General features: G+C 34.2%; 2 protein-coding genes across 6 annotated transcripts; both read left to right on the forward strand.

Annotated features, from left to right (window-relative positions):
* The first annotated feature begins 31,950 nt into the window (after positions 1–31,950).
* Positions 31,951–47,607, forward strand: Ntmt (N-terminal methyltransferase). 5 transcript variants are annotated; one of them, XM_076495959.1, is made up of 4 exons: positions 31,951–32,267; positions 35,218–35,389; positions 41,466–41,655; positions 45,899–47,607. In XM_076495959.1, exons 2-4 carry the CDS (start codon positions 35,237–35,239, stop codon positions 46,219–46,221), a joined length of 666 nt encoding a protein of 221 aa, XP_076352074.1. In that variant the 5' UTR covers positions 31,951–32,267; positions 35,218–35,236; the 3' UTR covers positions 46,222–47,607. The 5 variants fall into 5 exon arrangements, with proteins under 5 accessions (XP_076352074.1, XP_076352072.1, XP_076352073.1 ...); XM_076495957.1 differs by having other exon boundaries at positions 35,234–35,389; XM_076495958.1 differs by lacking the exon at positions 31,951–32,267 and adding an exon at positions 32,367–32,509 and having other exon boundaries at positions 35,234–35,389.
* A 5,694-nt stretch (positions 47,608–53,301) lies between these two features.
* LOC143247622 (actin-related protein 2/3 complex subunit 5-B-like) lies at positions 53,302–59,368 on the forward strand. The gene is made up of 4 exons (XM_076495963.1): positions 53,302–53,773; positions 55,420–55,492; positions 57,059–57,235; positions 58,245–59,368. The coding sequence occupies exons 1-4, from the start codon at positions 53,628–53,630 to the stop codon at positions 58,305–58,307; spliced, it is 459 nt and encodes a 152-aa protein (XP_076352078.1). The 5' UTR covers positions 53,302–53,627; the 3' UTR covers positions 58,308–59,368.
* The last annotated feature ends 1,282 nt before the right edge of the window (positions 59,369–60,650 follow it).

The raw sequence follows: 60,650 nt of genomic DNA on the forward strand, positions 1-60,650 counted from the left end.
GAAAATCGACAAATCTGTTTTAACAACAAGTAAATTTAAAACAGCTGTCTTCATTATCATGAGTGCAGGGGAGAGGGGGAAGTGCGATCACATCCCCTAAATTGTACCCACATGAGTGTGTATATGTGTGTGTGCGTGTATGATAAACGCAACAACTGTGAAAGGTGTAAATTCGCAACGTTCATCGAGGGGACATGCTTCCCTTTCCCCCAGTATGTCTTCGCCATTCACTTCCGTTCTCCCCCAAAGTGTGTGTGTGTGTATGATAAACACAACAAATGTGAAATGTGTAACTTCGCAACGTTCATCATGGGGACATGCTCCTCTATCCCCCAGTATGTCTTCGCCATTCAGTTCCATTCTCCTCCAAAGTAGCATCTATTTTCTAAGATTTCTGCTCACGTCATACACACATACACATAAAGAAGGCTTAACTGTCACATTCCATTTCAGGGGGTTGTGAGTTATCCCTGGCCAAGCTCACGATATCTTATCAGAATGATACTTCTTTCAAAAACATTCCACATTTGAAACATGGCTGAGTGATGAACTTTTAATAACAGGATTAGGTGATGAAAACAAGAGACTGGATTGTGGGGTTCTAAAAACAAGATTCGATTATGGATGGATAATAAAGTTACTAAAACAAGGATGGATAATAAGGTTACTAAAACAAGGATGGATAATAAGGTTATTAAAACAAGGATGGATAAGGTTATTAAAACAAGTATGGATAATAAGGTTACCAAAACAAGGATGGATGAGGTTATTAAAACAAGGATGGATAATAAGGTTACTAAAACATGGATGGATAATAAGGTTCTAAAACAAGGATGGATAATAAGGTTACCAAAACAAGGATGGATAATACGGTTATTAAAACTAGGATGGATAATAAGGTTACTAAAACAAGGATGGATAATAAGGTTACTAAAACATGGATGGATGATAAGGTTCTAAAACAAGGATGGATAATAAGGTTACTAAAACAAGGATGGATAATAAGGTTATTAAAAGAAGGATGGATAATAAGGTTACTAAAACAAGGATGGAAAATAAGGTTACTAAAACAAGGATGGATAATACGGTTATTAAAACAAGGATGGATAATAAGGTTACTAAAACAAGGATGGATAATTAGGTTATGAAAACAACGATGGATAATAAGGTTATTAAAACAAGGATGGATAATAAGGTTATTAAAAGAAGGATGGATAATAAGGTTACTAAAACAAGGATGGAAAATAAGGTTACTAAAACAAGGATGGATAATACGGTTATTAAAACAAGGATGGATAATAAGGTTATTAAAACAAGGATGGATAATAAGGTTACTAAAACAAGGATGGATAATAAGGTTACTAAAAAAGGATGGATAATCAGGTTACTAAAACAAGAATGGTTAATAAGGTTATTAAAACAAGGATGGATAATAAGGTTACTAAAACAAGGATGGAAAATAAGGTTACTAAAACAAGGATGGATAATACGGTTATTAAAACAAGGATGGATAATAAGGTTACTAAAACAAGAACGGATAATAAGGTTACTAAAACAAGGATGGATAACAAGGTTATTAAAACAAGAATGGATAATAAGGTTATTAAAACAAGGATGGATAATGAGGTTATGAAAACAAGAATGTATAATAAGGTTACTAAAACATGGATGGATAATAAGGTTACTAAAACAAGGATGGAAAATAAGGTTATGAAAACAAGGATGGATAATAAGGTTATTAAAACAAGGATGGATAATAAGGTTACTAAAACAAAACGGATGATAAGGTTACTAAAACAAGGATGGATAATAAGGTTACTAAAACAAGGATGGATAATTAGGTTATGAAAACAAGGATGGATAATAAGGTTACTAAAACAAGGATGGAAAATAAGGTTACTAAAACAAGGATGGATAATACGGTTATTAAAACAAGGATGGATAATAAGGTTACTAAAACAAGGATGGATAATTAGGTTATGAAAACAACGATGGATAATAAGGTTATTAAAACAAGGATGGATAATAAGGTTATTAAAAGAAGGATGGATAATAAGGTTACTAAAACAAGGATGGATAATTAGGTTATGAAAACAACGATGGATAATAAGGTTATTAAAACAAGGATGGATAATAAGGTTACTAAAACAAGGATGGATAATAAGGTTACTAAAAAAGGATGGATAATCAGGTTACTAAAACAAGAAGGGTTAATAAGGTTATTAAAACAAGGATGGATAATAAGGTTATTAAAACAAGGATGGATAATAAGGTTATTAAAACAAGGATGGATAATAAGGTTATTAAAACAAGGGTGGATAATGAGGTTATGAAAACAAGAATGTATAATAAGGTTACTAAAACATGGATGGATAATAAGGTTACTAAAACAAGGATGGAAAATAAGGTTATGAAAACAAGGATGGATAATAAGGTTATTAAAACAAGGATGGATAATAAGGTTACTAAAACAAAACGGATGATAAGGTTACTAAAACAAGGATGGATAATAAGGTTACTAAAACAAGGATGGATAATTAGGTTATGAAAACAAGGATGGATAATAAGGTTACTAAAACAAGGATGGATAATAAGGTTATTAAAACAAGGATGGATAATAAGGTTACTAGAACAAGGATGGATAATGAGGTTATGAAAACAAGGATGGATAATAAGGTTATTAAAACAAGGATGGATAATAAGGTTACTAAAACAAGGATGGATAATGAGGTTATGAAAACAAGGATGGATAATAAGGTTACTAAAACAAGGATGGATAATAAGGTTACTAAAACAAGGATGGATAATAAGGTTATTAAAACAAGGATGGATAATAAGGTTACTAAAACAAGGATGGATAATAAGGTTACTAAAACAAGGATGGATAATCAGGTTACTAAAACAAGAATGGATAATAAGGTTATTAAAACAAGGATGGATAATAAGGGTACTAAATCAAGGATGGATAATAAGGTTATTAAAACAAGGATGGATAATGAAGTTATGAAAACAAGGATGGATAATCAGGTTACTAAAACAAGAATGGATAATAAGGTTATTAAAACAAGGATGGATAATAAGGTTACTAAATCAAGGATGGATAATAAGGTTACTAAAACAAGGATGGATAAGGTTATTAAAACAAGGATGGATAATAAGGTTACCAAAACAAGGATGGATGAGGTTATTAAAACAAGGATGGATAATAAGGTTACTAAAACATGGATGGATAATAAGGTTCTAAAACAAGGATGGATAATAAGGTTACCAAAACAAGGATGGGTAATACGGTTATTAAAACTAGGATGGATAATAAGGTTACTAAAACAAGGATGGATAATAAGGTTACTAAAACATGGATGGATGATAAGGTTCTAAAACAAGGATGGATAATAAGGTTACTAAAACAAGGATGGATAATAAGGTTATTAAAAGAAGGATGGATAATAAGGTTACTAAAACAAGGATGGAAAATAAGGTTACTAAAACAAGGATGGATAATACGGTTATTAAAACAAGGATGGATAATAAGGTTACTAAAACAAGGATGGATAATTAGGTTATGAAAACAACGATGGATAATAAGGTTATTAAAACAAGGATGGATAATAAGTTTATTAAAAGAAGGATGGATAATAAGGTTACTAAAACAAGGATGGAAAATAAGGTTACTAAAACAAGGATGGATAATAAGGTTATTAAAACAAGGATGGATAATAAGGTTACTAAAACAAGGATGGATAATTAGGTTATGAAAACAACGATGGATAATAAGGTTATTAAAACAAGGATGAATAATAAGGTTACTAAAACAAGGATGGATAATAAGGTTACTAAAACAAGGATGGATAATAAGGTTACTAAAAAGGATGGATAATCAGGTTACTAAAACAAGAATGGTTAATAAGGTTATTAAAACAAGGATGGATAATAAGGTTATTAAAACAAGGATGGATAATAAGGTTATTAAAACAAGGATGGATAATAAGGTTATTAAAACAAGGATGGATAATGAGGTTATGAAAACAAGGATGGATAATAAGGTTACTAAAACAAGGATGGATAATAAGGTTACTAAAACAAGAACGGATAATGAGGTTACTAAAACAAGGATGGATAATAAGGTTATTAAAACAAGAATGGATAATAAGGTTATTAAAACAAGGATGGATAATGAGGTTATGAAAACAAGAATGTATAATAAGGTTACTAAAACATGGATGGATAATAAGGTTACTAAAACAAGGATGGAAAATAAGGTTATGAAAACAAGGATGGATAATAAGGTTATTAAAACAAGGATGGATAATAAGGTTACTAAAACAAGGATGGATAATAAGGTTATTAAAACAAGGATGGATAATAAGGTTACTAAAACAAGGATGGATAATACGGTTATTAAAACAAGGATGGATAATAAGGTTACTAAAACAAGGATGGATAATAAGGTTATTAAAACAAGGATGGATAATAAGGTTACTAAAACAAGGATGGATAATGAGGTTATGAAAACAAGGATGGATAATAAGGTTATTAAAACAAGGATGGATAATAAGGTTACTAAAACAAGGATGGATAATGAGGTTATGAAAACAAGGATGGATAATAAGGTTACTAAAACAAGGATGGATAATAAGGTTACTAAAACAAGGATGGATAATAAGGTTATTAAAACAAGGATGGATAATAAGGTTACTAAAACAAGGATGGATAATAAGGTTACTAAAACAAGGATGGATAATCAGGTTACTAAAACAAGAATGGATAATAAGGTTATTAAAACAAGGATGGATAATAAGGGTACTAAATCAAGGATGGATAATAAGGTTATTAAAACAAGGATGGATAATGAAGTTATGAAAACAAGGATGGATAATAAGGTTATTAAAACAAGGATGGATAATAAGGTTACTAAAACAAGGATGGATAATAAGGTTATTAAAACAAGGATGGATAATGAGGTTATGAAAACAAGGATGGATAATAATGTTATTAAAACAAGGATGGATAATAAGGTTATTAAAACAAGGATGGATAATGAGGTTATGAAAACAAGGATGGATAGTCAGGTTACTAAAACAAGAATGGATAATAAGGTTATTAAAACAAGGATGGATAATAGGGTTACTAAATCAAGGATGGATAATAAGATTATTAAAACAAGGATGGATAATAAGGTTACTAAAACATGGATGGATAATAAGGTTACTAAAACAAGGATGGATAATAAGGTTATTAAAACAAGGATGGATAATAAGGTTATTAAAACAAGGATGGATAATAAGGTTACTAAAACAAAACGGATGATAAGGTTACTAAAACAAGGATGGATAATAAGGTTACTAAAACATGGATGGATAATAAGGTTACTAAAACATGGATGGATAATAAGGTTATTAATACAAGGATGGATAATGAGGTTATGAAAACAAAGATGGATAATAAGATTATTAAAACAAGGATGGATAATAAGGTTACTAAAACATGGATGGATAATAAGGTTACTAAAACAAGGATGGATAATAAGGTTATTAAAACAAGGATGGATAATAAGGTTACTAAAACAAGGATGGATAATAAGGTTACTAAAACATGGATGGATAATAAGGTTATTAATACAAGAGTAGATGATGTCGTTATTTAAAAAATATTAGGCAATAATAAGATAGTAAAAACAAAATTGTATGATAAGATAATTAATACAAGAATAGATGATAATAGAGTAAAACAAGACCGGATGATAAGATAGTAAAACAAGACGGGATGATAAGATAGTAAAACAAGACCTGATGATAAGATAGTAAAATAAGACCGGATGATAAGATACTGAAACAAGACTGTATTCAAAATTTATTCAAATTTTTATTTTAAACGATTTAGATGCTGTGTTATCTACATAAATCTGCTGAAAGAACATAACTTGTTGTATCTAATATTTTTCGTCTTCTGATCTAGTCGTAGGATCCCAACTATCAGTCGACATCAAAACTCTTATGATAAAAATAAAACTCGATTTTAATAGTTCTAAATCTAGTTTTCACTGGACATTAGTTTTAATAGAAAATACCTAAATTACTAAAAGCCTCAACTGTTTCAGCGAGCTTTTAAAATATATTTGAAATTACTTTATACCAGCAGTACAATGATATTTTAAGATAAACTAACAATATGCCGATGTCACTTTGGTTTAAGTACAAATAACTTTTTAAACACGTTGTTTGTTTAATTTCGGTTTAAAAAATATGCCTTTTTCTTCGTTTTCTGAGTTTATTATTTGGTGTCAGATATTCACGCATGACACACAAGGATTGTTTATACTGGCTGTCTCTAATTTTGAACTGATAGACTAGAAGAAAGGCAGATACTTAACAGCACTGACCGCTGAATGTTGGGCTACTCCAATCTATAACACAAAAAAGTGGGTTTCGACTCTCGTGGTAGGTATAGCACAGACTGCCTATTGGTTATATTTGTGCTGAACAACAAATAAACAATAATCATAGATCTGGTTGGTCTACTTCAGTAAAAAAACCTTATAAAAAGAACACACGACTCAGAAACGTATACTTGATATTGAAAGAGCTTTTGAAACGAAGTGATCAGTTGAAAGGTTTTTTAAGTAATATATTTTCTTTACGAGCTCTTTAGTTACTCTGTGCTTCCCAACGACTGAAATAATTCTTAAACGCATCATGAGATGGTTCTCTTTACAAGAGCTCTTCGTTAAATATTGGCCAGTGTGTAATTGCGTCACAGAAGAGAACTGATCGACACACGTCACGGTTAGATGAACGATACCACAAATGAATCCAGATAGGCCTAATGAAGATCCATTCACATCTTCTGATTGTTGCTTCAATAAGTCTAATTAAACCCCACCAGTACCATACCCATGAAGGGATGGACTTCGCTATAAAACGTCGAATATATTTTGAAGCTGGTAATGAGACTAAGTTTGAAATGAGTTAAAAAACGTTCTGTCAACAATGGGAGACATTGTTCCATTACGTGAGACAAGGTGAGGGACTCGTTGGATTGGAAAGTGAAATGTGCTCTTGTTTCTGATATTACGCATCTGTCGGTTCTACCATGAGCAACAACATTGTTCCAATAACCTGTAGTCCTAAACAGGATAGGAAATGCCCAACAAGAGGTCTCAGCAATGAGTTGCACAGTCGTCATTGCGAATAACTTCAAACATTCGCTTTGGCATGGTCGATATAAGCGTTTGAAGAAGGCTGGCTAGAATGTTATTCCAAGTGGTAAAGATGGCTTCGCGAAGATGATGCACTGTTTGACGTCCATTTCTAAAGACTTTCCTTGCCATCCACCCTCAAACATTTTCAATGGGATTCGACTTGGGCGAACACGCTGGAAGATCCAAAAGAATCACGTTAATCGCCATGAAAAAGTCCTTTTGCCTGCGGGCATTGTGGATTGCAGCGTTGTCCTGCTGAAAGATCCAGTCATTTCCACACAAGCGAGGGCCTTCAGTCAATAAGGATGCTCTCTTCAATATGCCAATGTAGCCAGCTGTTGTTTGACGCCCCTATATAACCTGAAACTCCATTGTTCCATGGAAGGAGAAAGCACTCCAGATCATGATGGAACCTCCTCCACTGTGTCGTGTACAAAATGTCTCCGGTGGGATATCCTTATCGTCTCATTAACGTTGGAAGCCATCTGGACCATCCAGGTTAACTTTTTCTCGTCAGACAACAAAACCTTCTTCCACTTTTCTACGTCCCATGTTTGGTGCTTCTCAGCAAAGTTTAACCAGGCTGTTTCGTGATGTGAAAAGAGATGTGGCTTTTGAAAACGTTTACGGTTTTCAAAGCCTTTCTCTCGTAGATGCCGTCTCACTGTTCTTGACCTGCATTCTGCGTCCGTAAGGGCCTTAATCTGGTTCGACGATCGGCTCTTGTTTTGCCGAACAACCCATCGAATCCTCCTGCTCAACGCCGGCGAAAGTTTCTTGGGCCGACCACTTGAAATTCTCGTTCCGTGTCTTTTAAGAAATTTGCAATAGCAGTTTTACTTCGCCCAATCTCACCAGTGATGGCACGTTGAGAGTGACTTTTCTTTTGCAGCTCAAAAATTCTGCCACGTTCAAACTCTGTCAACCTTTTAACCTTTGCCATATTTTTACCCAATGTAACACAGGAGATATCAGTGGGAGATGTTGACAATGCTAGTGCTTGAACACAAATGACTAAATTTCGTTACGTGTTTACCGATTAACACTTCGTTTCAGTATGGTTTTAAACTTTTGACCAGCTAGTATTTAGGCTAATTTCATAGTGTTCACATTTTCCTTATTAAATTCTATAAAAAGTTTTTTATTTTTATTTTCCCTTTTCTTATTTTCATTTTTCGAAGCTCTACTCAAATAAGTGGTTGAGTCTAACAAAGCAAAATGCATATTTTTTCTTTATGTTCATTGGCCTTAAGAGTTTGGCCAGCAGTGTATATTATGTATATATTTTTTGTAAAGTTTGTACTAATTATTTCATTGTTAATCAACATAAATCACAATTTTCATAAATATACAGATCAGACGGCAGCCTTTTCCATATTGGGGAAGGGTGAAGGACTATGGTAAGCCAGACAGAATAATGGAGAGAAACTTTGTTCTCAAGATATGTATATAACCAATGCTTTGGTTACGCTGGCTGGAGCGGCAGTAGCCACTCAAATCCCGTTTAGCGCCGCCGTTGTTTATAAACTGAACAATAAACAATCATTTCTTTACTAGCGCCAACCTTTTAGTGGCTACAACGACAAGCGTGTCTCAGGTTAGAGCCAGAGGGACAAAATCCACAAGTGCATTTGTCTCGCTTTGTCAACGGAGAAGCGAATACGTTTCTTGTTCGATCGTAAAAGATCAAATTAGTTGAAAGGTTTCTTGTCCGCAGGCGAAATGCGTATGTGTCTGTGTTTGTTTTTTTCTTATAGTAAAGCCACAACTGGCTAATCGGTTGAGCCCAGCGAAATGTGTACAGAGGATGATAGGGAATATATTTTGTTTTTATGCTGTGGTTTCGAAAGCCGTTATCCAGTATTAAGTTGATTGAGTGATTACTTGGAATTAAGCACAAAGTTACATGAAGGTTACCTGCTCTAGCCGTCCCTAATTTAGCAGTGTAAGACTAGAGGGAAGGCAGCTAGTCATCACCACCCATCGCCAACTTTTTGGCTACTCTTTTACCAATGCGTAGTGGGATTGACAGCCACATTATAACGCCGCCACGGTTGAAATGACAAGCAAGTTTGGTGTGACGAGGATTCGAACCCTCGACCATAGGATTACGAGTCGAACGCCACAACCACCTGGCCATGCTGGAGATCGCGATGGTTAAACTGCACTGTATTGAAAACCTTTAAGAGGACATCGATGAAATTCTGGAATCATAGAGACGAATAATTAGAATATTCTTCAGTTCTATAAACGTACAATTCTGATCTTTTTCTCATAATACAGGTCAGTTTTGTCTTGTTTTTCATAATACAGGTTAGTTTTGTCTTGTTGTTTCATAATACAGGTTAGTTTTGTCTTGTTGTTTCATAATACAGGGTTAGTTTTGTCTTGTTGTTTCATAATACAGGTTAGTTTTGTCTTTTTGTTTCATAATACAGGTTAGTTTTGTCTTGTTGTTTCATAATACAGGTGAGTTTTGTTTTGTTGTTTCATAATACAGTTTAGTTTTGTCTTGTGTTTTCATAATACAGGTTAGTTTTGTCTTGTGTTTTCATAATACAGGTTAGTTTTGTCTTGTGTTTTCATAATACAGGTTAGTTTTGTCTTGTTGTTTCATAATACAGGTTAGTTTTGTCTTGTTGTTTCATAATACAGGGTTAGTTTTGTCTTGTTTTTTCATAATATAGGTTAGTTTTGTCTTGTTGTTTCATAATACAGGTTAGTTTTGTCTTGTGTTTTCATAATACAGGTTAGTTTTGTCTTGTGTTTTCATAATACAGGTTAGTTTTGTCTTGTGTTTTCATAATACAGGTTAGTTTTCTCTTGTTGTTTCATAATACAGGTTAGTTTTGTCTTGTTTCGTAATACAGGGTTAGTTTTATCTTGTGTTTTCATAATACAGGGTTAGTTTTGTTTTGTTGTTTCATAATACAGGTTAGTTTTGTCTTGTTGTTTCATAATACAGGTTAGTTTTGTCTTGTTTTTTCATAATATAGGTTAGTTTTGTCTTGTTTTTTCATAATACAGGTTAGTTTTGTCTTGTGTTTTCATAATACAGGTTAGTTTTGTCTTGTTTTTTTTTCTTCTAGTTCTTCATAAAGTAAAAAAAAAGTCATCTTTTCAGATGTTCTACCAATAATATCATTTTGTTTTCAAAATTCCTGTGTCAGTTTTCAACATAAATGTATATATAACATATAACATTCTTCACGATTATTTATACTAAATATTGCAAGTTTGGGTGAGATGCATCAGTTACAAGACAGGATTAATAAAGATTGTTTTTAATAACCTGTCTTTCCTATCAGTCTTGGAAGCCGGATTTTAAATAGATGGCAATGCATATAACTTACAAACGCTTGTAGTTGGTTGTTAAATACTAAGTTTTAGGAGTTGATTGTGAAAATGATAAGATCTCGAGTGGTTTTGAAACTTTGTAATCAGAGTAACATAAAAAATGTCAAAATACGTTAGCAAAAAGAAAATATCCAAAGTTGACCAAGAAAGGTTAATAGAAATAAACATCTAAAAGAAACCCAACAAAGATTACCTGAAATAAACAGGTGAGGAAAATTAATGAACAACTGACAAATAAATAATTAAACAGAAGAAAATAATTATTGTTTGTTCAGCACAAAACCATACAATGGGCTATCTGTGCTGTGCCTAAGACGGGTAGCGAAGCCCATTTTTATATTCACCATTGAGCCACTGAGGGATTGAAAATACTTAGGAAGAGAAGTGATCAATAAAATTAGCTTAGAAACAGGATACATGTGGAACAGGATACATGTGAATCAAATCATTAAAAATAAAGACAGGAGATTCACTGTTTTAAACCAACAAACGCTAGGAATGCAAATTGAAACAATAAATATACATAACTAAAGTTATGTTGAGGTCATTACAAAACTGAGTTTTCGAAATTTCACCCTTTTCTTATTGTCATTTTTCGAAGCTCTACTCAAATAAGTGGTTGAGTCCAACAACGCAAAATGCATGTTTTTTCTTTGTGTTCGTTGGCCTTAAGATTTTGGCCAGCAGTGTATATATATTTAATATACACGTTGTTTCCTTATTATCAGTTGGTTAATATCTGTGACAGAACATTTAACAAATTACAAAGCAACTGTTAAATTAAAAAAACAACAACAAGTAGAATTGTTATAAGTGTACGCAGATTGAAATGTACATTTTAAAGGAAAAAAGCTGTTGATAAAACCATGTTTATTCATAAAGAATTGTGTTTGTTTGTTGTTTAGCGCAAAAATACACCTTGGGCTAATTGTTCTGCGCCCACACGAGTATTGAAACCCGTATTTTAGCGGCTTTAGCCATCAAACGTGCCGATGAGCCACTAGGGAGTAAATACCAGTGGAACTGTGATCTTACACTACTGGTGTTCGTTGTTATAATGTTGTATACGAATAACCAGTTCATCCCGTCGCAAATCTACGTTTTTCTGCCTTTGAATTCTACAAAATTAATATGAATATATTATCTTTCAAATGATTTTAAAGACGTAAATCAGTAAAACACGGGATAACCACAGTTGATATAAATTTCTGGTGGAAAAGAATTTTAAAAATTTCATCTCAGCATTGTTTGACGTTTAGTGTCCATCATTTCAGCATTGTTTGACGTTTAGTGTCCAGTGCCATGTCACCGACAATTGACTGCTTAAACAAAAGTAACATTTTTATCATGCACTCAGATCATAACGATGTGTTCAGATGGTGGATTTAGAACTTCCAAACGAGGATCTTTCTTATACTTAATGCCACTGAAACACAGAAGAATAAGGATCAATTTGGGGCACCAAGACCATCTAAAAAGAGACATGTAAGAGTGCAAAACAAATAGTGGCGTCGTTTAACAGATAAGAATCTACAAACACAAAGGTCAGTGACAAAAGCCTCCCAATATAACCAAGAAGGATATTTGTATGAAAAAAACGACACAAGTCACGTGCATACATACCTACTTTCAACCATCATACACTTCAAGTAGCTATTTCAGTCACGAAAAACCAGTCAAGTCATCGAATGCAGCACCTATGAATTTCTGTGCGATTTAACTATAGAAACCGTTGTGCTCGTACACTAGGTGGATTATGGAAAGTATTCAAAGAACTGTAGTGTGCTTTGTACATTACCTCTTTACGACGAAGCGTTGCTCGAAGATACAACATAATACGATTTTTTACGATTGTGAAGTTCATCCTACTTACTTTACACAGCCTTGTAATTATTAATTACACTTCATGCAACTTGTTCACAGAAGTAGGAAACTCTCTCATTTACCTTCGCGATCTATACTGTTAATCCTAAAAATTACACTATATAACAAAATTTTTACTTTTTCTTGTTCCTGGACAGACAGTGTTATTCTCCAATTGCTTTAGCCTAAAGTAAATGGAAAATACCTGTTTTTCTCTTCAAACTTTGATTTTGTGACTTGGAAGCGTATAACTAAAACATGATGTGAGACTATATTTGGAGGTTGATAAGTGAAAGTGATTTACCTTACAGTCGCAAATCTCGAGAAACTACTCACTTCTAAACATTTTCGTATAACTTTAGTATAAATTCGTGTAAATCTTGATTCATATGTTGTTTTGTTCAGACCTTATGTAAATGAAAATGTGCAAATTTGCCTGTTTTTACATATAAAATAGGTTAATTTCTAAATTTCATTATCCAGGTCACAAAATCAAATTTTGAAGGGAATAATGGCCATTTTCTGTACTTTTACAACACAAGCAGTTAAGAAATAACACATATTATCCAGGAACAAAATTTGTGTTACATAGTGTTATCAGAATTTCGTCTGTTTGCTCTTCAACATAAAACACGAAACGTCGTCCATCAACAGAAATCGAAGAAGAGACAAGTGCTCATAAAAACAAAACAAAACCAGTGATTATCAAACTGTGGAGCATGACGTATCTCAGAAGTTTGTATCTGTTTCGAGATTAAAAAGAAGCGCGGGATTTTTCGCAGTGAAATTTGTTCAATATTTGTTTGTGGTTATGCATAAGGCTTAAGGACACCATTAGCTATCTGTGTCCTGCTTACCACTGGTATCGAAATCCGCTTTTTTAACGTTAATAAGTTGTTAGACTTTCCGCTGTACCACTCGGTGTACACTTCATTAATAGTGACATGAAAGTATAAAAGTAGATGCACACTAAAATATTGGTTTGGTTTGAATTTCGCGCAAAGCTACCCGAAGACTATCTGCGCTAGCCGTCCCTAATTTAGCAGTGTAAGACTAGAGGGAAGGCAGCTAGTCATTACCACCAACCGCTAACTATTAGGCTACTCTTTTACCAATGAATAGTGGGATTGACCGTCAATTTACAATGCCCTTTCAACCGTGGGGGCATGTTTGGTGTGACGGGGATTCAAACCCGCGACCCTCAGATTACGAGTCGGGTGCCTTAACCACCTGGCCGTGCCGGGGCCCACTAAAATATTATTACTATTGTTTTTTTTAATTTAAAACAAACAAACAAACCAAGAGGCTTCCAAACTTTGTACGTTTGTTAATTGATAGAAATTCATTAACGTTGTTATTCTATCGTCTAAAACTGTTCATATTTTAATCCAATTATACGGGAGTATTTCCAGACCTTTAGTTCTCTCATATAAGTTCATTGTTAAGCCTATATGCCATCTACATGTTTTCTCTGGATCGTTTGGTCATAGTATCTTAGAAACCATCATTCTTTAAGTTAATAGTTGGCTTGAGTTTTCCCATGAGTGATTAATGGATGTTAACGAGATGTTTGTACTTGTTTTGTTTATCAGTGTTTCGAATGATCATGTTCCAGTTTATGTTCAGCACAATAACGATTACTTCACCTGTGTTCACTGCAACAACAGTGCGAATCTAGTGTCACCATCTCAAGCCATCTTCGTCTTCACTGACTTTTGTTTAACCATTAGTTTTCCTTGCCAAACTACTCAATTGTCTATAACGTGCTATCAGTTTGTATTTTTGTCAACATAAATATCGTTACGTTTCTTTTGAACCGAATCTATGTTTACGTCATCACAACTGTTACGTCATCACAACTTGGAACTCCAAGTGCATTCCTCTCTTTTGAAATCAATTCTTCTTTTGTCGACATGTTCTTACATTCTTATTACAGAACGTAACATTGGAAAATAAGACCATAGATGCTGTTTTCAATTAAAGTATTACTTTATTACACTGTTTCGTAGGATATTTTCATTAATTCACAACACACGTAGTAAACGTACCTTCTACAGGGTGTTCGGAAAGTTACTGTGCAGTTTTGAAAGCAGTGATAACAGCATTCATTCAGTCTATTTCAAGCCAGCAACTGATAGCGGTGTTTAGAAACAAAATAAGAAGGATCCAGGCCTGTATTGATGCCAACGGGGGTTGCTTTCAACATTGTTTATAATTGTCATTCATATTTACCTCCTGTATTCTAGATTGAAACATGTCTGTCAATAAATATATAAGTGTACAGTGACTTTCCAAACACCCTGTGTAACATATGCAGACTTTCCGCATATTTCTGTAACTTTCTAGTCGCGGCATGGCTGAGTGGTCAGAGCGATCGACTCGCAATTCGAAGGTCGCAGCTTCAAATCCTCGTCACACCTAACATGCTTGCTCATTCAGCCGGTTTATTTTTCTATATTATAGCTAAACACAAACTAAAACTCAATAAACTTAACTTATTTAATGAAATACTTTTAATATTTATTTAGTTTGTTTTACTCTACTGTATAGTCAAGTGTTTCCCAAACGTTTGACATCCGTGTCTAATAAGCGTCCCCAGTGACGCAGTGGTGCGTCTACGGACTTATACCACTAGAAAGTGGGTTTCGATAGCCGTGATGAGCAAAGCACAGATAGCCCTTTGTATTAAACGAACCTTTAATAAGAATGCTTTCTTGCCTGCCTTCTATTTTCTAAATGAGTGATAAGAGTACGTTAAGCGACAATATGTAACACACGGATACGCATCAAAATGTCTATGTGTTTTAATAATTGCTTATTATTAATGAAATATATATATATATATTCATACCATTAATTTGACATTTTGGCACTATTGGATCTACTCGCGCCCCTAAGAGACTATTTGCACCTACATAGAGGGCGCTCCCCCATACTTTGTGAAACGTTGGCGAAGTCTATTATTAGTAATATCTAAACAATTCATTGCTTATTAGAAAAGAATGTTTGTCATTTTGGGTCGAACATGGTCTGGTTGTTAACCCGTCGGAATAATCGCATCTTACGCCTAAGTGATGGTGAAATCCACTATTCTGTCAGAGATGTGCAATCCAAGAGTTGACGGCGTGTGCTGTTATTTGGTTGTGTGCTCTCTAATTTTTCAGCTCAAAATGAGGGACAGCTAGTGCAGGTGTTGATACGTACGTTGATTCTGCATGACTACCAGAATAATAAAAGTTTATTATCTTAAACAGACTTCAAGTGTTTTGCCATCTTCTTTTTAACTTGTCTGAATAAACATTACAAGTCTGCTCAGTCTCCGGATGAGAAAATATTACAGGAAACGACGGAAACCTGCGCACGTTTTGAAGGCGAAAATATATCGACGGAGTCTTGTTTTTGTTTTTGAATTTCGCACAAAGCTACGCGAAGGCTATCTATGGTAGCCGTCCCTAATTTATCAGTGAAAGACTAGAGGGAAGGCAACTAGTCATCAACACCCACCGCCAACTCTTGGGCTACTCTTTTACTAACGAATAGTGGGATTGACCGTAACATTATAACGCCCCCACGGCTGAAAGGGCGAGCATGTTTTGGTGCGACCGGGATTCGAACCTGCGACCCTCAGATTATGAGTCGAGTCCCTTAACCACCTAGACAGCTATGATGGGCCACCACTGGTACGTATATTTAAGTTTAATGCCCTCCCCCAGTGGTACAGTGGTATGTCGGCCGACATATATCGCTATAAACTGGATTTCGATACCCGTGGTGAGAACAGCATAGATAGCCGTTTGCGTAGCTTTCTGCTTAATGACAAAACAATGAGTTTTATATAATTATTTTGTGAGTGAGCATTTGGTGAGTAAATAAAACACAATCTAGTTTTACGTCTACTCTACGTATGTATTTGTTTGTTGTTAAACCCAATAACAACACGCTTTTAAGTTGTTAGTCCCAACCTAGCGACTAACAAGGGGAAGTATTAGCGCCCATCTAGCGACTAACAATGGGAAGTATTAGCGCCCATCTAGCGACTAACAATAGGGAAGTATTAGCGCCCATCTAGCGACTAACAATGGGGAGTATTAGCGCCCATCTAGCGACTAACAATAAGAAGTATTAGCGCCCATCTAACGACTAACAAGGGGAAGTATTAGCGCCCATCTAGCGACTAACAAGGGGAAGTATTAACGCCAACCTAGCGACTAACAAGGGGAAGTATTAGCGCCCATCTAGCGACTAACAATGGGAAGTATTAGCGCCCATCTAGCGACTAACAATGGGGAAGCATTAGCGCCCATCTAGCGACTAACAAGGGGAAGTATTAGCGCCCATCTAGCGACTAACAATGGGGAGTATTAGCGCCCATCTAGCGACTAACAATGGGGAGTATTAGCGCCCATCTAGCGACTAACAATGAGGAAGTATTAGCACCAGTCTAGCGACTAACAATAAGAAGTATTAGCGCCCATCTAACGACTAACAAGGGGAAGTATTAGCGCCCATCTAGCGACTAACAATGGGGAGTATTAGCGCCCATCTAGCGACTAACAATGAGGAAGTATTAGCACCAGTCTAGCGACTAACAATAAGAAGTATTAGCGCCCATCTAACGACTAACAAGGGGAAGTATTAGCGCCCATCTAGCGACTAACAAGGGGAAGTATTAGCGCCCATCTAACGACTAACCATGAGGAAGTATTAGCGTTCATCTAACGACTAACAAGGGGAAGTATTAGCGCCCATCTAGCGACTAACAAGGGGAAGTATTAGCGCCCATCTAACGACTAACAATGAGGAAGTATTAGCGCCCATCTAACGACTAACAAGGGGAAGTATTAGCGCCCATCTAACGACTAACAATGAGGAAGTATTAGCGCCCATCTAGCGACTAACAAGGGGAAGTATTAGCGCCCATCTAACGACTAACAATGAGGAAGTATTAGCGCCCATCTAGCGACTAACAAGGGGAAGTATTAGCGCCCATCTAACGACTAACAATGAGGAAGTATTAGCGCCCATCTAGCGACTAACAAGGGGAAGTATTAACGCCAACCTAGCGACTAAAAAGGGGAAGTATTAGCGCCCATCTAGCGACTAACAATGGGAAGTATTAGCGCCCATCTAGCGACTAACAATGGGGAAGCATTAGCGCCCATCTAGTGACTAACAAGGAGAAGTATTAGCGCCCATCTAGCGACTAACAATAGGAAGTATTAGCGCCCATCTAGCGACTAACAAGGGGAAGTATTAGCACCCATCTAGCGACTAACAAGGGGAAGTATTAGCACCAGTCTAGCGACTAACAATGGGAAGTGTTAGCACCAGTCTAGCGACTAACAATAAGAAGTATTAGCGCCCATCTAGCGACTAACAATGGGGAGTATTAGCGCCCATCTAGCGACTAACAATGGGGAGTATTAGCGCCCATCTAACGACTAACAATGAGGAAGTATTAGCGCCCATCTAACGACTAACAATGAGGAAGTATTAGCGCCCATCTAGCGACTAACAATGGGAAGTGTTAGCACTAGTCTAGCATTTTCGCTAATGTGTAATCGATATTCGTACTTTTTGTTTTTTACTATCATGAACAAAACACTAAAAAGAGAAAGTATTTTCGATGTTTGCGCTATTACACGAACCCGTCACATTTTGAGTGAGATCACTTTGTTTCAGTGCCCTAGCGGTTAAAATAAAAATAAAAGACACTGAGGCTTATTTATTGTTTGTTTTTGAATTTCGCGCAAAGTTACACGAGGGCTATCTGCGCAACCGTCCCTAATTTAGCAGTGTAAGGTTAGATCGAAGGCAACTAGTCGTCAACACCCATCGTCGACCTTTGGACTTCTCTTTTACCAAGGAATAGTAGGATTGATTCTCACATTATAACGCTCCCACGGCTGAAAGGTCGAGCATGTTTGGTGTGACGGAGATTCGAACCCCTAACCCTCAGATTACGAGTCGAGTGCCTTAACCACCTAGCCATGCCGGACCCAGCCCAACTGAAAAAGTGGTACATCACATCAGGTTTAGCTCTGTTACGCAATAATTCGCGAGGTCTCGTGGTTTTCAAACTAGCATGCGTGGTGCCAAATTAAACGAACAATTTTGGCTTCGCGTCCTCAGCCTGAAACACATACAAGAGGAAAATGTATTAATAAACTTTTGTCAGTTGAGGAATTCCACGCATGTTGATGGCCGAGAGGGAAAACTCTAATAATTTCATTTCCGTTGCTTTCATTATCTGCACGTGACGTCAACACAAAAGGACCTAATCAAAGAGTGAATTCATTATACAGCTCATTATCGTCTGCTTGGTGCTTCTAGTCTTAGACACATCAAGTTTTAATTAAATTCTCACTCTAAGGCACGAAATAATTACACAGATATCCGTACGTTGTTGCGGTAGCAACGAGAAACGTAAAAGAAAGGTGAAAATTTACCAAACTTTACTTTCGAGGCAGAAGACATGGCCACAGACGGCTAGCCTAATGTGATAATTTTTGAGGTTTCACGAAATAAGTTTATATTCACGTTTCTCAAAAAAGGTGATCAAATTAAGTTTACAGTGGTAGTAACTGAAAGTTGACCAGGCGTGAGAAAATTATATTACGCTTTGTTTCATAGATTCAATTAAAATTAGATTACTTGAAATAACTTTTGGACAATAGTTACTAATTACTGTAAACTAGGATGATTGGAGGGCTTGATTATTAAATATACCATCTTCAGAACTTCTGGTGAGTCTTGGTGTTGAGGGAATGGTCTCGCCAGCATTGTACACGGCTGGTTGGTTTGTTTTGAATTTCGCCAAAGCTACACGAGGGCTATCTGCGCTAGCCGTCCCTAATTTAGCAGTGTAAGGCTAGAGGGAAGGCAGCTAGTCATCACCATCCACCGCCAACTCTTGGGCTACTTTTTTACAAACAAATAGTGGGATTGATAGTTACATTATAACGCCCTCACGGCTAAGAAGACGAGCATGTTTGGTGTGACGGGGATTCGAACCCACGACCCTCATACCCTCATACATGGCCATGCTGGGGCCTTATATGGCTTGTCTAGTTGACGTGTTATAAAACTTTTTCATGAAGTTTTTTGTCATATTTCTTAGAGTTCTTATAACTATTTAACAGCAAGAATAATCGTTCACTGCGAGAGGTGACGGAATCCACAGTCTTGAAAGCTACTAGTAGCAATATGATCTTTAATATCTTTCAAACAGACAGACGTTTATCATAATAACTGTACGTCTGACAATCATACGGTAGATTAAGATATAATTAGATTTGTACTTAGCTCACGTGTAACATAGCTAGGGCTCCAATTCAGTTTATAAAACTGTAGCAAACCCATTTAAGAGGTTTGGTATGCATTAAACGTCTTCTGGTATCATACTAACGGGTATTTCACTACGACGATGGCGGTATGGTTTCGCCATTCACGTTTTTTTCAGATCGTGAGCACGTGAAAAGCCGTCAAAACTTGCCTTAAAAATACCGGCAAAATTTAGGATTATTGTTGAACCTTAAACGGGTTGTACGTGTAACACAATCAAGGTTAGTTTTCATTTCAACATGGGTATATTGTACTGCCAGTGGTTTGTTAGGTTGCATATAGCCTGACAGTTTACGTAGGAGCGATATGCTGCACCTTACGCGAATAAGCGGTTTTGTCTATTACAGAAACTTAAAAAGTGTCTTAAATTACGTCATATTTTTGCTATAGGCGATATTTATATCAAAAATCTTCTTAAAATCAAATATCATGGTGTGAGTTAAATTAAATAGGTAAAATTTAGTTATTTTCAATTTTATTTAAGTCATTTACAAATAAAATATTTAGGGTAAAAAATATGAAATAATATTATTTATTTATTTTTCATGTTAACGCCAATAAAGATAATTTATTTTCGAAGTGTCTAGTACTGACAGGAAGCATTGAAAACGAAATTTTTTTGTAGTTATGATATTAGAGTAAATATATTGCATTAGGAAAAAAAGCACATTTAAAGAAAACGAAAACTTTAGAGACGATAATGAACTTTAGTTTGAGTTTGAGATTTTGACAAACCACTGAGAGCCTATAACAGTACACTGACTGCGCTTCGTTCTTCATGTTATATAATAACCACTCTCTTTACGTGTGTTTGGATATAAAAATGTTTCACACGGTGAGAGACGATTCACCGATAAGTTCACAGATTTACAACGTTAAAATCCGGAATTTAATTCTCTACAGCAAACGAATAGCCCATAGCATAGTTTTGCGCTGAAAAAGCAAAACAAAACAAAAAAACAAACCTATAACAACATCACAAATGAAATTGGTAAAACCAACAGGATAAACAGAAAAGGTGAAATTTTGAAAGTAAAACTGAATTTAATAGATGGCGTTTCACGCCACCACCGTTCTTCAAACCTGAGAGCAGGATAATAAATGCAATGCTTTTACTAATATTATTCCATCTTTCCAATTTTAATACAAAATAAGAAAACGGGTTTATGTAAATATTTGCGTCACCATTTTCTGACAACAGGCAAGCAAGCAGAATAATACATAAATATCGATTTCTAACTATTTATTATCATATTGTTGCCCTTCCATTTATATGAAAGCTTCTTTTTTTTATTTGTTAGGTCGTAAATGCGGTCATTCGAATTGCTATTTCTTGATTAAATAATTAATGCGCTATTGTACTACCCGCTTATTAAATGGGTTTACGAATTTAATATCTAACAGACTTTCTCAATAGCACTCCCCAGTGGCTCAGCGGTAAGTCTGCGGACTTACAACGCTGAAAACCGGGTTTCGATACCCGTGGTGGGCAGAGCACAGATAGCCCATTGTGTAGCTTTGTGTTTATTCAAAACAACAACTCAATAGCGTTTCTAGTCGAGGTAGTATGCTTGAAGTAATACAGTTAATACAGTCGCCATCTGGTGAATGTATACATAATTATAATATAATTTTTAAAATAAAAAAACATCCAGTGATTTCTCTTTATCCTTATATTCGGTATGTATAAGAAATCGAAACCTATTTCCAGCGTTGTAGGTCTGCAAACATACCGCTATGTCTCTGGGGAGGAACTTTGAAAGAAATTACATATTTTATATTAAACTGAAAGTAGGTATGGATTTGTAGTTTTGCCACCCAGCTTTATGTGTTGTACTTATTTTTATCGAAGACAAGCAAGTCATTTTGTGGTGAACTTTACTTCACCAAGTATTCCTCAACGTCATTCTATAGCACCATACTGGATCGTAAAACCAACGCTAACTTTCGAAATTTGACAAACATTAAAATCTGAATGAAAACCCATTGTTTATGCACTATTACTAATAATATTCTAACAGCCAATAAATCAGTTATGTGTTATGTTTTTTGCACTTTACACGTTTTTAAAAGATTGATTATTATTTAAACAATTTTTGCGCATGCTCAATAACATAGCCAATTTTAAAAGTAGGATTACAAGGATTTGAGATATATTAGCGTAATTTTTCAATGAGACAAAAAAAAAACGTAAAGCTTCACTTTTGTTTTTAAAAACGAAATTTTGCGCATGCTGAATAACATATGCCAATTTTAAAAGTAGGATTACAAGGATTTATTAGCGTAATTTTTCAATGAGACAAAAAAACCCGTAAGGTTTCACTTTTGGTTTGACAAACCGGAATTAAATTATAGCCCTAAATTTCCTTGAAAACTGAGATTACAAAAATGAGCGCCTCCAGTGGCACAGCGGTATCTCTGCAGGCTAATAACACTAGATACCGAATTTCGGTACCCGTGGTGGACAGAGCATAAATAGCCCATTGTTCAACTTTGTACTTTATTACAAGCAAATAAACAAGGAACTGCTTTAATGTGGTTGAAAGATGGCGACAATATATAAATGTGCTTGTGCTTTCTGTCCCTAAAAAAAGGCTGTGTTTGTATCACTGCTGGCCAAAGGAATACTTCGAGATAGGATTCATTTCCCAGTGGATTTCCGACTAGAAAATTTAGACCCATTTCAAATATAAACTTGGCAATTTTACTAGTATATATATGTGTGTGTGTGTGTGTGTGTAGATCCTTAGCGGACCCGGTATGGCCAAGCGTGTTAAGGCGTGTGACTCGTAATCTGAGGGTCGTGGTTTGGCATCCCCGTCGCGCCAAACATGCTCGCCCTTTCAGCCGTGGGAGCGTTATAATGTTACGGTCAATCAATCCCACTATTCGTTGGTAAAAGAGGAGCCCAAGAGTTGGCGGTGGGTGGTGATGACTAGCTGCCTTCCCTCTAGTTTTACACTGCTAAATTAGGGACGGCTAGCACAGATAGCCCTCGAGTAGCTTTATGCGAAATTCAAAAACAAACAGATCCTTAGCTTACCACATTATAAAGAGTATATGGTTGATATCAAAATAATACGCATATTTTAAATTGATCATAATGTATTTTGAATAATAAATACTCTTCATTGGTGACTGAATAATTTAATATTCGTCAGTATAATGCACACATTAAAATGTCAGTCATATAAACAAATGAATAATTTTTTTAGAAGAAAAACGAATATTTAACGATCATCCTATTTTTTTTATACTTTTAAAAAACAGTTTCTTTATGGGCACGATATACGAGTGTTAGTGGTAAGGTGCTACTGACCGGTCAACAGCTCAAAATTAGGGTCGGCGGAAGATTGCCTCAATAGCTTTTACCGCGAGTATGATACAAATACCGCAGCAATTTGTTTACGAAATTTCAAATAAACAATTCGTTTGTATTAATTATTGAGATATAAATTTGGAAAGCCTCAACAACCAGGGACAGATACTTTGTTGTGAGAGTCACTGTCTGTCTGGACCAATCACACACAGTCTGCTGCTTGCATCATCCAGTATTTTCCTTATTTCTTTTCAAATATGTGTATCAGCTTCGAAATGCATCTTCTCTCTCGTTTGTTATTATGCAAAAAAACTACACAATGAATTATATGTGCTCTGTCCACCAAGGGTATCCAAACCCGGTTTCTAGGAATATAAGTTCAACGATATCCTACTGTGCTATTGGATATCCCACCTTTGAAAGAATAGGGTTTCCCTCGTCGTAACAAATATACAACTTTATTATAGGTAACTTCTTGATTATTACAGTGTATTTCAGCTAACTCTGTCTTATTCTTATTTTAAGTAATACTGCCCAGGAATCAATATTATAATTATTTAGGGTATTTAATAATAACTCGTGTTACATAGGCTTCCAATTTATTATGTTACGTATTGCGATTTCAAATAGTCTGAAACTGGATTAAATTGTAATTTGGATTTAGAAGTTAATTAAATGTAGGGATGCAATTCTTGATGACGAGAAACCCACTTGAAATAAAAATGTATCTCAGAAGGATTAACCTTTGCTTTTATGTTAAACTGAAGATGACCTAGGAAGGTCGAAACGTTGTTCTCTGCTTATAAATAAAAGTGTAAATACCCATTCTAGCCGTTCTGAGATACATTTGAATGTAGAGATGTATCAAATTTATGATATTTGCCAACAGCATTGATACATATAGTTGTTGTGTTTTTTCACTTAATACAAATATATTTTAATATACAAACAACCATACAGTTTTAATAAAGGTTATCATATATAAGTATTACAACTAACGATTTATATGCAAAAATTTTACAAACCTACAAACAATATCGAATCTCATATCTGGTCTGGAACTAGATATCTCATCGAGGGTTCACGATGAGCGAATTAATTTCGAGCTGATATAGATACAATTCATTTAACCGTGAGCTATCTATCTCTTCGCTGATCACACCTGATTTTTTTACCACTAAAGTTATATTATGTCATTGTAAAAATACTACTGTCCAATATTAACCAGCTCAAGTTAAATAATCTATAATGTTCGAAATCTATAAACGTTCCTGGTCAGATATCTGTAGTTTCCCGATTAATAAACTTTAACCACAGTTATAGCTTCCGAGGTGTATAGTATGTTTGATTTTGAATTTCGCGCAAGGCTACACGAAGTATATCCTAGATAGAAGGTAGCTACTTATCACTTCCCACAGCCACCTATTGAGATACTATTTTATCAACGAAAAGAGGGATTGACTGTAACATTATAAAGCTCCCCGACTGAAAGAGCAGACATTTTTGGTGTGACTGAGATTTGAATTCTGCGTCCCTTATTTTACGAGTTAAGCGCCTTAAACACCTGTTCATGGCGGACCAGGGTATATAGTATACCAACCATAGTAAATCGATAATATATACGCTCTCTTTTTCTTTTATGCACCTGGCGTTGGTTACATTTTATGAGCGTTAGGCGAATTTCTAGATACTTAGTTGGTGTGTGTGTGTGTTTTCTTATAGCAAAGCCATATCGGGACACCTGCTGTGTCCACCGAGGGGAATCGGACCCCTGAATTTAGCGTTGTAAGTTAGTAGACTTATCGCTGTTCCAGCGGGGAACATTTCAGTTGGCCCAACAATACTAACGATACGCAAGTGATTTTGTAAAACATATATTATTGATTCTCACCCTCAAGAATCTTCTACAAATATAATGAATAAATAACGATATTAAAATAAATAAATAATGGTAAGTCCATCACACTCCTAAATAAGCGTAAATTAGTTTTGCTTATCAGTAACTTGTGTATCGATCAGTAACAGTAATCCGCATACAACATTGTAGATACTACAGATATAAAATAATAGTAAATAATAATAAACTATCTACGTTTCAGTGATTCACTCTACAAACTTGCTCAACATATTGACAAATAGATACGTATTTGTATCTAATCCTTGTTCTGGATATTTCACAAATTCACTATGTTTTCATGACTTCATATTAGAATATTCTGGGCCTACTCCCACAAACGTATTGACCTTAACATCGTGCGCCTTCTAGCTAACAAACAAGTTACAACGTTAAAAAATATAGCTTATAACAATCTCGCAAGGTTCCACTAGGTAAAGAGGCCCACTTTAGTCTCAAGTCAATACACCAAATTAATAATGAAAGGTAATCTTCACGATGTAAAAATCTGGTTAAAAATTATTCCAAATAATAAAACCAATAACATTTAATTAAGCTAGTCATAAACAGGAAAGGAATAAGACATTACTTACAAACAAACAAATACTAACAACAGATCCATATTAACAATGTACGAAATGTAGATCACCTATAAATGTTTATGTATTATGTTTTAAATGCATCAAACTGGTTTATTTTAATTTGTAATGAATTACAATGCATATGTTCCGAATAAACATCCTTAATTATAATAAATAATTATGGTAAAATAACTAAGATTCGACTGCTTTATGATTGGAAAATCAAGTTTGAATATTTGAGACTCACAAAATTATTTTATTATTTATTTTTATATTTTGCAAACAAAAACATCTATCAAATTATTTCCTGGAATAGTATCCAAGATTTTTAATGACAAATATTGTTTTTGTTTTACATCGAACGATTTTGTGTACTTGCGAGAAATATCAGAGATTCTAGTTATAGACTGTTACAGTTTTATAATATGTAAAAAAAAAAAAAAAGAATTACTTGAAAAACATTAGAGTAAAACAGTTATATAATATTTGGCAAGTTAAAGATGATTGAAATATTATCAAAATCGTTAAGATATTTTGCGTGGGATAAGCCTAATAAGAATAACTGTTAATTGCTGACGGCACTTCATAAACGACGTACGTGGTACTAGGCCTAAGTATGGTCATGATTGTAATACAAGTAAGATTAGAACTTGTACGAGTAATAAGGTTAGAACTTTAGAAATAAATCTGTTAGCTTAACCAGAAATTGAATCCGTTAGTCAGCTAAGTACGTTCAATCAAATAATAAGACAGTTTCAACTTTATCAACCGTTTTCTCTTTTTCTTTTATTTGTAAGTTTCATAATAAATATTAATATTAGTTTGATTGAATCTGAAATTCAGGGAATAGAACTCAGGTAACTAACTATATTATGTTTCACACCATAAAAACACATTCGTTTCAATGCTGTGTAAGACTCGCCATGGGGAATCACGCCCTGGATTTTATCGTTATAAGCGCGTAAGTTTACTATCGCTCCATAAGAGGTACTCCAATTATAAAAGTCGTGACTTTTTTAGAGATAATTTTGATTTTGTTTATGACTTCTAGAGAACTGCTCTTTCAAAATGCATAGTTTTAATCAAGAAGTGACTTCATTTTGTTCCAAGCAGGCTGGAAATTTCAACGAGGAATATGTGAAATTGTAATCACCAATAGACAAATAAAATAAGTTTTTCAGAAAGACAAGAAGATTGAACTTTCAAATTAAGAAGAAACAAACTTGGATAAGTTACTGAAACCAGAAACTTGATTTTTAATGATAACCAGTAATCATGTATTACGTCCAGTAGTAAAAAAAAACAAATAAAAAAACGGTTTGCGGAATTCCTGTTCGTTTTATCTACTCTAAATGAAATTCCTTACTGTCGATAGAAACTGAAATTACTTTAGGGTAGATCCAGTGTCAATTTGTTCCCAAGATTTCTCTGTTCATTAAGGACTTGTAGGTAGTGCAGTGGATGCTCTCTGTCTTCCATCTCATTTCCCAAACTCTTCAATAGAGTCAATCAACTCCACAAGGCTTTCCTTAATCAATGTAATCCAAATGAGCAAAAATAACGGACGGTCTCTGCACGTGCGCGCTTCATTATTGCGCGCGCAATAGGTGGGAACGCCCCTTACACGGGAGCTCATCAAGATAATTGAGAGAAGACTGTGTGGAACATGTTCCTTCATCAGAAAAGAAAAGTAAACTGTACTAAGCTCTTTGGCGAATTAATGTAAAATCGTTGAATTCAACTATTCTAATTTTCTTTCAAGCCATAATGTGACATAACTGAGAATATCCAATAATGTTTTATTCGGTCACGTCAGCCACGGAGGCAATCTGTTGCATTTCCGTTATTCGTGGTGTATAAAATAGAACGGGTATTTTGAATAAATAATAGCAAAACCATGCACAAACACACACGTTAATGTCACGAATGTTTAAATGAAACTGCTAATGAAAAATATATGCACATACACTTCTATTATAAAGATTTTTTTACACTTAGTGTCATTAACTTAAACGTCTGACCAAAGCGAGTACCTGCGTAAATCATAACTAAGACTTACCTCACAAATGAATATGGCTATCTAAATCCAATGTTCGTACTTATAAAGATTATAATGCGTTGTTCCATTCGTCGCGCACCCTCGCTGTTAGCTGTACTTTCGGCCATAATCCCATTTCACTTCAAGGCTTTCATGCTAAGACTTCCTTCAGAGTAGAGTTTATAGCATTATTTTCGCAGTTTCCATTCTAACTAAATTCTGTGAAGAAAATCTAGATCAATGTTAGATCACAGATCTTTAAACATTTTTTTTTTGACAGGTTCTTCATTTTGCGTGGTGGAGTTAACTTCCAAGATCACTAAATGCACTAACATTTATTAGAGCTACGTTAGGGGACTTGATATGCGTATTGTCTAATGGGATTGACGTGCTTCCAATTTCTTCTTCGACATTTTATTATTATTATTAAACTAGTGGTTGATTCAAGATGGGTCTGAAAGTTTCTGAATTTTTTACTTCATGATGTTTGTCAACGTCAAATTCGTGTTTACTATCTTGTTAACGATAGCAAATATGTATATATTTATATATATGTTAAGCTTTGTTGAATCCGAAGTTTTTTGTTGTTGTTTTTTTCAACCATAATATTCATGTTTTGGAAGAGGGCGTGTTCATCTGAATTGTTTTGAAGTGTATTTTTGTAGCCCATTTTTACCCTAAATGCTGTACTGTAGAAGTTGTTTTGTTTCCAGTGAGATTAATAATTGCTCCTCTGTTCGAAGTAATGTTTTCTTTTCTCTATAAATCTTTAAGCAATGTCGTCTTTAACATAACCTACTTCGAGAATAACTGTGACTTATACCTCCTGTCGAAATGTTTTAGATATTCCTAGACGTCACTCCTAAATAAATTTAATGACTACTCTTTGATATATCAATAATTATTACTCGATTTCAAATTACGCTTTCAATAAGCGCTCTACAAAAAATAAGAACTTCAAAATTCTTTTTTATTGGCATCCATTACCAAGACCTGCAAACAAAACTTTAGTGAAGAGCAGAAAGGTGAACTACATATAACTGGGATAAGAGTAGGGATATGAAATAGGCTTAAGGAATCGTAAGTGTAATAACTGGAATAAGAGCAGAGTTATGAACTAGGCTTAAAGAATCATTAGTGTGTTAACTGGGATAAGAACGGAGATGTGAATTAGGCTTAAGGAATCGGTGTGTTAACTGAGAAAAGAGTAGGGAGATGAACATTAGATACTTGCAAAACGTTTAAATTAAATAAAGTTGTCAAACGTCTTTTAAGTACGTTTTCTTGTACACGCCTATTTCGATCTGTAGTTAGGGTCTTAGAAAAAATAAAAAAACTTGTGTACCATTTGGTACAGATCTATTTTTGTAAAGATAGGGAAGACCAACAGTAGCAAAGATAACAAAAAACGATCCTATGTTGTATATAAATTTGTCTTACGGACTTAAAGCCTCTTCGGTGTTTACTACAGGCAGATACAAGGGTCTATAGCAATAATATATTTTTATACGTCACTTAAAACGTTACATTCTTAAACTTTTCAAGCATTTTGTAGTTTAGGAATTTGATTACTCATTCAAATGTTGAAAATATTAACAGAATATTCAATTGCATAAGAAGTGCATCATTTTACAACACGAAAAATGAAGTTTATGAGATACACATTATAATAATAATAATGGAAAAATAATACAATTAACGGTTTTCGATAGATGGCGACACGTGTTTGCAGTTTACACCCTTCTTTTTTTTAAAGAATTAGATACCTTCAACTAAAACAATATCTAAATTCATATTATACAAAATAATGTAGGTAAGGCGTTTAGATGTTTTAAATGTACAAATGAAGATAACTAAATATTTTAAATTATTGGTGATTATGTAGGTTGGTCAGCAAGGAGCCAAACCGAACTATTTAGTTTACTAGGATTAATTTTATTTATACTATTGTATAAAAAGATACGTTTGCAGATTATAAAATAACAGCAGAATGTATTGTGGAAATCTTTTACAGCGAGAAAAATATTAAAAGCTATAAATTCCTAAGAACAAAACAAAGACAATATTAATGCATTATTTTTCACTTATCAGTGTGATGGTACAGAAGCTAGTTATTAAAACATTCAACAGAATAGATTATTATAAATGACATCAAGGGTTAGCCAAGTACAAGTACTGGGCGTTAATTTAAATCTATTTTGTACCAAGTATTATAATCTTGTTTTATTTTCCATCACAAATCTAGATACGTTTAAAGTTAGAAACGTTTATAAATCTAGCTTTTAAAATATGTAGAAATAATTTGAGAGTGTATAGGTTCTTCAATACCTAAATGTGCAATTGTTTTGCAAGAAATCTGTTGTGCGTTAGTCAAATACTATGTGCTTAAAAACATTGAATACCTGTTCTGATGTTTAAATTAAACTTATTTGGATTTTAGTTTATGCAGTAATATTGTTCGTGATAGAATGTGCAAAATAGCATATCTGAATTCATAATCGTTTTTACTGAGAAGATTATGCTTACTTAGTTATAAGTTACAAAGATATATCATATTGAGCAGAAATTGTATGTCACGAGAAAGATGTCATAGTGTGCACAGCTTTGAAGTTATTATACCTCACACTCCATGTATTCCTGGATTGACTGTGAACATCCTGGTGAACTCTGGTTTGACATCACTGTTACAGTCCGATTCAGGCGAGCTGCCCTCTACCTTACTTTTGATGTCTGTGAAGCCGTCCACGGAAACACACTTGGAACTGTGTTTGGTCACAAACGTTTTGATTGAGGTTCATAACCTGAAAGAGAATTATTCATAAAAAAATATGTATCACTAAAATCCACATGTACATGTACATGTTATGATGTACGGCTTGCCATACTTTTAAATATTGAGAACATTGGGTGCGTATGAAATCATAAAGGTTCTAGAAGCAAAAAAATGATCAGTGATGGTGGCAGGTGGTGTGTGTCATTGTGTGGATTTATGTGTGTGTGTGTTCCTCGGCCCCTTTGGTGGTGGTAGTTGAAATAGTAGGCGGAAGTAGTGGGTGTCATTTTTTGTTTTGTTTTAAAATACTGGAATGATAATTACCAATGGATGTTTCACTGTAGCGATCTGTCGGTACGAAGTGATCATTCACAACAAAACAAACTAGTACAGAATTGTTTGTTTCCTTTTTTAATTTCGCGCAAAGCTACACGAGAGCTATCTGCGCTAGCCGTCCCTAATTTAGCAGTGTAAAGCAGCTAGTCATCACCACCAACCGCCAACTCTTGAGCTACTCTTTTTTTTACCAACGAATAGTAGGATTGATTCTAACTTTATAACGCCCCCACGGCTGAAAGCGCGAGCATGTTTGGTGTGATGGGCACTCGAACCCGCAACCCTCGGAATATGAGTCGAGTGCCTTAACCACCTGACCATGCCGGGCGGTACAGAATTAACTCAATCTTTAATTACTCATTGGGGCCTGGCATGACCTAGCGCATTAAGACGTGCGCTTCGTAATCTGAGGGTCGCGGGTTCGCGCCCGAGTCGCACCAAACATACTCGCCCTCCCAGCCGTGGGGGCGTTATAATGTAACGGTCAATCCCACTATTCGTTGGTAAAAGAGTAGCCCAAGAGTTGGCGGTGAGTGGTGATGACTAGCTGCCTTCCCTCTAGTCTTACACTGCTAAATTAGGGACAGCTAGCACAGATAGCTCTCGAGTAGCTTTGTGCGAAATTCCAAAAACCAAACAAAACCTAATTACTCATTGGTATTATTACCGTACCTTTATTTCTACAAACTACGCATAACGTTTTCTAAACTTTAATGAAACGTCTAGGCATGTATCTAATATATAAACATATAAATTACAACGTTAAAAATTTAGCTTCCAACATTATTGTCATGTACCACACATTTAAATGTTTGGAGCTTGATCCCTACTTGAGAAACCTGAACATTGAAATTAAAAGGTAATGCTATGGCTTGCTACTTAATGTTACAAGAATACGTTGTTAAACAACATACATACTGCATACGTGGAAAATAGGAGTTGATGTTCTTTCGAAACATGTAGAATGTTACCTCAAAGTAAACCTTTATTATGCTTATAAATCGTTGTTTGCCAATGTGTTGTCATGCCTTGTTGTTCTGGTGTTCATTTGTTTTATAGCCCTCTATTCGTTTATTCTTAAATATATTTTAAATTGTTAATGCCATGACAAATTTAAAACATTAATAATTTTCAATGCAGTCATTTTTACAATCATTGATAAGATTTAATATTGTATTTTCGATTATCAAAAAATGGTATCTGGTGGTGCAAGCAACACACAATCAGAAGAATTTCCATAGGTGGCATTGTTTATTTTGTCTGCGCTTTGTTCCAAATTTGAAATTTGGAGGGTTTCAGTGGTGAGTTAAAAAAAAAAAAAAGTTCTTGACTCACCATTTGGATTTATTGGAAATTTATGTTATTGGTAAATTCGTTATAGTTAATAATTTATAAAAAACATAGAAAGAGAGAAGCAACAATGTACTCATTACGTTATTGTGTCTTCGAACTTCGAAGCATATTCAGGATAAATTCAGTTTGTGAGACGTACTGATCGTATTGTTTTCGCGCCTTTCTATATCTGGAATATTACTATTGGTTATTAGGCTTAACGGAGAGTGAGGTAAGTATTGTTAACCGTAAAACAATAATAAGAAATTGTTAGTTGTGGGTAGATTTTAAACCTGACAGTTAATACCGCATGTGAGGTCTACGATGTATTATAATTTGTATTGATTAGCTTTGTGTAATATAGTAGTCATTGAAAAAAAAATGATGAAATGACCCAATTTCTGTATATGTAAATTAAAAATACACAGAGGGCTTCAGTAGTTCTGATAGTATGAGCTATAGTGATACTATGCAGTAAGTGTAATAGTAATTATTCGGTTAGTGGGACTAATTCAGTAATGTTAGTATTGATGGTACTTTAGTTTATATTTTTAATGTGTATGTATATAACTTGCATATCTATCGAAACCCAACAAAATCAGCTGAAAAAATTTGGTGCGTAAATAATTTATAAAAATGTGTTAAAAAAACGCTGGGTCTGTTTGAACTTAAACTTTAAAGATGTTAACAAAGAATATGCCATATTCTGTTTTAATATATAATAGTGTGAATTAAATTTACCTTATCATAATCTGTATGTAAATTTTTAGTTTTAGAAAGTTTTGGAAATAATATGCGTGTTCAACTGAAAACAGTTTTAAAGTAATGCCCACTGTTATTTTTGTTCAGATCTAATCTGTGTTGACATTACGTGACTGGACTATGTAAATAATAAACCACAAAAACATAATGAATATAAATAACATTTTGACATTTTCATAAAGAAATGAAATTTGTCATTTCTTCTTTTGCAATAGTAACATGTCTTGTTATAAGATTTAACAGAAAACTTGTGTTTAAGCCTTCTTTTTAAATCCTTCACATTATGTTAAGAAATTTATTTTTTATGTTTGCTAGCAATGTAATTTTAAGCATAAAATTAGTTGTTTTGTTTCTTGATTATGTTGCTTACTATTTCCATGATAGAAAAGGTGTAAGTTTTTTTTTTGTGTGTGTACTTGCATTTTCAGTAATGTGCCATGCAGATTAGCCAAAGTGTAGACTTAGAAAGTGGGTAGGTCAATAAACACAGTTCATGTGTTGGTATTTTGCTCTTCAGATGTGGTCACTTTTACATCAGTCAAAACTTGATGGTTTGAGTGTACAGTAGCTGACTGAAAGCAAACCTTTTATTGATAAAAATAGTTTAGTTTAATTAAACATTTTTTTTTTACTAATAGTGTGTCTGAGGGGTCAGGCCTTTGCACTTTTTTCTTTCTTTTGTATGATGATGGTGTAATTATATAATTAGCAAGGTTTGCTAATGATATTAAAATGTTGGGTGTTTTTAGCTCGATTGAGAATGTTATTGAAGTACAACAGAGTGATTTGTAGATTGATTGATTAGTTGTATAAATATTTGGCAAATTATTTTCATTATTGTAAGTGAAAATTAATGTTTTTAGGTTATCATAATTTGGTTACAAATTTAATGTAGGTAAGTAGCTGCTCACTAACATGACTGGTGTACTTGCAGACATAACATTTCTCTATACAGTTTGTTGATTAAGACTTTCTTGTATGACTAATTTTGGTTGTGTCATCTCAAATAGGATATTGACTTGTTAGAAAGATTCCACTGTGTGTGGGGGAAGGTGGTGGAATTATTCTGAGAGTCTGAAATAGGATATTGACTTGTTAGAAAGATTCCTCTGTGTGTGTGGGTGGGTGGGCTGTCAGAATTATTCTGAGGATGTAAGATAGGATATTGACTTGTTAGAAAGATTCCTCTGTGTGTGTGGGTGGGTGGGCTGTCAGAATTATTCTGAGGATGTAAGATAGGATATTGACTTGTTAGAAAGATTCCACTGTGTGCGTGAGGAAGGTGGTGGAATTATTCTGAGAGTCTAAAATAGGATATTGACTTGTTAGAAAGATTCCACTGTGTGTGGGGAAGGTGGTGGGATTATTCTGAGAGTCTAAAATAGGATATTGACTTGTTAGAAAGATTCCACTGTGTGTGGGGGAAGGTGGTGGAATTATGCTGAGGGCCTAAAATAGGATATTGTCTTGTTAGAAATATTCCACTGTGTGTATGTGGATGGGAGGGTTGTCAGAATTATTCTGAGGATCTAAGATAGGATATTGACTTGTTAGAAAGATTCCTCTGTGTGTGTGGGTGGGAGGGTTGTCAGAATTATTTTGAGGACGTAAGATAGAATATTGACTTGTTAGAAAGATTCTACTCTGTGGGTGGGTTGACAGGCTGTCAGAGTTATTCTAAAATAGAATATTGACTTGTTAGAAAGATTCCACTCTGTGTGGGGGGAGGTGGTGGAATTATTCTGAGGAAAGAGGGTTGTCTTATGTAATAAAAATATTAAAAAAATTTTTTTTAAATTATAAGAGATGATCTTCAAGTGTATAAGGTTATATTGGAGGGTAGGAATGAGTAAGGTAACTGCCATGGTTTCTTTTTTACTGCTACCTGAAGACAGAAATAAATAAACACAAGATTAAGATATGTTTATGTTTAAAATACATTTTTACTTCAAGTGGATTTCTCTTCATCCACAAATGACATAGAAAAGTTGTTTCTATTAATAATAGAGGAATATAGTTCCATATGGACTTTAAAAAAAAATCAAAAGGTTAAGATTTAATTTATATTTTTCTCAGCCATAATAGATCAAATCGTTAATTTTGTCCATATTTGATGTTTGTAGTCGCACGGTAAACACATTTTCTAACTTGTTAATAATAGCGTTATTTCTGTTATAGAAACCAGAAAAATTGTCGTGTTATAAACTAATATTATTAATTGAATAGCATTCCTACTTCTCAGAAAAGTTTATTTCAAATAAAAAGTAGAAAATCTAGATGTCGTAATAAAACAGCAACATGATCTATCCTTTATCAGTTACTGAGCGTTTTATGGAATTTTTGACATTTTTTAACTTAAACAAAATCATTATCTTGTTTTAAAAAAATAATATTTCAGAGTTTGTAAGTCACAGTGACAGTTTTGTGTTTTGTAAGGTTATGGCAGATAAACAGAAAGATGAATTCTACAGTAAGGGAAAGGAGTATTGGGAAATGGTTCCTGCTACTATAGATGGAATGCTGGGAGGTTTCTCAGAAATATCCACTGTTGATATTCAGGCATCAGCTAGGTTTTTGAACATGTTTTTACAAGTAAGTTGTGTATGTACTCATAATTTACATTCATATCACAAACAGTCTTTGAAGTGAGAAACTGAGAACTCTGCAATTACAGTTGAAGCTCTTTGAGATGATTGAGGGTAATGAACGTGATTTAAGCCTAATCAGTCAAATCTTTGATAACAATTCCAATGACTAACAGAAATTATTATTAACACTGAAAATGACCAACTAGTGTTTCTACTTGTTACAGTTTTTGTTTGTTACAACTATCTAATAGTTTAAATATTTCTAATACCTATTATGTTTTGTTTTGTTGTTAAGCCTAAATCTGAATAATTGGTTATTTGTACTCTGCCCATAATATGTATTGAAACCCAGTTTTTGGTGGTGGAATTTTCTTCTTTCTTCACATTTGTTCAACTTTGAGCCAGCACAGCCTGGTGTTTAGGGGGTACCTTATGATGTTAGAGTTGGGGGTTTAATTTCTGTTGCCACTGGCCTTGCTTGCCCTTTTAGCCTTTGTGACATCATTTGTTTCTTTTGAAGTTGTATTTTCTCACTTGACTAGTTTTATCTCGGGGCTACTCAGACAAGAATCTATTAAACGAAAGCTCCGTAACTTGAATAATAATTCTACTTGTGTTAAATTAAACTTGCTTTATGGGTGTTAAAACTAAAATAAAGTACAGAACATTTCAATCTTTGGACACCTTCAGGTTAACAAAGAACTTCTCTGTACTGTATTTCAATTAAAGTTTCAATACCTGTACCATCCATCTTGAGAATACATTTTTTACTTCAAGCGGGTTTTTCATCATCATGAATAAACTTGCTTTAATTCTTTTCAACTAGCTATATAAATACTTTTACAAACTATTGTAGGTCTATATTATATCCAAGTTTACCATCTACTTTTATTATTGCCTTCTAGTGTTAATCTAAGTTATACGTGATGGGCTTCCACTAGAAAAATAACTCTCTTAGCCACAGTGACAGTTGTTTAGTCACAATTTTAGGTTGCCAAAAACTGTGTGGTGCATGACTTTTAATATTCATCAATTGCATCCAGTAAAAAATAGTTGTAATTATGTGAAAATCTACAAGACATTAAGTTTTGTACTATTTTTTTTATTCCCCAGCAATCTTCCCCACCAAAAAAAACCCAACAAAACAAACAAAATAAATATGATAAAGAGAAAAATAAAGAAATACATTTCTCAAAATAACACAGAAACAAAAAAGAATGACTTAAAACTAGAATACGGTAGCATGACTGGTAAGTAGATAAATCCAATGGCAGTTCGTCAGCCAAATCATTCTCAACAGAAGATGTGATAGAAGTTGACACCTGAGGTTCCAAAGCCCATTTCTTCAACAGGGAATAGTACCCATGTCTGTCTTTGTGAGTGATCCAGTATTTGAATGCAGAGTTGAAGTCAAAATGATCTAAAGGTTTGGACTCCATGGATAAGCTCAGTAACACTTTTATATCTTGGCCACAGACAGACTACTCCTGGCATCTGTTTTGATGCTGTTGTACCTGCCAATTCCCTGCTCACAGTCAACAGATGTAACTGGAATTATTTATCCAATTGCTGCAAGCTGAGACAGATTTGGAAAAGTTTGATGGGTCTGGTGGATGTATTCCTTGTAGAAGCTCTTCATGTTTCTCAGTGATGTCGAAAGGAGAGAAGTGCTGGATGAGTTTTTCAGATCATCCTCACCAGATACTGCTTTGCTGTGACATGGGCTAAATATTGAAAAAAAAATGACATGATGTTAGTGTCTGGGAATGTTACTTGTAGTCTTGTGACCATGTCTTCAACAAATGACTCAGCAGCTGATCTGTACTTTTCACGTTGTTTATCAATATACTTGATGTCATAGCCTCTGTAAGAAGTGTAACCATTGGCATCAGCAGCTTGTGGGAGTTCCTTCAGTGCAGTCTGTGTGTAAGGACCAGGGATGTGTACCAGTGACTGAATTGACAGAATTGGCCCATCAATAATTGCTTTAGCCTGATCATAAGATAAATCAACTCTCTGTAGAGATCTTGATAAAAGTCCAAGAATGGCAACAGCGTCAGCCAAAAAATGTGTCATCGTGACAAAGCTGTAACATGACATTTGCTGGACTAGACCATGTAGCAAGGCTCAGCCTGGAGTACCACGTTCCATTGCTACGACCTGCAGGCAGCTTATCACAGATGCAATACAGTTCACTAGTGCTTGGATGGAATCATTAAAAGAGAGCCATCATGTGAAGAACACTTGTTTGATTTTGTTGCTTTGCTCTCTTCCAGAACCTGACACAACTTAGGAGAATATTTCAGGCTTTTTGCAAACTGGTTCAAAAGTGAAATGTACTTCACAAGATATGGCACCTGGTTTGCTGCCTTTTCAATTGCCAACTGTAATCTGTGTGCCAAACAATGACTTGTTATTATCCAGGGACTTTCCTCCTTAACAAACAACGACTTGTTATTATCCAGGGGCTTTCCTCCTTAACAAACAATGACTTGTTATTATCCAGGGACTTTCCTCCTTAACAAACAATGACTTGTTATTATCCAGGGGCATTCCTCCTTAACAAAGAACGACTTGTTATTATCCAGGGGCTTTCCTCCTTAACAAACAATGACTTGTTATTATACAGGGGCTTTCCTCCTTAACAAACAACGACTTGTTATTATCCAGGGACTTTCCTCCTTAACAAACAATGACTTGTTATCCAGGGGCTTTCCTCCTTAACAAACAATGACTTGTTATTATCCAGGGGCATTCCTCCTTAACAAACAATAACTTGTTATTATCCAGGGGCATTCCTCCTTAACAAACAATGACTTGTTATTATCCAGGGGCATTCCTCCTTAACAAACAATGACTTATTATTATCCAGGGGCATTCCTCCTTAACAAACAACGACTTGTTATTATCCAGGGGCATTCCTCCTTAACAAACAACGACTTGTTATTATCCAGGGACTTTCCTCCTTAACAAACAACGACTTGTTATTATCCAGGAATTTTCCTCCTTAACAAACAACGACTTGTTATTATCCAGGGACTTTCCTCCTTAAATTTTAAAGCAACACCTGTTTTTTTATTCCCACCATGACATTTGCACCATCAGTTGTAAGTCCAACCAAGTCAACATCAAACAGTCCTCAATGTGCCATGACTGAGTGCATTGTGTTGTAGATAGAATCAGCCCCACTCTTGGTCAGCTCATGCACAGCAAGGAATCGACTTGTAACCTCACCTAATGATGAAAGATATGTGATATAAATTATCAGTATAGAGGTGTTTCCTGCATCAGTTGCTTCATCTGCTTCAAGAGCAAAAAATGGGAAAGGTGATGCCCGAAAGTCTGTCTGCATTTCATCCTGAACTACATGATTTAGGGCACTGTCCCTATCATCCAGAAACTGGCTATGGGTGTATATGAAGCTCTTTGTTCCACTTTGTGACTGAGTCTGTAGTTTCTTTAAAGAGGTCACTCCATGTTTAATAATATATATAAGAATTTGTGTTTTGAAATAAGATCACCAATTTAAATAATAAACAAAGATATTTGGAAAAGTTGGCTAGCTACTTAATTTTTGATAGATATTTTCAAAATGTTTCACTTTTAGAAAATTGTCAAATTGCCTTTTGTTTTAAGAAAATACTGTAGAAAACAGAAAGTATCTTATTAATACTAGAATGAAGAATATTCTTACATTGAATACTTGTAGTGGAAGGAGGGAATGAAACTTTACAGTTGGGATGGCTTCCTTTGTTTGTACAAGTAATGTGGCCATCTGTGCCTGAATGCCACCTTTACACCCCACATTCACAGCAGCAGTTGACATGTCCTTCTTCAAAACTTGTGATGCTACTGCACTGCGATGATCTTCTGACCGTGCATGCTTCACCAAGTCGTCTTTTTTAGGCTTAGTAGCAGTTTTTTCAGTGGTAGCATAAATATTTGTCTTCTTGTTGTCCCTGCATAATTTGCAATGAAATGTATTTTGTTGGGAAACATGTTCCAGCCAAGGAAACTGTGAAAACCAAGTTTCTTTAACAACTCTGTGAAAATCATGGGTAAATTTTTTTTCACACTGACAGTCTGATCACTGCTGGAAGCTTCAGTTTCTTCAGAGCTGTCTTTTCTTTTGGAAGTGGATTTCTCACCATAAGTTGATGTTGTTGCTTCGACCTTCTTTTGAAAAAAATTTATGTATCTAACTGTTTAGACGTCTTTTTATCTGATCTAGGAGTTGTCATGATCTAAATTCAAACACATGTCAAACGAAACTTGGGATTTCCACTTTGATACAGACCATATGTTGGTTTGATGAAATTCAGGTTTCCTCTGATTACTGTATGTGTACCACGGGCAGAATCAAACATGTAGCATAAGAAATGAAAATAAAAGAAATTATTAGCACAGCTGAGTAATATTTTTTTTATTTAATTTGTTAGTTGTCATATCAGTGAAATCATAAAAATACATATATAAAGAAAATATAGGTTACAGTCAGTGGTAGTTTTTAAAGACGTTTCTTCAGCTCGCTGGGGGTCATCTCTGGTCATTTGTCATCATTAATGGCATGGATGGTGATAAAAACCACGAAAGTTAAGACCAAAACTTGAGTAGAATAAATAAAGGAAAACCATCCAAGACCAAAAAATTAACTTTTGCCACTGTGGCAAAACCAACACTAGATATTTTAGCCACAGACTGTTCCTTTTTGGCAATGGCGATGTGGCTAATGGCCAGCAGAAGTTTAGTACATGTAAAGGAAATGTAAATAAACCCAGTTCTCATTTTTTTTACATGAGATTCTAAGCCTCAAATTACTGGTTTGTTTTTATGTTGTTTTCTAATTTAGTGGTCCACATTTTGTATCATATTTACCTTGGATATGTTTTTGTCTGTCACAATGTAAAGAACAGTGAAATTATTCATTTTCTGTGTAAAATACATAGGGGACTCCAGTGGTAATAGGTGGGTTTCATTTTAATGTTGATGGTACTCCTATTTTTGTTTGTGCATAACTTGTACTTGTGACCCCATAACAAACAAAGAAGCTGACATGGTTGTTTTGAATTCCTCAATGGAAATAACAAATGCTATGGCAAAACTTATTGGCTGTGTCATTTTATTTTATTCAGTATAAATACAGTACCACTGTTTTTTGTGATTAGATTAGGTGTCAGCAACCCAAGTAATAAGAAAAACCTCTTTTTTTTATTTTGGTAAAACTGCAAAGTGCTGAGAGCTGCAAAGCACACAACCCCTATTTCAATAATTGGACAAAGAGAGGGCTAAATAATTACAGACTGCTGACCTATGGATTAGATAGTGCTTGTGAACATACAGAATTCATCTAAGGCTGTTTCAGAAAAATATATAAATAATGTTAGATTAGTTGTAAATTTGTACAGAAACATAGATTGGTTGCCATCTTTGCAAACCAATAGTGCTATGTAACACAAATTTTGTTCCTGGATAGTATGTGTTATTTCTTAACTGCTTATGTTATAAAAGTACAGAAAATGGCCATTATTCCCTTCAAACTTTGCTTTTTGTGACCTGGATAATAAAAATTAGAAATTAACCTATTTTCTATGTTAAAATGAATAAATTTGCACATTTTCATTTACATAAGGTCTGAATAAACAACATATGAATCAAGATTTACATGTATTTATACTAAGTTATACAAAAATGTTTAGAAGTGAGTAGTTTTTTGAGATTTGCAACTGCAATGTAACTCACTTTCATGTATCAGCCCCCAAATATAGTCTCCCATCGTGTTTTAGTTATACAGTCCAAGGTCACAAAAGCAAAGTTTGAAGAGAAAAATAGGTCTTTTCCATTTACTTTAGACACAAACAATTGGGAAATAACACTTTCTGTCCAGGAACAAGAAAAAGTAAAAATTCTGTTACATAATGTTGTTATTATTAAGAAAGAACTGAATATAAATTGTGTTAATGAGTGAAATTCTTACAGAATAAAGACAAGTAAACTTTAATCTCCGAGGATATTGAAATGTTAAAGGTTGTTTTATTTTTTTATGTCTTGTACTTTTTACATTTTTTACTTTCTCTGTACAGAATAAAGAAAACCCTGTGGGACATAAAAAAGCTCTAGATTGTGGAGCAGGGATTGGCAGAGTTACTAAACATCTACTACTGAGATACTTTGACAAAGTAGACATTGTGGAACAGAATCAGAACTTTATAGATCAGGCCAGGAAGTACATTGGTGAGCCTGCTGACAGAGTTGAAAACTTCTACTGTTGTGGTAGGTGTTTGGGTATGTTTGTACACTGGATTTGTGTGAGGATTTATTGTGCGGGTCTTAAAACTAACCATTTTGGCCACGCTGGTGAAGAAAAATCAAACGATCCACAAGTTTCATGTTCTTAGCAGATATAACTAGATAGTTGTCACAAACTTTCAGGAAGCATTGCATTTTCGGTCTTGTATCTTTCTAAATACTACAAATATCTCTAGTTTTAAATAATGTTTCTTTAGTATACAGATAATTTTTTGAAATAACAGTGTCAAATGTCCAATTATTAGATAAGTGTTTCATTATAAATTAATTTATTCTCAGAAAATTAATCAAAATATTATCAAAATTCATATAAATAACCTTTTGATGAACTTTCAAAGTGAAACGGACCAATATTATTTAATACACAAGGAAAGACATGCATATAAAAATGAGATAATTAATCAGAAGGGGTAATATCACGTCACGATATTACAATAGACAGTATTATCAGTGTAAGAAATATTCAGAAAACACCAGTGTTATGTACAATACCCCACAAGTGATCATTTAAATTCATCTTGGAATCAGAAGGGGTAATATCACGTCACGATATTACAATAGACAGTATTATCAGTGTAAGAAATATTCAGAAAACACCAGTGTTATGTACAATACCCCACAAGTGATCATTTAAATTCATCTTGGAATCAGAAGGGGTAATATCACGTCACGATATTACAATAGACAGTATTATCAGTGTAAGAAATATTCAGAAAACACCAGTGTTATGTACAATACCCCACAAGTGATCATTTAAATTCATCTTGGAATCAGAAGGGGTGATATCGCGTCCGCGATATTACAATAGACAGTATTATCAGTGTAAGAAATATTCAGAAAACACCAGTGTTATGTACAATACCCCACAAGTGATCATTTAAATTCATCTTGGAATCAGAAGGGGTAATATCGCGTCCGCGATATTACAATAGACAGTATTATCAGTGTAAGAAATATTCAGAAAACACCAGTGTTATGTACAATACCCCACAAGTGATCATTTAAATTCATCTTGGAATCAGAAGGGGTAATATCACGTCACGATATTACAATAGACAGTATTATCAGTGTAAGAAATATTCAGAAAACACCAGTGTTATGTACAATACCCCACAAGTGATCATTTAAATTCATCTTGGAATCAGAAGGGGTAATATCACGTCACGATATTACAATAGACAGTATTATCAGTGTAAGAAATATTCAGAAAACACCAGTGTTATGTACAATACCCCACAAGTGATAATTTAAATTCATCTTGGAATCAGAAGGGGTGATATCACGTCACGATATTACAATAGACAGTATTATCAGTGTAAGAAATATTCAGAAAACACCAGTGTTATGTACAATACCCCACAAGTGATCATTTAAATTCATCTTGGAATCAGAAGGGTGATATCACGTCACGATATTACAATAGACAGTATTATCAGTGTAAGAAATATTCAGAAAACACCAGTGTTATGTACAATACCCCACAAGTGATCATTTAAATTCATCTTGGAATCAGAAGGGGTGATATCACGTCACGATATTACAATAGACAGTATTATCAGTGTAAGAAATATTCAGAAAACACCAGTGTTATGTACAATACCCCACAAGTGATCATTTAAATTCATCTTGGAATCAGAAGGGTGATATCACGTCCACGATATTACAATAGACAGTATTATCAGTGTAAGAAATATTCAGAAAACACCAGTGTTATGTACAATACCCCACAAGTGATCATTTAAATTCATCTTGGAATCAGAAGGGGTGATATCACGTCACGATATTACAATAGACAGTATTATCAGTGTAAGAAATATTCAGAAAACACCAGTGTTATGTACAATACCCCACAAGTGATCATTTAAATTCATCTTGGAAAGGTTGGTATGACCTAGGAAGGTCAAAACATTGTTCTCTGTTTAACAATAAAAGTGTTAATACCCATACAACCTGTTCTGAGATACATTTTTATTTCAGGTGGGTTTCTCGTCATTAAGAATCATTTGTATTATATATTATTATTTATATTAATAGCTCATAAGCTGCTACAGTTTTCTTTCTGAAGGCCTCAGACAGCTCTTTTGCTCTCACCATGGTGCTCACTCTCACTTCAATAGTCAGGAGCACACCAAACTAAATGTCTGAGGTTTAAATAGAGCAAGCCTCATTCAAAATGCTGAATAATCATGTGCACCTGGTGTGATACACCTGTGTGCAAGTTGAGCCATTTTAAGTAAGAATAAATGTGGGGCTGTCCTAACAATTTCACATGACTGTAAGCATTGTACTTGTTCTAACACCAGCAACAGCAAATTGATTGGATGTTTTAAGAAAATGATCAACCCCAACTCTAATAACCTTTTCTTCAGAGCACTGTTAAGGTTATTCTCATTAAAATTATGCTTATAATACAAGTTATGATATCTCGCATTACCTTCCTTTTATTGTATACCTAAAATCCATTGTCATTTATTTGTGCAATTTGCCAGAAAATCTAAATCCTTTTGTAAACCATCAGCAGCATCCTCACTGAGGACAACAACAAAGACTTTAATATCATCAGAATTCTACCATCTCTCATTGATGCAAATCAGAAAGAACAAAGGCTTTGTTGTAAGCTTTGTGTTAAGTGACAAATAAATGGTAATCTCATGTGTGCTTTGATAAACAATTCATAAACGTTTCTGTGGAATGAAAGTACTCAGACTAAATCCCTGAAGTTGGAAATTGGTGTATGAGTGTGAAGCACTATATAAAATAGTCTGTGATCTCTGCTGTGTTTTATTCTTTATATTGTGCTTTGTACTCAAGTTTTTGTATCGTAGCTAAAGGTTTCATTGGTTATAACTATGTGATACATTTGAAAAGAATTAATATTGATTGTATGTAATCTTTCTTCATATTTAATGATGAGAATGGTATGGCTAAGGGACACAGCTATAATTTTGACAGGGTAGGAATCATCTTCAGTTAAGACAGCTGTATTTTACTAAGGGACACAACTATAATTTTGACAGGGTAGGAATCATCTTCAGTTAAGACAGCTGTATTTTACTAAGGGACACGACTATAATTTTGACAGGGTAGGAATCATCTTCAGTTAAGACAGCTGTATTTTACTAAGGGACACAACTATAATTTTGACAGGGTAGGAATCATCTTCAGTTAAGACAGCTGTATTTTACTAAGGGACACAACTATAATTTTGACAGGGTAGGAATCATCTTCAGTTAAGACAGCTGTATTTTACTAAGGGACACAACTATAATTTTGACAGGGTGGGAATCATCTTCAGTTAAGACAGCTGTATTTTACTAAGGGACACGACTATAATTTTGACAGGTTAGGAATCGTCTTTAGTTAAGACAGCTGTATTTTACTAAGGGACACGACTATAATTTTGACAGGGTAGGAATCGTCTTCAGTTAAGACAGCTGTATTTTACTAAGGGACACGACTATAATTTTGACAGGGTAGGAATCGTCTTCAGTTAAGACAGCTGTATTTTACTAAGGGACACGACTATAATTTTGACAGGGTAGGAATCGTCTTCAGTTAAGACAGCTGTATTTTACTAAGGAACACGACTATAATTTTGACAGGGTAGGAATCGTCTTCAGTTAAGACAGCTGTATTTTACTAAGGGACACGACTATAATTTTGACAGGGTAGGAATCGTCTTTACTTAAGACAGCTGTATTTTACTAAGGAACACGACTATAATTTTGACAGGGTAGGAATCGTCTTCAGTTAAGACAGCTGTATTTTACTAAGGGACACGACTATAATTTTGACAGGGTAGGAATCGTCTTTACTTAAGACAGCTGTATTTTACTGAAGGAAACGACTATAATTTTGACAGGGTAGGAATCGTCTTCAGTTAAGACAGCTGTATTTTACTAAGGGACACGACTATAATTTTGACAGGGTAGGAATCGTCTTTACTTAAGACAGCTGTATTTTACTAAGAGGGTGGTTGGCTTTTAGGATGGGTTGCCTTCAGATGTGGCAGACATAATTAATTTAGTCATTTAAAGATCTAACAGGTATGGATAAACATTTTTGAAAAAATGAATTAATTGTAATATTAAATGTTTATGTACCTATATCAGCATATAGATTTAGTTTTCACAGAAGTGACAGTGTGTGTGTCATTGCTCATTTAACACGCATGCTTTGTGGTCTTTTTTCTTGTTTTTTTTGTAAGGTTTGCAGGATTTTACTCCAGTGGTCAGAAAATATGATGTCATTTGGTGCCAGTGGGTAACTGGTCATTTAACTGATACAGACTTTGTCAGCTTTTTGTCAAGATGTAAGAAGGGACTGAAGAAGAATGGTTTGATGATAATTAAAGACAATCTGACTTCATCAAAAGAAGTTGACGATGACAACCAAGACAGCAGTGTGACACGACCTAGGGAATTGATGGTGAAACTTTTTGAAGAGGCTGGTTGTAGTCTTATAGCAGAAAGAAAACAGTACAAACTTCCCAGAGGTTTGTATGAAGTGAAAATGTTTGCTCTGAGGTGATAACTGACCGGTGCTTCTTGTGTGATAAAACACCGTGTGTTCCAACAAACTTGAAATAAATATGATTTTTGTTTTGGATGCCTTGTATAATGTTTTGTGTCTTGTAACCTTTTTCATCTTAGGAGTAAAAAAAAAAGCTTAATATTTAATGTTCTCCTTTGTGCTTTGGTTTTTTTTTCCTCAACAGTGAATATGTTTATTGTTGGTAGCTGCAAACATTTCATTGTTAGTATTTAATGAAATGTAATTTTCTATTTCTGTTCTAACATGTGTTCATAAAGTGGATAAGTGTTGTGTATTTGAAGATGGATCAGTTCAATAACCAGTAATTTCATGAGCTGAGGAGAAGTAATGTTTTATGTAAATCTAATTTCAGTATTATGTAATATGAAAACAAAAGTAAAAGATTGACTGCTTATTACTACAGATAGAAATTACACATTTTATGGTTGTTGTTTTAGTTTCACGAAACTTGGTAACATATCCAGACTGATTGGGATTTTTTTTAATGTAGACTCAGTCCTTTATTTGAATAGTGTTTCAAGTGAGAACACTTACAAGCATTTTTCTTTCTTTCTCACCCTCTCTCTCTCTCTCTCTCTTTCTGAGGTCCAAAAACAAAGCTGGCAGGTTTCATCCTTGGCCCTCAGAATCTTACACAAAAATAACCAAAGTAGGTTTTTTAAGAACATTCAGTCCAGTTACTGGGATGAAACTATAGAGCTAAAACATTTGTATGGATTAGTAATGTGATTGTTTATAAATTTTTACTTGCTGAAAGAAAAGTTTCGTAGAAAATTCACATGGTGTATAACACCTATGGCAGTGAAGTGTTATCCATAAACTACTGGTATAAATTCCATTATATGTGAGACCTAGCATAATATATACCCAATCAACTTTGGTATTGATTGAAAGTACCTATCACCAGTGGTGTTTCAACACACAAGATGTGTTGTTTAAATACTGTTATACTTACTGGAAACCCATATGAGGATAATAAAGAGAGATTTGTTAAATATTATTATCTGTTGCTATGATGATTACATTTTTTATAGTATATTAATACTATAAACCATTGTTTTGGAATAGATGGACCCATTTCTTTTTTCATTAGAGAACTCAGTGTGACTGGAGATGAAACAATCATAAAAGATAGCATACATATTCATTGCAATATACATTGCTTGCACCGAGATGATTCAAAATGTAAATCTTATGCGTAACAATAGGAAATTGGTAATAAAAAAGGTAAGGTTAGGTTAGATTAAAACTGGATAGACTTGTTTATTCACATTAAAATTGATAATCAAATTTGATGCTTGTATTTCAAGTTGTGATTTTCTAAGCAAATGAATGAATAAACTTCTGGTTTCTTAACATAAATATATTAAGAGCTGATTTTATTATTTTTTATTATTTAAATCTTGTTTTCTTAAGGTCAAGAAAACATGTGGGTTTGAGAAGTCTTAACACAAAATGATAGAAACCTTTTAATCCAAACACTTGAAAGGCAAACCTATCTCGAGACTTCAGGGGCAAACTGGGAAAGCTTGTTTATGTTGTCTTGATCACTGATTTTACAGCTATTTCAGTCAAATTTTTGTCTACTATCAGTAATACGTTCAGCAACAGCAGAAGTGTTTATTTGTGTTGATAAGATGCCCTGTGTTTTTGTGTTGTTTAAACCATTATACTAAATGTCTTGCAGTTTGTTCAGTATGAATTTTTTTATTGCTGTGTAAGGTTTTCTACACAACTCCTTTGGTTGTCAGAAAATCCACTAGTTGTATGGGAAAATATGTTAAAAAGGGTTGAACCAAATTTAAAGCAAGCTTGTACTTCAGATGTTTTACAGACTTCTTGTATATTGTGACTGAGTTTGGGATGAAAATAATAGTTATAGTTATGTATGACTAGTTCTGTTTTTGGAAGTCTGCACACTTATTTAATAATACTGTTAGTGATCCATTGAATGACTGTCTTGATGTATTTCTATTTAACTTAACAAGAGACAATACCTTATTTCATGACTCGGAGATGATTAAACTTGTAGTTAAAATTCCTATCCGTGTGTATGTGTTGGTTTCTTGTAAATATAGGCCCAGCATGGCAAGATGGTTAAGGTGCTTGACTCCCCATCTGAGAGTCATGGATTCAAATCCCTGTCACATCCCCAAGAGTTGACAGTGGATGGTGATGACTAGCTGGTTTCCATCTAGTCTTACACTACTGAATTACGGACAGCTAGCACAGATAGCCTTCGTGTATCTTTACACAAAATTCAGAAACAAATATACATTCTTGTAAACATAAGTGAAAGGTCAGTCCTCTATGTGAAAGAGGGCATTTCCAAAAAGGGTTGAGTTTTGTTTTCATCCATTTGAACCATGAGCGTGATGTTATGTATTAAGTTGAGGTGAGATAGAAAATCTGCAACTTCTGTATCTCCATGTTTCCAGATTGCACTGTCAAAATAGCACTCTCAGAATTTTATAGTCAGAGATAATGAAGTGAGGACCATAAGTTTGAATTTGTCCATGAGAAGCCTTGACAGCAGAATCCATTCCTAAAACGACAGTCTCTTCAAAGGAAGAATCCTGAAACTGAAAATATGAATTGTTACTGCAGATGGTTGTGAATTCCTGATGGGTTAGATAGTGTTTTATTAGATTCTAGTTTTTGTACACTGATGATAAATACTTCTGAAACTGAAATATTAGAAAACACATTATTTACAGTAAAACTGAGAAGCAGATCACCTGGAGATTTTATCAACATTATTATGTATGCATCTTCCATAAACCCAAGTATGTGCTTCCATTGTCCAGCCAAATATCCCAATTTACCTATTGGATGGTGATAGCATTTATATATCTGGCTGAAAACTGATCCAAACCACTTTCCACAATTAGACTAGACATTTTATAAGGTATGGTGATAATTATTAGAATATTGTGACAATAATTCTGGCAGAATGACCAAAAAATTGTATATTAGTAAAGTTAATAAATTCTTCCCTAGTGGTGACACTAATGTTGGCTCGCTTTAGTTACGTATACAAGAAACCTGACAGGTTGGTGGCAGAGAGACCATATTTGACTTACAACACTGATGGAAGCTTGCTTTCTTTCTTTTCTGTTTTATAATAATTTGAGTTAGGTGATATATCTGAGGAAAATGGGAGTCTGGTTCTTTGAGCATACGATGATTGTTTAGGGAGGTCTTTGTAAAAGTTATTTTAAAATATATATATATATAAATTTTTAAAGATACTGGCCCGCCATGGCAAGGTGGTTACGGCGCTTAACTCATAATCAGAAGGTCACAGCAAATATGTTCATCCTTTCAGCCGTGGGGACGTTATAATATCACTCAATCCCACTATTCGTTGGTAAAAGAGTAACCCAGGAGTTGGTGGTGGGTGGTGATGACTAGCTTCTAAATTAGGGACAGAATACCCTCGTGTAGCTTGACGCGATATTCAAGAAAACAAATATAGATAATACCACTGATTTTAATAAAAAAAAACAATAAAATATCAGTTGTTTTTTACATAAAAATTATGAACCATTCTAAAAAAAAGTCATTTTCGTGGGTTCGAATCCCCGTCACACTAAACATGCTCGCACCTTCAGTCGTGGGGCGTTATAAAGTTTCGGTCAATCCTGGTAAGAGTTGGCAGTGTGTGGTGATGAAAAGCTGCCCTTTCTCTAGGCTTAAAGTTCTAAATTAGGGACGGCTAGCACAGATAGCCCTCGTGTATTTTTGCGCGAAATTGAAAACAAACCATTTGGTCATTTAAAAAAAAATGGCCTGGCATGGCCAAGCGCGTAAGGCGTGCGACTCGTAATCCGAGGGTCGCGGGTTCGCGCCCGCATCGCGCTAAACATGCTCGCTCTCCCAGCCGTGGGGGCGTATAATGTGACGGTCAATCCCACTATTCGTTGGTAAAAGAGTAGCACAACAGTTGGCGGTGGGTGGTGATGACTAGCTGCCTTCCCTCTAGTCTTACACTGCTAAATTAGGGACGGCTAGCACAGATAGCCCTCGAGTAGCTTTGTGCGAAATTCCAAAACAAACAAACAAAGTCATTTAAAAAAACTGGTTTACTTTATTAACTAAAGTTCTTCATTCAGAGTGGTTTAGCTTTGTTTTCAGATATTTTAAATGTTTTGTATTACATTTCAATACAATTATGCCTTTTTTGTTTTAACACAGTGGGCTGTTTGATATAAGGATTTAGCGCTGAATCTTAGAATAATATAAACATGAGCCTATCATTGAAATCCATAAGATCTCGTATTTTAGTTTTTCTTTTTGCGTATTTAGGACAAATGTTTAAAAAAAAAAAGAGAGTGAGAAAAAAAACCTACATCCAAATTTTAAAAGAAAACTAGCGCGCAATTTTTATTTTTTAATATTTTGTTCCATAATTATCAAGTTCATATTCGTGGAAGTAAAAGACTGGCAGCATTCTTTAAGATGATCTCGTGGACACGAGACCAAAGAGATAGAAACTTCTACTCTTATCATGTGTAACCTTTCCGTCAATAAATATATTAGTGCATGTTTACAGCTTTTCGACATTAGTGAATGAAAAGTAACTTAATTATACGGATGAAAATGTTGACAGATCAAGTAACTATATTTCAAGAAAGACATGTTTTCTACTCTTCGTAGGTTGGTGAAATTTGTAGTTATTTCAATTACATCAAGAAAGGGTGTATACTTGTTTTTTCAATATGAAGATTTCTGATCATTAATTAATTCGCTTTTATCAATGGAGGTATTTTTTAAGAATTATGGACTATTGCGCCTTCTTTAAGAGGTTTGGGGGGGGGGATAATAAAGCCGGAGGCATTAATTGTTAACCTGGTTGTTAAGGTGAGTAACCCACAGTCGTAGGCTTCGTTACACTGAACATGCTCGCCCTATCAGTCGTATGGTTATTGTATACAATGGTAAGTCCCACTATTCGTTGATAAAAGAATTGGCGGTGAGTGATATTACCTTGCTTACACACCGAATAATTACCGTATTTTACGCATTGTGAGACGCACCCTAATTTGGGAAAAACTATTCTAAGAAAAAATATTTTGACTCGACGATCAACACCTTGATATAACCTTGACGTTTTTTCATTCTACTGAGTAAATACATCATATTCTTGAAGACGAAACGCAGAAGACTTTCGAAACGTCGTCCTCCACACTTGTCTACTCGCAACAGGCAGTTGTCGTCCATTCTACAAAGTTTCATTGTGAATACTCTGCCAAGAGTACATTTATACTATTATAAATGCTTATAATTGATAAGTAATGAGATTACGATCTGGATTAACCCATCACTTTTGTTTTGGAAGAAACGTGGGGATTTTTCAATGTATTTTTTAAAGAAAAAAGTGCGTTTTACAAAATGTTTGTTTGTTTTGGAATTTCGCACAAAGCTACTCGAGGGCTATCTGTGCTAGCCGTCCCTAATTTAGCAGTGTAAGACTAGAGGGAAGGCAGCTAGTCATCACCACCCACCGCCAACTCTTGGGCTACTCTTTTACCAACGAATAGTGGGATTGACCGTCACATTATACACCCCCACGGCTGGGAGGGCGAGCATGTTTAGCGCGACGCGGGCGCGAACCCGCGACCCTCGGATTACGAGTCGCACGCCTTACGCGCTCGGCCATGCCGGGCCCTTACAAAATGTAAAATACGATAAGAAGATAGAAACGTGTGGTACATTAATATACTGTACAATACAATTACATAGTTATACAAAATCTGCTTTGTTTATTGATTTTTACACCAACCAGAATGGTAATGTTTTACACAAATCTTTAATTCTATTGATGCTTAAGGGAAATTATTCAAATGGTCTTAAAATGCCCTTACAAAACATTCAAATCTGCTTAGAATTTATGAGGTACCTAAGGCCCTTATTTGTTATAAAAATAATTTTATTGATACCTATACACGAAAATCTGGTTCTTGAAATATGAGAAAACGGGAATCGGGATGATTTGTGAAATACTTATATTTGAAGTAAGAAAAAAAAACAGCGTAACTGGTTTGTGTAAGACTTTGTGATTATGCCAACCTGAAATAGCCACTCTGAATTGTTATAGTTTATTAATTTAATAACGAGGAACCCATTTTTTAGAAAAATAAAAGTTTTGTACGGGTTGTGAAAACGTCTTACATTTATAATAAAGTGTTTTCATCACCAATCACACCCGGCATGGCCAAGCGTTTTAAGGCGTGCGACTCGTAATCTAAGGTCGCGGGTTCGCATCCCCGTCGCGTCAAACATGCTCACCCTTTCAACCGTGGGGGTGTTATAATTTACGGTCAATCCCATTATTTGTTGGTAAAAGAGTTGGTGGTGGGTGGTGATAACTAGCTGCCTTCTTACACTACTAAATTAGGGACGGCTAGCACAGATAGCCCTCGAGTAGCTTTATGCGAAATTCAAAAAGCAAGCAAACAATTCATTACCAATCAAGCCTTTGCAAAACTTTTATTGAGTAAGTTTATTTCATTGTCGCATTTTGTCACCTGTGCTTGTACCAAAAATAGAATAAAAAAGGAGTAAGATATTTGGTGTAGTTCTATACAACTGTTAAAGTACCGTAGCAGTTTCAAGTCTGCCAAAAGATAACGAGATAGTTTCGGGCTCTCCTGACAGTTCCATGCTGGAACAGCTGTAAGACTTCAGCTTTACAACGTTAAAGTCAGGCGTTCGATTCCCCTCAGATAGCGCGATGTGGCTTTTCTATAAGAAAAACACACACACTCTCATGAAGAAAATTTGATGACATTCGGTCCAGCATCATTTACCATGAATATCGATAATAAAGATAAACAAAATGTTACTTTTAAAAGTATTTATCATTTTAAATATTTTTTATATTAATGGATTCATAAGATAATAATTTATTACCGAATTAATTGTTATAACATTTCAAAAAAAAAGTTTTTTTTTTATGGGCTTGTCTTTCTCTTCTGGATGATGCGTTGTCTCAAATTCTAAAGCTCCTGTATGTGAAACAAATATATAATACTTCAAAGACGTAAGCAAAGCATTGTCGCTTAATAATTTAATTCATATAAACTTAGCTACGTGTATAAAAGTTTGTTTCTCAGCAGGTTACATTTAGGATCCATTATTTATATATTTATTTATTATATGTCTACATAAAACTGTGAGTTTTAATTCTTGAATTTTTTAATTTTCGATTTGGTCAAAACAAGTAACAAAATGGAATAAATATGGCGCTCAATCAATAGTACTTCCAAATCAAGTTGTGTTAAATCTTACTATACCAAAGTACAGAGAATTCTAAAGTACACCACATTTAGGCTTAGCAAAGCAGTAGTTACAGTTTATTCGCTTAAGATTATTATAAAATGGCTAAAAATACAGCTGGGTTTGGGTTTCGAAAAATTGATGTGGACCAGTATAATGAAGATTTATATAAAGATGAAGACGGAAGCGAAGCACCATCACCTCCAGCAGGACCTGACGAACACGAGATTATGTCGTATTTGAATCAATATCCTTTGTTTTAATTTTACTGCCTTTCAGGTTTTGTAAAAGTTTTACTTTCTGGTTATTGCTACCGATACATGCCAGCATAAATTGTATCTATCACATATGTTAAGGCCTAACGTAGCAATAACACGTGATATTTGAAATAATGTTAACATTAAATATACGAATAATGATTTTACATTTTCGCCTTTTGTTTTCTGTTGCTACTGACAGACATTAGCAATTTAAAGTCGGTGTGGTTAACTCATCATTATATATCAATATTTTTCAACAGTTTACATGTTTAATTTGACAAATCTACAAGAACAGTAATCGTTACTGCAAGAACTTAAGTGAATAAAGGTGAAACACGCTAAGATATATTATTGTTGTTTCAAGTGAAAAAATTGCTATTTAAGTTTTATTTTCCAAAAATCAGTAATTAGTGCTGTACAGTTTTATAAGGTTCCATTTAAATGCATAAAAATATTAGAATAGATAGTAGAAAAGTGCCAGAATGGTTACTGATTTGTATGACATTTTTTTTTGAATAAAGCTTTAAAATAATGGGTTTTAAACGTTTATCAGAGCTTATAAATACTAGGTCATAGCCCTTGCACTGTCTGCTTTCATTTAGAGAAAATCTGGATGTGTTGAAAAAAGTGACCAATTGTCTTTTAGAAATGTTCAAGCTTGATTAATATTGCTAATTGGTAGCATAAAAGTCAGAACTAGTGTTTTTTTTTGCATTTGCATCTGCCTTTAAGTTTACAAATGTATGTAGGGAACAAAAAATTAATAACTTCTGTTTTTTCCTGATGCAAAATAACATAAAATTTGCTTTAGAGATCTTTTTGATTGAATATGATACTTGAAATTGTTTTAGTGTTTGTTTTTTGAATTTTATGCAAAGCTACATGAAGGCTATCTGCATTAGCCATCCCTAATTTAGCAATGTAAGACTAGAGGGAAGACAGCTTGTTGTTAACACCCACAGCCAGCTTTTGGGTTACTCTTTTACCAATAAATAGTGGGATTGGCTGCCACATTATAACACCTCTATGGCTGAAAGAGTGGTCATGTTTGGTGTGACTGGGATTCGAACCTGCAACCCTCAGATTATAAGTCGAGCACCCTAACCACCTGGCCATGCCAGGCCAGGTTGCATTATATATGACAGTGTAAACTCAGTAGATACGTACTGCATTAGTATTTATTTTATAATAAAAACTACATTATAAGTTACCACAATTTTAGTCTTGACAGTTTTTTCATTAGAAATAAAAGGTAAGTAATCTTTAAATAGAGTTGGTGTTTTTAATCGCTAACCCTAATATGCCAGGCCTCAGTTTTTATGTAATTTCTTATAAAGATTTTATATAAATGGACCACAAAGACTGTAGCAATGTATGTGAACTAGGCTTAGCTTGTTTTTCTTTCTTCCTTTATATGCCCACACAAATGCATGTATGTACAGTAATAATGTACATGTTAGTTTTTATACTATATTGCATTACACTTAATACACAATAAATAGATATCCAAAAGATAATTTTAATGTGATTGAAAATAATCGTACAATAAAACTATTTAATGGATTATAAAGATACATTGAAGCATTCTATGTTTACGTGTTCAGAGTTCATGTTCAACTTTAACTGTTTGTACAGGCAAAAACATTGATGCTTTGAAAACTGTCTTGCGAACAGCTCCCATTGGGTCAAAAAATCCTAGTGTGAAGGTAAGAATTTAAAGATATGTATTGTGTGTAAACATACACAATCTACTGTTTATATATCAAAAGCCTTTTACTCACCACAAGTAGTTTATATTCTATCACCAGTTCCTGGATCTTCAGTTTATTAAAACTGGCTACTCTTATTTCGAGGTAATCGGAAGTGAGGCAATAGCTCCAAACAGGTACACATCTACACAAGCCCCACTGTGTCAAATGTTAAGGACAAGTGTGAAAAGCTTAACCATATTATGTGTGTGGTTAGGTATTGTTCAAAGAAATTTAGTTTGGTTGGTAATTGTAAATAAAATCTTTTACTGAAAATGACTCTTATAGACTACTTTGAGCATTGCTTTTATTTCCTTCAATCAACCACATGGGATTAATGAATTGAATACCATGCTTTCAGTGTATGAGATACTACAAGGGTGGATGACCATCGTTTGTATTCATGATATATGAATCAGCTGCAGGTAGTGATCAGCTTCAAATGCTCACTGAGAATAACAGCATATTGAACACAGTTTGTAACAGTTTTTGAAGTACGTTATCCATGCTATCTTAAATAAAACTTGTAATTCTTAACGGATTAAAACAAACAGCTGCTACAACCAGGGTCAAACAACAACAAAAATTTATTGAACTCTGTCAACCACAGAAATCCAAAATAAAACATTTCAAACAATTGGATTATAAAAGTTTATAACTCACCAAAACCCCAGTTATTAAATACATGCCTGCCCAGGACTTGACAATGATGCTAATGAATAATACAACATATATATATATATGTATCATTGTTAATAATTACTTCAATAAACAAAAGGATCAGGAAAGCAAACCAGAGGAGGGGACCTAATTTCAAAGTAACAGGATTCTGTATTAAAATTATTACAAGATTGATGAAAATATTGAGAAATAATCATAAATAACATTAAAAATTTAGTTCCACTAGGACAAGTAGTAATGAAATACATGTTAACTGTATGATTTATTTATAATAATTGTATTTTTGTAAATTTCTGGAAAGGATTCCAAATGTATTAAATACAAGTACAATCACTAAAGTACTATCCATATATATATATATCTGTACTTTCTTTTCTTTAGAAACTCCCATACAAATTTTTATATATGTGGATAGTACTTTAGTGATTCATAACAAATAATGTAGTGGTTAACATTAATTTGTGTGGAAGTTTTGACTCTAAACAAATGTGTTTCATATAACATTACAAACTGTCATGCTGTGCCACTGAATTATGTTCTTTTCATAAAATAACTAATAATTTATTCAAACTTGGGTCATGAGAACGTTATTAACATAACAGAACGGCACTTAGGTCATGTTTATCGCAATGGAGACTCGTGTATAATTATCATCATTGGTGCTAACAGAACGGCTTTATCCATTCCAATTCAAATATGTTCCATCACTTGTGCAGTGATGTAATTACAGTGAGCTTAAAATTGTTCTGCTTGTTTTTTCACATCTGTTTTTAATACAAAGTATTTATATATTACTTTTAGTCATGGTGAACATGCCTGTAACTTTTGTTATCCTTTTAACAGGATGCTGCATTTGCCCTAGTCATGAAAGTCCTTCTGGCTGTCAAAACTAGTGAGATGGAAAAAGCTGTGAACTGCTTAGATAGGGAACTGGTAGATATATTAATGAAGTACATATACCGAGGGTTTGAGTGTCCATCAGAAGGCAGTAGTGCACATCTTCTAGCTTGGCATGAGAAGGTAAGAAAGTAAATTGCATTGAAAAGGAGTTAAAGGTGAACTGTGATGAACTGGGAACATCAAATTCCTGCTCTTGTCAGAGAAGAAAAACTAATCTATAAAAAAAGAAAGAAATTACAAGTTTGTACCACATACCAATATCATCCAAACTCAGTTAAAAGTAATACTACTCATTAGTTTGCCAAACTCAGCTGTTGTATGTCTTTTAGATGGCTTAGAATGTAACACTTAGTTTCTTTAGTTTTAGAGATGATAATTTTATGATATTATTGTGTTGTAGTACATTACATATTCCTCTATAGTTGTTTTTTTTCACAGATCTTGTTTCTAGTGCTGATAAGTTCTCTTTCTTCATGGAGTTACAATAAGCAAGACACTGTAATCTGTCTTTTATTGTTACTTTTATTAACAGCATTTGTTGAGATGTTTAATATGTCTAGTCTTCATTATTATTCATTATAAAGGCAGTTTTGCTTTGTTAAATTAGTATATGGATTTAGAACTAACCTAAGTCTCTTGGACTTGCCAAATCTCTTAAAATATTATTTGGTTTATGACCAAATATATTGTTAACAGCCAGGGTATCCACTGATGAAACAATTCGTTGTGATGTTTTTAAGTGAGAATGTAAGAAAACTATACTTAGTTATTGTGAGGTTAGTTTTTTGATTTTTATATATATATGTAGCTTGTTTTTAATTGGTCAAATTTTATAAACCAGTCAGTATACCAAATGGAAGTAATAAAATATTATTATTTTATAAGGCTCCTATTTGGATATTTAGCACCAAAAAGTATTGATTTGTGATAAATGTTTCTCTTCATTTTTGATAAATCTTTGAAATGGTAATGAAAATTTGTATACCTGTAATTAACTTTTACTGTTTTTGATTTTTTGTAAACTTAACTTTCTATATTTAATAGAAGTGCTGAACCATATAATAATATTTCTGTATCTGAATGTGTTGTATTGTTTATATGTCTCTGTTTCATTTCATTTTTTTTGTAGGCGTACGCAGCAGGTGGAGTTGGCTCGATAGTTAGAGTGCTGACAGATAGAAAAAAAGTGTAGCTTTACAAACAAGATATATTAGTGTAGTTCTTAGATCTAGAACTTATAAAAATAAAGTGTGTTATTATGTATTATTTGGGTGAATGATTGAAAAAAAAAAACCATATTAAATATGGCTTATACTGTACTAAAAGAATCTCAGTATTTGTCTGAGCACTAAAAACATAAAATATTGATAAATGGTATCTGTACCCAATTTGTAAATCAGAAATTGTTTTGGAAGCTAAGTTACCATTGATGTGTTTTTTTTTTTAAATAGGTTTTACAAATAAAGTCCCAGACCATTACCATAATTGTAAGATTACACTGATCTTTAGACGATTATAATAGTTTTAAGACTTTTAAAAACACCAATAAAGTTGTGTTTTATTTTTATATTTTACTGAAAAATGTGTTACCATTGTTTAACATAGATCCATATTTGAATTCTAATTGTAAATCTGAAAATGAACATCGCAGTTTTGTTTATGTTTTTTGTAATACTTTACTATTTCGAAACCAGCAGGAAGTATACTGACATATTTAATATTTGTGTTGTCTTGTTTTTTTGTAACCATATATATAAATGTGTGACATAGTGTAGCTAGTTTCTTATGCATTTTAAGCTGTATTGTAAAGAGAGAGAAAAATGTTTAGTGTTGTTCATACAGTTTGCTTGCTTAATGACATAATTGTGACAATCAGTTGAAAGCGTAACAAAGGAAATTAATACCTTTGGTGATATAGTGATATTTTTTGAAATCGTACAAATAGTTTTTTCCTTCCTTATAATACTAGTGTAGCAGTATTATGACAATGAATTAGTCCAGCAAAATTGAGTCCACAAATCATATCTACGAAGTTTCAAAGTACTTGCTTGATATTAATTTAATGAAATTTGTCCATTTTTTTATTGATTAAAATATTTGACAGTAATATATATTCCTTCAAGTTAAACTGTTTGAAACCATCCAGCGTAGTCTTATTCAAAGCAGCTTGATTTCAAGAGAGTGTTAGGCCTAGGCCATGACGGTTGTTAGAAATGTTTTTAAGAAAATAAAAGTTTTTAATTAATTGAATGCAAGACTGAGTTTCTGTGTAAGTTTATAATAATCTTGTTTTATGTAAATGAAGATACTTTCGAATTTTGATGATAAAATAATATTGTGTAAATATCGATAAAACTTAATTATCGGTTCTATAAAACTAAATTTCCTGACTATACTTTACAAAAAATAAAAAAAAAAAAAAAAAAAAATTTAGGGTTAGCAATTAGAAACACCGACTCCATTTTAAGATGGCTTACCTTTTATACATATTCTAATTTTTCTAATGTAAAAACTGATAAGACTAGAATTATGGTAACGTATAACGTAGTTTTTATTAGAAAAGCGATACTAATGCAATACGTATCTACTGAGTTTACATTGTCATATACAACGCAAACTGGCCTGGCATGGCCAGGTGGTTAGGGTGCTCGACTTATAATCTGAGGGTTGCAAGTTCGAATCTCCGTCACACCAAACATGCTCACCTTTTCAGCTGTGGGGGCGTTAAAATGTGACGTTCAATCCCACTATTCATTAGTAAAAGAGTAGTCCAAGAGTTGGCAGTAGATGGTGATGACTACCTGCCTTCCCTCTAGTCTTACACTACAAAATGAGGGACGACTAGTGCAGATAGCCCTCGTGTAACTTTGCGCGAAATTAAAAAGAAACCAAGCAACGCAAACAAATTCATCTGAACTTATTTACGACCCAATATGTAAAAATTTTTTGTACTGAAACCTCAACTTTCAGTAGTTACATGGTGAGCCTAAGGTTTCAGTTCTCTTGGTGTGAACAGCAAATATAGCCCATCGTGTAGCATTGTGCTTAACAACAAACAACCACTTAAACATTCTTAAGAAACTCGATTGTTTCAAACATGTTCATGTATCACGTTAATGACTGTTGGAGTTAAAATTATTGATCTTTGGACAATTGGGTCAAGAAAATTAGAATGGCTTTTTGTCAAATAACATTAGTATCGCCATTTTCTTTAGCGCTATGTACAATATTTGAATATCCAATCTCTTCACCTCTGGCTACCCCCGTGATCAGTAATTACACAGCTTAGAAGTACTAACCCTTTTGTTGCAGTTTTGTTAAAGTACAGGTAACACCTATATTTCGCTCTCTCTTTTTATTTTCCGACGTAAATACCTTTGATTTTGCGATTATGAAAGTTGCAAGGCACAACATTTTAGTGAATTGAAGAAAGTGACATCTGTATTCTTAAGTCGTGTCAGTAAAGCAAAATGAATTATTCCAGGAAGGGGGGGGGAAACGATTTGCTACAATTCATAAATCTGATATAGCGCAT

Source organism: Tachypleus tridentatus, chromosome 3 (genome assembly GCF_004210375.1).
Source record: "Tachypleus tridentatus isolate NWPU-2018 chromosome 3, ASM421037v1, whole genome shotgun sequence".
Classification (NCBI taxonomy): Eukaryota; Metazoa; Arthropoda; class Merostomata; order Xiphosura; family Limulidae; genus Tachypleus; species Tachypleus tridentatus.

Excerpts from the sequence above, each read along its gene's own strand:
- Ntmt (XM_076495959.1), top strand. The coding sequence starts at position 35,237 with ATGGCAGATAAACAGAAAGATGAATTCTACAGTAAGGGAAAGGAGTAT. Across the intron at positions 35,390-41,465 it reads TTTTGAACATGTTTTTACAA|AATAAAGAAAACCCTGTGGG; the intron begins GTAAGTTGTGTA and ends TTCTCTGTACAG. Across the intron at positions 41,656-45,898 it reads TGAAAACTTCTACTGTTGTG|GTTTGCAGGATTTTACTCCA; the intron begins GTAGGTGTTTGG and ends TTTTTTTGTAAG.
- LOC143247622 (XM_076495963.1), top strand. The coding sequence starts at position 53,628 with ATGGCTAAAAATACAGCTGGGTTTGGGTTTCGAAAAATTGATGTGGAC. Across the intron at positions 55,493-57,058 it reads CAAAAAATCCTAGTGTGAAG|GATGCTGCATTTGCCCTAGT; the intron begins GTAAGAATTTAA and ends TCCTTTTAACAG. Across the intron at positions 57,236-58,244 it reads TTCTAGCTTGGCATGAGAAG|GCGTACGCAGCAGGTGGAGT; the intron begins GTAAGAAAGTAA and ends TTTTTTTTGTAG.